Source organism: Schistocerca gregaria, chromosome 2 (assembly GCF_023897955.1).
Source record: "Schistocerca gregaria isolate iqSchGreg1 chromosome 2, iqSchGreg1.2, whole genome shotgun sequence".
In the NCBI taxonomy this organism is placed as follows: domain Eukaryota; kingdom Metazoa; phylum Arthropoda; class Insecta; order Orthoptera; family Acrididae; genus Schistocerca; species Schistocerca gregaria.
In genome coordinates this window covers 356031468-356103556 of record NC_064921.1, presented here as the reverse complement: position 1 = coordinate 356103556, position 72089 = coordinate 356031468, and the positions used below count along the sequence as shown (strand labels likewise).

Below are 72089 nucleotides of genomic sequence, written 5' to 3'. Positions count from 1 at the left end.
TCTCGTGCTCCGTCCTTGGGCCCAAGCGCTGACACAGTTCATTCCATTACAATGGGAACGCTAGTACAGCCATATTCGTCGTCAGGAATCCAGTTGATGACATCTGATCACCCTATTGTACATCAAGCACATCATAACCCCTTCCCATCAGTGCGTGTCATCAAAGAACAATAATGGATATTTTGCTTTATTCTGTGGCACCCCGCACTATGATCAGAGAGCAGGAGCAGCCAGACTAGGGAATTATCGTCCCATACGTAGGTCACCGTTAACACAAGTGGCTGAACTTGAATTGATAGAGAATCATGGGCTGTTGACGAATGGCAGTGCATTATGTTCAGTGATGAAACGTGGTTCTGCAGTACCGCAGACGACCAACGTCGGCGAGTAAGGCGACGACTAAGCCCGCCCGGTTGGGCGTGCGGTCTAACGCACTGCTTTCCGGGCGGGAAGGCGTGCACGAATCCTCCCGGCGGATAAGTGTTGGTGTGCAGTGTGCCGGCCAGTCTGTGGATAGCTTTCAAGGCGGTTTTCCATCTGCCTCGGCGAATGACGAGCTGGTTCCTCTTATTCCTCACCAGTCACAGTATGTCGCCGATTGTTGCGCAAACACCGTCTCCACGTACGCGTACACCATAATTACTGTACCACGCTAACATTGGCATCACACTCGTCTGGTGTGAGACTTTCCCATGGGGGTTCACTGAGGGCCGAACCGCACAATAACCCTGGGTGCGGTGTGGGGCGGCGGTGGGGTGAAGTGGACTGCTGTAGCCTGTTGTGGTGTTGTTAACCACTGAGGGCTACCGTGGGGACGAGACCTCTCCGTCGTTTCTAGGTCCCCAGTTCCATATAATAAAATACAAGGTGGCGACCTGGGGACAGGTCCCATTCTTCCAATGTTTTCACATCAGTGTTACTCCTGGCACCATTGTAAGGGATACCGTTGATTATGACTTCCGATCACCGTTGGTAGTGATTGAGGGCGCAACAGCACGTCACAGCTATCCTACGTCCCTCATATGTTACCTCTCATGCAGCTCTACTGTGGTGCCATATTTCAATTGAATAATGCTCTTCTCACAAGGCTCGTGTCTCTATAAACTGTCTGCGCACTGTGGTCTTACAGGCTACTCCATCGAGTCCATTTTAGATATCTCAGCTTCTGAACACCTGCATGAACAGGATCGTTGCAATCTACTCACAAAATTATCACTGCAGTATCAGAAAAAACTGAATTCGTGATACATCCGGTTTTCAGCGCTTCTTTTTATTTGATGGACTATCTGGCAATCTACTTAATTCAACTATTCTTAAGTACTTCATTCAGTTTTCAATCTAGAACCTCCTATGGCCATTCATAAAACGAACCCAGGCCCCCTGCCCCTAAACACACACATAATATTTTAAAGCGGCTTTTTAAAAACTATTAAAAATTATATATATATATATATATATATATATATATATATATATATATATATATATATATATATATATATATAATCTACTGATAAATTAATGAACTCTTGTTCCATCCTGAAGAAAGCTGTAGTCTTTTTATTTAAGACTATTGCATGTACTTGCCACAAAATGTTAACAGCTGACGCGCAGATGTGCCACGCGGTTTGAGACGCCATGTCACGGATTTCGCGGTCCCTCCTGCCGGAGTTTCGAGTCCTCCCTCGGAACTGGGTGTGTGTGTTGTTCATACTATAAGTTAGTTTAAGTTAGATTAGGTATTGTGTAAGTCTAGGGACCTATGACCTCAGCACTTTGGTCCCTTAGGCATTCACAAACATTTGAACATTTTTTAATTGTTGTTTACAGCTCACAGCCACACAAAAATATTTCAACCTCAGTAACATCATAATTGTAAACGTACACTTCCACGGCCGTTGTCACAGTCACTAAAATCCTTCTGGGTTTGTGACAGCATTGTCAACTATAAAATTCCGACGTTCAATAAATTATCAGTTTATAGGAAAACGTTACTCATTCAAACACTTTTGTAAAACTGCACCTGTTACAAGCTTTGAGGGTTTCGAACCCTCCCCTCTAATAACGGTAATCATGATCGTAAACTGGAGTTACTAGGTGACTTCTAGCTGTACTTCATAAGTAGACATGTAACGGGAAATCCCTTTTAAGGCTATGAGACATTTACATTCGTATCTCTTATGAGATGAGCTTTTTCAGGCAGTATGAAACTACTAACGGCTACCACGGATCATGGTTTAGTCTCTAGTTCAGTATCGTAATTTTCAATTGTGGAAAAGGCACTATAGTGCGAGATTTGGAAGACGGAGGAGGGCTGCATTGTGCGAAATGGTCGTACAAGCTATGTCCCTAGAGATGATGACGATATTCCCATTTTAGGACTTCAAGTTGTGAGCGGTTAGGTGACTGAGAACGGCTGGAACATTTTTCACGTTAACGAGAATTATTTAGGTGTGCTTTTCAAGGACAGCGACTCGGGAACTGCGGTTTAGCTATTTAAATGTATTACTACTGGGAACTATAAATTCCTGTCATATATATCTTAACTGCAGTTAAGCTAATTGAAGCTGGCCTGCGTAAAAATATATATCTTCACTCTCTTCTCGAGTTAAAAGTTAACGACTGAGTCACACAATCTCAAATGTTTCTTTTTAATATTTTCTGTTTTTGTTGCTTTTCTTAAAATCACTGCACGTACTTACTTGCTGATGCACTGCATCCAGGGAAGCGAAAGTGTTTCTTCATTCGAGACCCCAGATTTTCTACATGGAGCGAAAAGATAGTAACGTTGAACTGTTCTATAGGGGCAAGGCTTTCTAGGGTAGTGCGTCACTAGCAAATACATATAGCTAGAAACAAGAGCGCTTGCCTGTTGAGTAGCATGTGAATACTTTCAGAAAAGGTCATATGGAAGGTAAATGAGAGAATATCGATAATGCTCTATCTTTACATCTATATCTACACATCTACACTACACACCCATAACATGATGCTTTTCAAAGGGTCCACAGTTTGCCGCTTGCTTCATATATTCTTAGATTTATAAGTCAATTTTTCGTATAACCACTAACTTCAGTGTCACGGTAATTCCTCGACAAATTCTCTGGCACGAAATACATTTCTTAATTGGTCATCGAGAGTACGCTCCCAGAGTTGGAGAAATAAGGAGCGCCTTTACGAGATGAAGAATGGCTTTCTTGCAGCGTCAACCACTAGAAATTGCTGCCCATGTCTCTATCGCTCTTATCGGGATAAAGCGAATTCATGACGAACCAAGTAGTTCTTCTTACAGTTTTCAGCCATCTCTTCCGTTAGTCTAACTTGCTAAGAGGAACAGACGATCAAACGATACTCAAACGAGATTTTCGTAAAGCACAAAGTAAACGAGTTATATTTGCTTAAACTATCTCCAACCAATATTAATTTGATTGCTGTCAATCGGTATGCATGTGACAGTATGCACCAAGCTGTTCCACAACGCCGCGGATATGGATGTGGTCTACGGTGCTCATTAAGGGGCTTATGGAGGCACTCTTTAATTTGTGGGCGGTTCCTGAGAAAACCTGAAAAAACAGTTTCTCAACATTTTTCCCCGTCAGTACCGAATATCTGTGTACCTAACCGCAGAAAACTGCTCATATTTTATCTAGAAGTGTTATCTTCCCGTTTTCATAAACCTGTGTCCGTTATTGAGAAGCACCCAAAAACATGTTTTCTGGGTACGAAAAGTAAGCCGTTGATTCCAAAACTGCTACGCCGAGAAAACGGCTGACATTTTTACGATATATGACTGAGATCCCGATCTCGACAAATCTTGAAAATTTTCTTGATATCTCTATTGGTTTCCGAGATACAGAGGTTCAAAGTTATCCTATATTTACATGTAAAATAAATAACCAAATCCGGTGTGAGGAGGAAACGGGGGTTGTAAAGTGATGTAGCACAGATAAATATGCTGTAAAGTTTCTCCATTATCGTCGGAAGGGTTGTGGGAAGCCCACGTTGTAGTACTGAAGCACATATAACATTTTTGTGCGCATAAAGTCTGGTCTGATGTCTAAAATTAGTTTTTCATTACTTCAATTTCACATAAATAAACGGTCATAGTTTTACTGTCCCATGAAGTTCTTTTCACATAAGAGGCATATCTTGCTCTTATTAGAGCACAGAAAGGTGACTGCACTCCTGTAAAGGACTCTGATGGAGAAGATAGGGACCAGATGCCTGATTTTACCTTCCTCAGCTCCTTTAAAAAAATTCCAAGAATCTTAGCTTGCAAACATATTGGCCATTCTTTAGGCTCAGGGAAAAGAAGACAGTGGTAGGGGGAGAGGGGCGGGAAAAATAATAAATACTGAAAGGTAGTAGACAGTGGTGGTGGTGGTGGTACAGAAAGAGCGAAGCAGACAATGACAGTGGGAGAGTATGACGGGAAAACAATGGCGGTGGACAGTGAGACAATAGCGCTGGGAACAGAGTGAAGGAGATAATGAGGTTAAGAGGCACTGATAATAAGAGACAGTGTCTGTGACGTTGACAACGAGGGAGAAGCAGAGAGAGACAGTGAGAATAGACAGCTGCAGTGGGAAAGAATGAATGAAATAGTCGCAACAAGAGAGAGCAAGAAGTGGGACTGTAACAGTGGCAGGAGGTAGTACCAGTAGGATTGATCGAAAGAGACTGTGGCTGTGAGTCATACGACAGTGAAAGTTTAAGAGAAACAAAGAGACAAGTGTAGTAGGATGAATGGTTTAGTGAGAATGGGCAAGTGGGAAAGGATGTGTATTAGCGATTTACAGCAATGGAATAGTGCGTGAGAATGAGTCACAGTTATTGAAGCTTGTGGGAGTGAGAGGTGAGTTGTATTTTAAAAAGACCGCGAATATATTCGCACACCAAAATTTTTAAAGGAACTATTATACCCCAGGATAGTATCCCCTGTAGAAACTAGAAAGTCGTCCGAATTCTACCTTAGCAGCTCCTGGAAGGTGAACTACCTGCCTCAATGATCAGTAGACTGCCAGCTATCGAGAAACGCTAAGCAAGCTGCAGGAAACACGGAAGCTACGGAGGAACGACCAAGCTCCCAAGTTTACAGGCGAAGTGTAATAACATCATGGAAGATGAGGGATACCACCATACTAGTGACAAAGCAGAATTTAGTAAGGAAGGCTAGGGACAAATAAATGTTCACTTTTCAGCAACATATTTAATTTTCACAAGCAGCAGAAAACAGACTGTGAAAGGTGAAGTTGCGAATGTCTGAAGTTACTACGAGAGCTGACGGAGAGAATAAACGATGATACAAGATGTCATGGCAGTCCACACCGCTGAAGAGCAAATGGGAAGTGCCAACAGAAATACCTCACCTTACTTCACAATTGGCTTATTGCTTAGTGCTTACCTGGGTGTCCACTGTGCGGTCTCAGTCCTTGTGTTAGTTGCAGCTAGACATTAAGAGACCAGGCTATGGAGGTCGACCCTCGGCGCACCTAACTGTCTTCAAATGTCTGGCTGGAAGATCACTGCTATCTCCAGCTACGCTGCCAAGCCCAAGCTGGTGGGGAGCTGAGGCTACCTTCTCCCTGCAAGCACGTTGGAGGATTGACCAACATGACCTGGATGCTGTCTGTCATCTGCCTTCCAGAGGGTAGGCACTGCACATGCTCATACCATTCTAGTAGCATACACTTATTCTGCTGTTTCCTGTTTCCTAAACGAAGACTGAGAGAGGACTCCTGTGAACCAGCAAGTACTTCACGTGGACATGGGGCTAGACACCTAACTATAAATCTTCGTGGTCAATGAGAGCACTTTGGAGATTGATACAGAAAGCTGGATGCCCCACGATCCCATCTGTGGCGCAGGAAGATGATCTTGGATTACTGCCTAATAAATGTGTTATTGTTGCTGTTTTTTTCTTCGCACTCTTGAGAGAAACTAGGTCCTCATCACCACATCCCGTCTGCCTCTCTCCTGATGACTAGGAGTCTGGCACTGGACTCCACATCTGGTGTCAGCAAGTGGTTGCCAGTAGTAGAGATGTCTACACCTGGTGCACCATCCACGTATCTACGACAACAGCAGCCGACTGTCAACACAGCTCCAATTAGAGGCCAACAGCTAGGAGCAGTGTGGTAAGCGAAATTTATTTGGTTTCTTGCTGCGTATTTTGTTGTTGGCAGGTTGAGCTATAGGGATCTTCACAGTGTGATAAACGTGTCGTTTGTCCAACCGCAAGAACCTGCATACCTGTCCCAGTTCTGTGGGAACACTAGAAAAATTTACTTGAAGCCAGTGAGGAGTCCATACGGTAATTTATCTGAGCATGACTTGCCATGCGTTCAAGATGTGTCAGCAACCTGCAGTATTTGTAGAAGGGTTTGTCACGAAGCACACCAGTGCACAGAATCTCCCTGGGCTATGATATGGTGTAATGGTTAAGTATAGTTTAATTCCTTCATTTTTCTTCTGTTGTGTGCAGCTTCCCGCTTTTATGGTAAAACGGCAAATGGATTATAAACAAATACCAGGCACACGAGTAGCAACTCAAAACGAAAGGGTGGAAGCTTTTTAAGGTGCAAATAGCCGCATTGTTACAAACTACAAGACAATGAACCACTGATAGGAGATTAGGGCAATGGGAAGCCGTTGAGGGCCAAGGAGCCCTGGTTCAGGAGGAAATGGACCATACTGAGTGTACCTGTCAACTGCTTCGAACTCGCAGCGACTAACCTCAAAGCACAGCTACCCCTGCTTCGCGACGCTGCGCCGCCGATTACACGACAACTTGCCCTCGCTGTGAGAACAGCAGCACGACACTTTGCAGCCTGACGCGCAGCACGCTCTGTCCGCTCTTCCTCCCCAGTTGCGCACAGCAGGAACGCGGCGCTCACTAACAATCATGTGCACACCACGTCTGCCCCAGTTGTCTCCGCGGCTGGCGAGTGGCCAGCGCCCCCCTTTTATCTCCTTCTCCCCCCCCCCCCCCTCTCCCTCTGATCGGTGACACCATCGGCTGTCCGCGCCCAGCATCCCTACCTCCACCGCTCCCTCAGAGCCAGTGTTCCGTCCTAGGTTCACTCGTAGGTGCACGCGTTGGCGGCACCTCTGCTGTTCCTCCACCTGCTCCTAAAGTCAACTGTCGCTCCCATATGAAAAATATTCCGTTATATTTAAATGAATTAGCTGTCACTATAAAATAAATAATTCGTCCACAAAAGTTTTCATTTAGCCGATTGGAATAACGTAATTGCTATGAACGCTACTTTAAAATACAGGAAACTAACGCTTATGAAATTCTACGATTTGCCACAGGCTTTCGGATCGAGGTAAATTATATCAACTTCCTTGAAAAATTGTTAAACATTTCTCTTTTATGTTACCCGTTTGTAAATAGTCTGCGTGACGACGTCTTCAGTTTGCGTTAAGACGTTTCCAAATTTGTATATTTTTCATGTTTAAATTGTAGCTTGTGGAAATTTTTTTAAATATTGCTTTTAACTGTCAATCTCAACAGACGCTTACAATACCAGCGATGGTAGCACTTGTCAATGACTCATTGTTATCTATCCCGTTTTGCACAAAGCACATTATTCATCATTTCTCTTCTATTCCAGATGTTTGAATATAAATAAATGTTTATTTAATCAGCGCTCAATCTTTTAATAATACATTTAGAATTGATTATTTGTTTCATTGTATAAATAAACTTTTAACTAAAGTATACAGTATTGTCTATACTTCAAAGGCCCGAAAATCATTAGTCAAAATCCAAGGTTTCTCTCTGTCCCGTATTGACGAATAACTTGAGACACAAGAGACTAACCCTATCCGATATCATTACTACAGTACCCATTCATTAAACACATAAATTTCTAGAGTCTTTGCGATCGGAACTATATCCTCAATTAAAAACAGTTACCAGTCGCAAGATACATGGCACGACATATCGATTAGTGTCAATCGGATAATGACCAATATAATTATAGTCAACAGAAATTTCATATTTTTCCGTAGCCAAATTTAGTATGATAAATTATATTCATAACGATAGAGCATACCAGGTTTAAACGGAACTTGCCCTCAACTGTATTCTCCAGTGGAATCTTCTGAAATCTCGTATTGACCTAGACCTTATTACCTTCTTATTGTAATTTGAACTGTAGAATGTACTCTCCTAAACACATCCTCTACAGACAACTCGCACTCAACAAACATGAACTACCAAACCACTATCTGAATAGAAGTGTGTAAGAAGAAATGAACCGCAATATTTCTCTTTTTCATAATAAATAATTGTCATGATTAGTTTTGGGAAATTCTGTTTAGTCGGCCAACTTCCCGGATCTCTTTTTATTTTTCCGATACCGGAAATGCATTTTCTTTTATCTTCTCCGACTCTGCACGTTTGCCGCGAATTTGCATACAGACTGTCGTGACACTTCTCGGGCCTCAGTAAACTTCTACAATATAACATTAGCATTCACATAATATAATTATTCAGATAATTAAATATTACATAATTTCGAAATACTAGTAATTAGTCTCGGATTCATCGTGTAGACGAGATAAGCTTTACAACGTGGGGAATCCGCAGTCTTTTTGTGTTGTAAAGTTCAACATTTCTTTCACAACAAAAGGAATGCCCTCGTTACCATCTTTCTTCCATGACCTCAGGGTCAACATAAACTTTGGGCCTCTCAAATGTTCTTTTGAGAGCACAAAGAAATTAAAATCTGATAGTTCCGAATCAGCGCTGTTTGTTGGACGTTTCAACATCTAAGATTCTAAATGAATTGTTCCCTTCGCACACGAGGCCTTACGAGTGTAGCAGACCCTTGTGAGGGAAGACACAGCCGTAGCAGTTACGTCACATTGTGCAGCAAAAAAATATAACCATTCCCATTCAACTTCCGTTATTATAACAAGCTCTCATTAGCTCCGAGAATTATTACCGTCAGTCCTATAAGGTAACGGAATAACAGAATACAGCTATCCCTACGAATTAACTTCCTTGGTAAACAAGGTGATTTATTCGTTCTCATTGACAAACAGGTCAGAAGACAACCAGAAAACAATGTCTATCACAGAAAAGGGTTGGTCAGCTTACACCCAGATCTACACGGAAAGCTGTAAGACACCAGAAGAAACGGGATATGATTTCTACTGTCCAGTAATAAACGCTTCTATTTATAATGAAGCACCTAATTGCACTACTGAAATATTAGCAACGCTAGAAGGTGTGCCTTTGGAATAAGGAACGAACTCGAAAAAGTGGTAATCAAAACAAATTCTTAACGCACCCTGCAGAGTCATAATGTGACACTCGCTGATTATGTACAAGACACACTGTGTTCGACTCATTCTGAAAGTAAAGTTGACGTGGACATACACATCATGCGGATCAAAGAACGCTGAAACATCAGCCGACAGATATGCTAAAGACACTGTTATTCAAAGCTAATTCCAAAGGATCAGACTCACATCTGACAACTTCTTACGGAAAGAACACCAACAACCAGAGGAGTAAACGGTCAAGGAGTGGCCAGTAACCCAAAGAAGCAAAGGAGGATTTTATGGCCGTATTCAGCCGGAAATGGCAAGGGCATCAGAACGAGCACATAGCACCAGCGCTACATGATACTAATGCGGATAGGGCATGGCTGTTACCCCAGTCGCGTTTATAAAATTAAAGTTATAGAATTCCAAGTGTTCGGTCGTGATAATGAACAAAAAGTAAATTTAAAACGCATATCTAATATTAGCACCCACTAAATGCTGAATACAACAAAAAAAATGCTGCAAATAAAGCCATCTGAATGCTTTGTTTCCTACATCAATTATAATCCTCTTAAAGACTAATGACATCAGGATCCGTCACGTCATAGGTATCTACCTACAAGAAGTAACTTCTAAATCAGAAAAGTGTATCGTACGTAGAGGTATGAATAAAGAAAACTTGACAAGCCAAATCATAGTCTTCTTAACTTTTTCAATGAACGACTAAGTCTTCAATTTTACTGAACACAGTGTTTCCATTTAAACAATTGTCTCTTAAACCTCTCTTAATCTCTCTGTCATAATCCGTAGAGCTAAATCTACGGAAATTACTGAACTGCTCCCTGTCTGAGGCTGCCATATTTCCAAACAGTAAATCTGAAGAAAAGCCTCTTCTACCTGTGGTCGTTATTCTTTTCAATTCACCACACAGAGCCTCCAAATTTATTTGTATTCCACGCAGTACAGATCAGTTGGTAAACTTAAATCTCTCTTTCATAATCCGTAGAGCTAAATCTACGGAAATCACTAAATTGCCCCCTGTCTGAGGCTACCATATTTCCAAACAGAAAATCTGAAAAAAGCCTCTTCTACGTGTGGTCGTTATTCTGGCTGCTGAGATACTTCCTCCTACCTTTCTTAACATTCCTTGTACGATTCGCCGTCGTAGATGCTGTAAGAGCCTTATGATCACTGATACCTCCCTCTACGTTAACTGACTCGGTAAGTTCAGGTCTGTTTGTTGCCACTCTGTGGCATCATATTTGATGGCGTAACACTCCCAATCTATACTTCGCAAGCTGAAGTCATCCCCCCCCCCCCCCCCCTCCATTATAACAGCATGACCAGGAAAATTACTAGTGATATTCTGCAAGTTATGTCTGAAGCGCTCTACAACTACAGATCCTGACCCAGGTATTCTATAAAAGCATCCGATCACCATTTTTCCAAGTTCTTTGATACTCAGTTTCACCCAGAATAATTCACATTTGGAATCCGTGATAACATCGCTAGATACTATCCAATTTCTTACTGCAATAAACACGCTGCCACTGTTGGCGATTAACCTATCCTTACGATAAACATTCCACTCTGAACATAGAATTTCGTTGTCACTGACGTCTGGTTTCAACCAGCTTTCCGTTCCCAATACTATCGCTGCATTATAGCCTTAAGTCAGCTATACTAATTGTGGGACCTTTCCTTTACTAAAATCATATTAATCTTTTCTGTCTCTGATCTGCGAGGATCAAGATTCTATGAGGTCATTGTGGCTGATTAAACAGGCAAATTGTCTTTGATCCCAAGGTAGGGGTTGTCTAATCAAAAAAGCTCCTTGTGCACGTCACTCATACTCCGCAACCCTAGCAGCTGCTTCCTAGGTGTAGTGCACGCCTGACCTATTAAAGCGAACCTCAGGTCTTCTATCTGCATCCACACCACGGACATTAAAATGTTGTAAACGACAATGCCCCGTACGGCTTACCGCTGCTCTCAGGAGCGCTGATGGCAGAATTCCTCCTAGACAGCCGAAGTCGGACCTCGTAATTTGCGCTCCTTCACTTTCCTTATTTTCCGTAAATTCCAAATATTTGTCGTGACTAGTGAAACGGATATCTTGCAGTATTCTTTAAAATTTTTCCGCAGCATTGACAAGTCATATTAAGGCGTGTTACAAATTACATTCCGCTTATAGTTAGTTACGTAGGTCGCTTATTAAATATACTTTAAGTAACCATAATGTTCACTCATGTTTACGAGCAACTCAAGAGTCAATGTACCAAGTGCTACATTCTGTACTTGCAAATACACTAATGGGAAAAATTGCAACACCAGAAAGTAATTAATGTAGGGTAATGAAATTTCAGGAACACATTTGTCTAGGTAACATACGTAAGTGATAAACACTGCAAGATCACAGGTTAATGTAAGCGCGATACATGCCATTAGAAATGTGAAATTCTGGTACATTAATAACCACTGTAATCGTCAGAATGTTGAATGCAAGCATGCAAATATGCATGCATTTTATTATACAGGTGCCGGATGTAAGTTTGTGGGACAGAGTTCCTTGCCCATTCCACTTGCTCGGTCAATACAGAGACGGTTAATATTGTTTGTGAGTGACAATCGAGCTGTCGTTCGATGATGTCCCATATGTGCGCGACTGTAGACATATCTGTAGGCGAAGGCAACATATCGATCTCTATAGAGCATTCGAGTTACAATAACGGTTTGTGGGTGAACGTTATACCGTTGCAAAACACTCCAGTCAGGGTGCGTGGGATAACTTTGAAAGTGCTCTTGCTGTCATACAAAATCAAATTCGAGACCGCAACAGCAGTTTCAGGCCCAGTGTGTGTAGACAGGTTGGTTGCAGGCCCTAAACCGGCTTCCATCTATCCAACACTGGAGTATGATTGGCACAGAGGTAGGGCCAGCTTTCATCAGAAAATACAACTCCATCCAGCCCTCCAATGAGCTCTCGCTTGACACCATCGAAGTTTCAAGTAGTGGTGGTTCGAGGTTTGTGCAATGCACGCTACAGGGCTCGGAGATGTCCTCGAAGTAACTGATTTGCATCAGTTGGTTGTCTTCCTGCTGCTCATATTTCTGCGTGTGTTTAAAGCAAATCTCATGTGCATCCTCATAATGGCGCTAGTACCGTCACTCATATGCGACTGGCTTGAAATCTGAGTAAATATCATCTTTCAGATGTAGAAACACTCCTACCAAGTTTCGTTTGCGTTGCACAGCTTCTTCTTGGTGTTGCGGTATTTTTTCCGTCAGTGCACATTTAAGACAAACGTTGATACTTAGCGAACATTATTTGAGGTGAATATGATACACAAACAGGAGTTGTAGCGCAAAGCGAAGATTCTAGTGGATAATGTGCCCTAGAACAGCTGTCAGTTAGCTTTGTGGCAGCTATTGCTAATTTCTTATATAGGAGCAGTCAAATAAAAACGAGACGCATGGAAAGAATTAAGGAAACTGTTTATTACTTCAGAAGTAATCACCGTGACTGTTAATACATTTATCGCACTGCGAGAAAAGACGGTCAGTGCCCTCATGGAAAAATGTTTGCTGTTACCGACGACATCGTAGTTGTACCCGGGAGTGCCCGTCTTCGTCCGAAGCAGATTGACGGCCACGAATCTCTTGCTTCAAAAGTTCCAAAAGTAGGGAAATCACGGGGGGAGAGATCGGGAATGTAACGGAAGATGTGTAAGGGTTTTCAGGCTAGTCGAAACAACAGGCGCGCCCGTTCACGCTGTTTAGCGCCCGTAAACCTCAAACACACACACACACACACACACACCAGTTCCGGGAAAGTCTTGATGCCTTTTTGTTTGACTGCAAGGGTCTGCTGCTTATTGGTTTATTGTAACACTATACCACAATTAATGAACAGCGATACGTGGTCACTTTGCAGAAATTGAAGCCCGCTTTCAAGCCCGTTTGGACTTGTTGACAGACAGCGTCATTCTTTTGCAGGGTAATACCCGTCCACATGTCGCCAAGATTGTTAAAGGATTACTTTTGAAATAATAAACAGTTTACTGACTTTTTCCCATGTGTCTCGTTTTAATTTGGCTGACCCTAATGATGTTTGTTTCAGTAAGAGATCCAAAACGCATGTGTCCCTTTAAAACTTTCGTTCTTTGAAGCCAGGCGAGTGACGCTCCGTCCGAGTTGCGTAATAATAGACAATTTAGTAACGTTTACTGTTATCCATCGCATGTAATGAAAACAGACGAAAATTGTAATACTGACAAAGTCCTTTAACTTGAAATCAGGAATTAATTATCACTGCTGATATCCGCAGATATCCCCATCGGTGCAGGCTTTTATCCGCAAAAGTTGTTATTACTGCCGCACTGGCGTTTGTATATTGTGTCTTGGATAACTCTGGGCAGGAGATTCGCAGGAAAACAAATAGATGTTCTTCATCTATACTTGTAACAGTGCTCTACCTAATCCAGAGGAGGCTAGCAGAGTCTCCCCAGACTGAACCTATTTAGCACACATAGAAACCTCTCATTTTTCTCACGGTTGGCGTTTCCTTTTCTTCACTGGTCATAGGGGAGCAATTCTCAGAAGGAATGGAGCTAAGTAACAATCATAGTGGTTACTAACATTACGTGTTTTCTTAATGATGTTTCTGTTGCTTTAACTGATGAAGAAGGAGCTTGTGAAATGTCGGAGAATGTTACCATAAAGCAAAGAACACAACTGATAAAAAGAAATCAACCTTAGTAGCCTTCCATATAACTTCCAATGGCCACGTTACAGTCAGTGTTTATAAAGCTGCCATAAAATGTCAGCGAAAGCATCTATTTGGGACCGATGGAAAAGTTGATTTACCCCATATGAGGATTTCAGTCAAAATGTGACGCAGAGAACTGCGCCCTGCTACCACAGTGATTGCATATATTTGCCTGTATCTGACTGGTGGAAATTGGAGGCAAACCGTATGGAGTGCAGAATAATGGAATTTCTGTCAAACGTGTCAATGAAATTTCCAGCATTTCCGATCCACTTTGCGTCTTGGTAGTTAGTCATGTTAGGTACTCTGCCGATCGAAAGCATCAGAAATTAAGCCGTAATTCTGCAGTTACCAGTTCCGACAATAAGTCCAGAAACAAATGCCTTATATCTTTAGCAAACTTTTTCAATTAGTGGCGATCATAGCGATCGGGGCACACAATGAATGCATTCATTTCCGCCTGACAAGCGTTTTAACGGCTCGTAAACGCAGCTTGTGCTGACAGTTACCGTGGTATACACTCCCATCGGCGTCGTGTGCTTCCCTGTCGCTGATTTCCGCTCCCTGTTATGAACTGTGAGGGACAAACTAGTATTTGATTTAAGAGACTGACGATACTATTTTCGTCACAGATGATGATTATTGTTTTTTAATTCTGTCAGGCCGGCCGCTGTGGCCGAGCGGTTCTAGGCGCTTCAGTCTGGAACCGCGCTCCCGCTACGGTCGCAGGTTCGAATCCTGCCTCGGGCTTGGATGTGTATGATGTCCTTAGGTTAGTTAGGTTTAATTAGTTCTAATTTCTAGGGGACTGATGATCTCAGATGTTAAGTCCCATAGTGCTCAGAGCCATTAGAACCATTATTCTGTGAGGAATCCGACGTTTTCTTACTCCCTTCGTAATTTTAACTTTCCTGACTTAATGTTGTTTTATTTAATACCAGCTGAGTACTCGTCGTTACCCGATTATGTATATATATGGTAAACTTCTGTTGGTCCATCTCCTTCACCTAATCTCCGTCCACCACCACTTTTCCTCACTCTGCTGTCTGTGTCCGTCTCCTCCTTCACCCTCGCTGTCTGTCCATTTCCTCCTCTCCTTTCTCTCACACCACCTTATCACGCTCACACCCAAAAAACGCTGGTGGTTCTTACCACTACAGTATTTCTTCCCAGATTGTAACTAAGATGTGTACCAAATTTGATTGAAATCGTTCCAGAGGTTAAGGAACAACATTTTAATCATGACTTTTCCCATATGTCAAATGTATTTGACATATATTTAACACGTTTCATACGTATTTGTGCCCATATTTCACCTGTGTGTCTACCGAATTTCGTCCTGCAGTTTAATTTTCAGGAAGCTCAATGTTTATGACGTCGTATCTCATGAACTTTGTGCTGCACAATGACATAATTTTGCAGGTACGTTCAGTGTTGTACACGCATCAAAAAATTTATGCATCATCTCGGTCTGAAAGTTCCTGAATCTGTACAAGAAATTGGAATAGAGATCAACATAAACAACATGTCCGCCCTTTTTATTGCTCGTGAAAACCACACATTGCACTTTGTACTACCGTACAGAGAGACCTTCACATATGGTTGTCAAGATTGCTGTACTTACCGGTACCTCTAATACCCAGTAGCACGTCCTCTTGCATTGATGCATGCATTTATTCGTCGTGGCGTACTATCCATATGTTCATCAAGGCACTGGTGGTCCAGATTGTCCCACTCCTCAACGGCGATTCGGCGTAGATCCCTCAGAGTTGTTAGTAGCTCACGTCGTCCATAAACAGCCCTTTTCAAACTATCCCAGGCAAGATCATAGGGTTAATGTCTAGAGAAAAGGCTGGCCACTCTAGTTGAGCGATGTCGTTACCCTGAAGGAAGTCATTCACAAGATATGCACGATGGGGGCACGAATTGTCGTCCATGAAGACGAATGCCTTTCCAATATGCTGTCGATATGGTTGCACTATCTGTCGGAGGATGGCATTCACGTTACGGCGCTTTCCACGACCACCAGCGGCGTACGTCGTCCCCACTTAATGCCACCCCAAAACAGCAGGGAACCTCCACCTTGCTGCACTCGCTGTACAGTATGTCTAAGGCGTTCAGCCTGACGTTGCCTCCAAACATGTGTCAGACGATTGTCTGGTTGAAGGCATATGCGACACTCATCGTTGAAGAAAACGTGATTCCAATCCTGAGCAGTCCATTTGGCATGTTGTTGGGCGCCCATCTGTACCACGCTGCATGATGTCGTGGTTGCAAAGATAGACCTCGTCAAGCACGTCGGGAGTGAAGTTGGGCGTGATTTAGCCTACTGGGCACAGTTTGAGTCGTACCTGGACGTCCTTGACGACACGAAAAGCATTATTCAACATGGTGGTGTTGCTGTCATGGTTTCTCCGAACCATAATCCGTAGGTAGCAGTCATTCGCTGCAGTAGTAGCCCTTGGGCGGCCTGAGCGAGGCATGTCATCAACAGTTCCGGTCTCTCTGTATCTCGTCCATGTCCGAACAACATCGCTTTGGTTCACTACGAGATCCGTGGACACTTGTGGAGAGCCCTTCCTGGCACAAAGTAACAATGCGAACTCGATCGAACCGCGGTATCGATCATTTAGACATGGTTGAACTACTGACAACACGAGCCGTGTACTTCCTACCTGGTGGTATGACTGGCACTGATCGGCTGTCGGACCCCCTCCGTCTCATAAGCGCTGCTTATGCATGGTTGTTAACATCTTTGGGCTGATTTAGTGACATCTCTGAACAGTCAAATGGACTGCGTCTGCGACAGTCTCCACAGTCAACGTCTATCTTCAGGAGTTCTGAGAACCAAGGTGATTCAAAATTTTTTTAATGTGTGTATATGGCTTCAGTCTGACAAATTTGCTTCGAATAGACTTAGTAGGAAAGAAGTAATAAAGTAAGACGCCGTGCATGAACGGCAGTTTCTCACGCATGTCGATGTTAATGACATAATATCTCCTGAACCATGTGTCGTGCAGTGATACGTTTCTGCAGGTACATTCAGAAGCATAAATGGTTAACGTTGCGAATTTTTTTTCTAATATAGTAGCGATTAAGTAATAAATTTAAACGTATTGCATGATGCTGTAGTTTTTCAGGTATCTCAGTATTTTTGACGTCCTATCTACAAAAATTGCCGTACAATGAGGCACTATATCTGTTGCATTCAGTGGTATATGTGATACTGTCCGCAAAATGTCATGAATTCAATTAGTAGTAAAAAAGTAATAATTTAAGACGTCATGCTTTATGCGGCAGTTTTACTGCATTAACAGCGATAAACTTCTTTGGTGTCATCATTTTGTGGGGATCGTCAGCAAGATAAAGTTTCTTGAAAGTTTCAGTTATGTGTAAACTTGGTTGAAGTCTCTAAGTACCCCCATTCTCAAATGCTGAATGACTAAAATATGGGATTTCAGGCGTCATGGGCTACACTGCATTTTCGCATTTCATCCCCACACCTGGGATAGAGCGATAGACCGTACCCTCACAGTGAATCCTTCCAGACAGGAAGTGATGTGTTTGCTAAGTTTGTTTGAAATCGGTCAATTGGTTTAGGAAGATATGTGGATCATATATACATATATCTCTATATACGTATATCCATTTCTATCATTTATATGTATGTCTTTCAGGCTCATGTATTACTGTCACATCCAGATCCTTGGATGAGGAATTCTGCTGGACATCTGACTTTATTTTATTTTCATTTAATTATTGGGAGCAGCAGCCTCACTCCTTTTCAGATCCCAAGCCCCAGTATTCTCACCTTCATGAGATGGGTACAAGGAGACGTATCCTCAAGTTAGAGTAAGTTCCTTTCTTTCGCTGGAAGGCGCGAAAGAGTTCTTGGCTTTCTTTAAACGTGGCTGACGCTTGAGAGTCTCACCGGCAGGGGAACACATTCCTGCCGTTTTTAAAAATTGAGTCCTTTGATTGTCCACGTAGAATTCAGTGTAGAACTTCCTAGAATCTTCTGGAAAGATACGGAGGAAACGACAGCCCGCTCTTTCCCCAACCCTCTGGTTGGCATAGCGGTGCATTCATTTTAGCGGGCACAGGGGATTCCTCACTTGCTGATCCTCCATAGAAAACTGATTCTAAACACAGCGGTCGGAGGAAGCCTGTGGAGCTTCGAGGGTGACATTCGGGCCCAAGGAGCCGATGAGTACACGCTTCTGATGGAACATGGGATTAGATGTTAAGTCGGGTCGAGATTATAAATTAGGTAGCGTTTAAATCGCTTAGTACCAGCACCATCATCAATAGGGAGTGACGGACTTTGTGAAGTTTAATTATGTCGAGAGGAAATTACGATTATATATTCAGGTCGTTGTCCTGACTTGTAACAGTTCACAAGGTCGTAATATGAAATTCATGACTAGTTTACCTCTAATTCTTTCGCCAAGATTATCAGATACAGCTCCTGCGCAAAACAGTAGTTTCTTTTATTCTTGATACAGTGTTGAGTACGTGTGTGATTTTTCTTAGCATTGTGTTAATCGCCATGTGGTCGCGGGCCACTCCACGTCTAACAGTAACATCCTTAATTGGCAAGCAATACTCACTGTCTTAAATGAATCATTTGTGACTTAGTAGAATTTAGTGCAGTCTGGAATGGAAGTTTCTCCCCCTCTCTACATTCCGTCTGTCTGGTTTTCCTGTGTGTGTGTGTGTGTGTGTGTGTGTGTGTGTGTGAGAGAGAGAGAGAGAGAGAGAGAGAGAGAGAGAGAGAGAGATAGAGAGAGAGAGTGAGAGAGGGAGGGAGGGAGACTTCCCAACGATAGTTAAGCGCCAATCAAGATTATTTCACTTCCCTTTTCTTCAGGGAGTATTTGCATGACGCTAGTAGTCTACCAAAGAAAATGCATAGTGAATGAAAGTAAATAGGTTCCTCACTGCATGGTCGTGTTGGATCTCAGCTATCCGTAGCGTTTGGTTTTCCTTTATCATATCATTAAACAGTGAATGGATTAAATGTTGTACTGCAGAAAGTCATTTTGCAGTACAACCCTTGCACGTTTAGCGGACGTTCCATCCGCCTAAGAGGCGAACTACCCAGAGTGAAAAATATTTTTTCCTGTGTATTGCCCCCGCAGTGACAACAAACAACGTTCACGATTGACCAATGAACATAAATCCGTTTCCATGTCGTGACAGCCGCTTAGAGTTACTTTATTATCAATAGTAGCTAAGCAGAAAATTAAGATACCCGCCATTCAGGTGTTGATAAATCTTAGGACTGCTTCCTGTGGTTTTGCCATATACTATACGTCAAATTAAGATATCTCTTACAGCACCTTTTTTGCTATTTGTTTATATTGTAGCTCTTGCTTGTATAAAAACCTAAAAAAACCGTTTCCTAAAGAAACCACAAAACATATCACTTTCTTTTCAAGCAGATTGACCAAACGGGTATGAAATCTATAGTCGAATTTATGTATACCTAGATGAAGTTCTTTCTTTGAGCGTCGTGAGTCTTCCTTGTTTATTATGTAGTCTGACGGTGAGACATCTCACGAGATTCCATATATCCCTCAATTAGTGGCGCCAACAGCCAGTGTGTTATACGAAATCAATTTCTTCGTCTTTGATTTTATGATATTTTTAAAGTACCTCCTTTCTTATTGACCTTAGGGAGACTGCAGCTTGTAAACATAATAAGACATCGTTCTTTTTTCTCCATTTTATCTGGCTTGTAACTGACTGTTTTCGTGTATAACAAGGCTCAATTTCCACTTGAGCTAGGAAACAGTTCTGTAGATCCCACTGGCACTTCACCGAGGAATTTGAAATTTAGCGTAGTTTCTAGTCCCCTTGTAGAATAATGATGAAGAATTGCAACAGCAAAAAGGATTTGTGCAACATAATTGAAAGTTGGTAGGGGCGGTTTTAGATCTGAAAGGTGGAGTCTATCCCAATTTCAAACCAGTCGCAGAAGCGTAGCACTAGTAGCGCTGCTAAGAGGGGCAAATTAGATTTGCTTTAAATCCTAGCTGCAAAGGTGGTGACCGTTAATTACCTTTGTGACCGGATGAGGTGAGCTGATGTTAGCCAAGAATGCTTTTAACACCTTACTGCGTGTGAACGGGGTAGTGTAGTAGGGCTACGAGAGGAGGATGTTCCTTTTGCGATACTGCAGAAAGGATTGGCAGGGATGTAGCCATTGTACATGGTTGCTGGCAGCGTTGGTCGCGAATACGTACAGTCGCAAAAGACCGGGCTCTTGAGTCCTACGTGGCACTACTGGAAGGGAAGACCATCGTGTTCGGCGCATGGCTCTGTCGCATCGCACTGCATCTGCAGCAGCAATGTGAACCGTAGTTGGCATCGCCCTGACATTACGAAATGTTACAGATCTGTTACTTCAAGGACAGCTCCGAGCCAGATGTCCTGTAGCGTGCGTTGCTCTGACCCGAAACCACTACTATTTCCGTCTTCGGTGGCGACAAGCGGGAGCTCATGGAGGGCAGGGTGGAGCTCTGTTATTTTATGAAAGCTCGTGGTGGCTCGGCGGCAGTGATGGCCGTGTGTTGGTTAGAAGGGGACCGAGTGAGCACCTGCAACCAAGCTGTCTGCGTGGTAGACACACTGGACCTGCACCTGTAGTTATGGTCAGTGGTGCCATTTCGTATGACAGCAGGGATACTCGTGGTTACGCGACTTACCTTGATTGCAAAATTGTATGTCAATCTGGTGATTCGACTTGTTGTGCTGCTATTCTTGAACAGCATTCCAGAGGGTGTTTTCGAACAGAACAACGATCGTCCACGTACCGCTGTTGTAACAAAACATACTTAAAGAGTGTAGACATGTTGCCTTCGCCTACTTTATCATCACATCTGTCTCCAATCATGCACATATCGGACATCACTGGACGAAAACTCCAGCTTCATCCACAAAAAGCATTACCCAGCCGTATATTGACCGACCAAGTGCAACAGGCTTGGAACTCCATCCCATAAACAGGCATCCAGCACCCGTACGACACAATAGATGCACGTTTGATGCTTGCGTTCCACATTCGGGCGTGTGCACCAGTTATTAATTTTACATTTGCAGAGGCTTTTCTCGCGCTTATGTTAACCTGTTTACCTGCAGTAGTTAATAGCTTAAATATGTTACCTAGAAAAATAAAAACCCGAAAGTTCCTCACTCTACATTAATTAGTTTTTGGTGTAGCGATATATTCCATTGAGGGAAATATCTAGTACTTAAACGGAGCTACATTTACTGTTATTTCCTTCAACAGAGTTTAAGTATTGTGTAGTAGATTTGTAATTAGTAACAGGCCTTATTTTCTCTTCAGCCGAGCTGTCCGCATCAGCGCTGATCTGGCGCTAGCGCCTGCATAGGGGCGCGGTTGACGACGAATGTGACGCAGCTGACGCCGTTTCGAGCACGGATTGTGATCGGAAAGAGAGTGTCTTGGTGCTGACCAACACTCAAGCCGGAGTCCTACGGCCAACTCAAACACAAGTGGTGTGCTGCGAATGTCTGGCGCCGACGTGGCACTGTTTCGCCCCACGTCTGAGTTAACAAATGAAGCAATTCACACAGCATAGTGGGGATGTGGCGCGGGCGCGTCCTTACGTGGTCCACGCCACGTCTGTTGCTACGAGTGGCGTACCGAACGGACGCGTGGCAGAGGTGTCCAAATGGGATGCTAATGTTTTCATTCGTTTGAAGGCATCCGATGTATCTTAAAGAAAAAAAAAAGTTTTATGCAGATGAAGCAAAGCTGCATCCGTCCTGTGGATACTTCCTCAGTACAACTTTTACTTTTCGCGTAAAAAATGAAAAAGCACTGTTTTGCGATTCATGCTTGTCCTTCTTTATACGATTTTGAAGAAACTCCTCAGCAAAGAAAAAAGAAAAAGATTTTTCGATGTCTTATAGTCTGACAGCACAGTTAGACATGGAACTAGTTTTATTTTCGTTATTGCCCATAGTTGTTGTGATACTTCCTAAATAAGTAAACCACTGGGGATAATTTGAAAAGTTTGCAGTGAAGAATGTAGTCGCTGGTCAGTCCAGGGCTGCAGCATAGTGTACAGAGTAAAATAAAGCCGCTGTGTTGAGTGTATCGAATGATCAGTAACGTTACACACGGGAAGTCCATGGGTACAGTATGGCATGTTATGGCTGTTGTGTGATGACATGCTGGGCGTGTGGATGTTTAACAGCGAGATACTTACTGATTTTGTTGTTTATACGGTATGAGCGTGACTGATTTTGTGTGTGCCATTGTACACATGGTGACCTTATTATTGATAAGCTGTGAGTGTGACTGACTTTGTTTGTGCTATGCTGGCATTGCCAACTCAAACTCGGTGGCTGCTTGTGATAAAAAATTTAAAATCACCAATTTTGTCTTAAAAAACCATGAAATAACTCTTAAGTAAATTTATAAAAACAAACTAACAGCAATTCAAACCTAAAAACAATATTCAGACAAATCCAATTTAGCAAAAACACTTCAAAAAAATGGTTCAAATGGCTCTGAGCACTATGGGACTTAACTTCTGAGGTCATCAGTCCCCTATAACTTAGAACTACTTAAACCTAACTAACATAAGGATATCACACACATCCATGCCCGAAGCAGGATTCGAACCTGCGACCGTAACGGTCGCGCGGTTTCAGACTGTAGCTCCTGGAACCGCTCGCCCACCCCGGCCGGCAAACACTTCGAATACACAACAACAATTTACAGTGGGACTCCATTATCACAAGTTTTGTGCACACCAGTTTTTCTCGTGACACAATTTAAAAGTAGCTCATTTACCCAACAATTTGAAAAAAAAAGAGCAAAAATCTTTTGTGTGAACATCAAATTAAGAGACATGAACTGTTCAATTACAAAATGTAATTACTTAGCTGAGGAACAGATTTCCAGCATTATAAATCATCCGTTGCTACCTCAGCGGGTTTATCGAGCCGTAATCTTGCAATTTCTTTTTATTTCACACGTCAGTTTAGCACACATTTCGTGGAAATAAATTACACACATCATTAAAATGGTGTGATAATATCTGAAACGTAAATCAGTTACTACTGGTCCCACAGATGCGTGCAAAATAGTGACCCCTGCGAGGGCAAACTCAGTAACAGCCATATAACATGAACAGTTAAAACAAACTAATGGCGCCTCACATGAGCGATTCTCTTTCAGTTTAGCAAAGCGAACAACTAACACATACAGATGAGCAAATACTGTATAATAGCGCTGCTCAACTTCACTTGTAGTTATCTAGCATTCTTGTGTAAATGTAAGCAGGTGCAGAGACAGAACAGTGACGACTGTACAGACTTCCGGCCGTTGCTTTAAACGTAGATCTCATTCGCGCAGCACCAGCGTTGTGCAACCGAATCGCTCCTGCATGCAAAAAGGAGCTCCTCTCCAAATTAAAGCTTTCCAAACAATGGCTCTCAACTACAACTAGGCCGCGCTATCACTCCACGTGCGACCAAGTCGCTTTCAGACACATTCACGAGCTGCCACCTTCCTCGTGCCGCTGTTAACTCAAGACCCCCGTCGCTGCCTGCCCCACGTCGCCTCGCGGATCACATTCCCATCACAAGCCTCTCTGGCAAAGAAAGGCACAAAGTCGAATAATACCAAAACTTTGCGGAATGTTTAGATGCACGATACACTGTTGGTTATACAGAATCAAGGTTTACCAGTTACGAAGGCAGCTGAAACGTAATGTAAATAAGATAAAGATTTGAAAAAGGCAGAGAAAGGTATCGAAATTTTTAACATATCTCTTAACATACTGCACATGAAATTAAAGAGTGTAACAGAAACGGTGCAAAGCTGCAATTGTCCACATAATGGAATTTAGTGTCAGTTAGATTTTATTACAGCGGTGAAAACATGGTTAGCTGTGCAGTTATTCACATTTTAATGAAATGATATCTACAGAAGAACTTTGAAAAGCATTTGGTTATTGCCTACAAGTTTATAATATCTAGCGAAAATACTAAAGTGAAAGAGTAGGATGATGGAGAAATTACTTCAGTTGGGAGATGGACCAAAGAAGTTCATTTTTGAGATTCGGAAACAGTTCATGTAATTATTGACTTAGATTTTTGCATAGGGAACAGCACACGATGGATTATCGGAACGTATGGTGAGACACCATATTCAGTTCTGCAGAAAGTATTAGCCAAGTAATAAAGCCAGTTTCTCAGAATGAGATTTTCACTCTGCAGCGGAGTGTGCGCTGATATGAAACTTCCTGGCAGATTAAAACTGTGCCGGACCGATACTCGAACTCGGGACCTTCGCCTTTCGCGGGCTAGTGCTCTACCAAGTGAGCTACCCAAGCACGATTCACTCCCCCCTTCCCACAGCTTTACTTCTGCCAGTACCTCCTTGTAGGAAACGAGGTACTGACAGAAGTAAAGCTGGGAGGACGGTGCGTGAGTCGTGCTTGGATAGCTGTGTTGGTAGAGCACTTGCCCGCGAAAGGCGAAGGTCTCGGTTCGGCACATAGTTTTAATCTGCCAGGAAGTTTCAAGCCAGTTTTTTGTTTACAGTGTATAGCAATTGTGAGACAGGCAAACAAGTTCAGGCGACAATCTGTGGAAGAAAACGTGGCAATTTTACCTCTTACAAAAAAAAAAAAAAAATGTTCAAATGGCTCCGAGCACTATGGAACTTAGCATCTGAGGTCATCAGTCCCCTAGTACTTACAACTACTTAAAGAGAAGGTGGTTTTTAATTTACCACTGATGCAAATGTACTATTTCCAACATCTCGGATTTTTCTTTGGTTCTTTCATTTTAAGGCTGTTGGAATAGGGAGAATGATAAGTTTTTAATTTTCCGTTGACACAATTTCGGTGGTCCTGTCACGTTGAATTTATTTTAATGGCACTTTCATTTTTAACACTTCACTTTGATTGGTTGGAGATAGGGGTAAGCGAAAGGAGGGGAGGCGGAGAGAAGAAATGTGGCATATAGCACAACTGAGATAGCTAGGTTCTTCTAAATGCATTTTATTTATTTTATTGGGTGACTGGTTGATTAATTGATTGACTGACGTTATTGATTGGTGACATCACTGATAAGTGTGATGATTGCTTGAGTACAAGATCATCTATAACATCATGCATGACCTTCATGATCACATAATCACCTTGAAGGCGATGTAAAAGTGAAAGTGTGCTCTAACATGCGTAATATTACAACTGAATTGAAATATGCCACCTTCATAAGTGTGATTATTCTGTATAAAACTGTGGTGTACGAGAGGTAATCATTAAGTTTCAATTATCACTACGAAGAATAAAGTTAAGTAATTAATTTTTTCTTTGTTTACAGATCTCCAAACTTAGTGCCATAATACTTCAGGACGCGGCTAGAAGTCCCGAAAGAGAAGGGTACAGACCAGTAATAAAATGGACAAGTGTGTCTTTATTTGCTTGCAGCAGCAGTGAAAATGTTGTAGCCGTGTCAGACAAATACACAGAGGGCCGAAGAAGTATTACGCTTAAACGCGTTGTAAGTAAACCATAAATTATTCTATAACCATCAGCTACCATTGCTAACTATCCTGCTGACGTTAGGTGTTGCTACTTCAAATGAAGAGTTCATGGTTTTAAACGGGTTTCAAGTAAATAATCGAAGACATAAGCAAGAAGTATTTTGGATTTAATTTCATCACTACACAAGAACTTAACAGTGTCTACATCGTGTCAATAACAGAATCAAAAATGTCGCTCGTTGTGTGGTGCCCGGCAGCGGACTACACGGCCTCCGGGAAGACCTCGTCGTAGGGCACGAGGCCGGCGATGCCGGACAGCACCAGCGTCACCACCTGGGACAGCGCCTCGGCCAGGGCGGGGCCGATCTCCTTCACCACCTCCTGCCAGTTCTCGTTCAGGAACTGGTTCGTGTTGTCTCCTGTCCCACACAAGAGGCGTTTCTCAGCAACACATCCTCACGCCTTGTTTCCGTAAAAGACAGAGTACACTGAGGTGACAAAAGTCATGGGGAAGCAATATGCACATATGCAGATGGCGGTAATATCGGGTACACAAGGTATAAAAGGGCAGTGCATCGGCGGCGCTGTCATTTGCACCCAGGTGATTCATGTGAAAAGGTTTCCGACGTGATTGTGGCCGCACGATGGGAATTAACAGACTTTGATGGCGGAGTGGTAGTTGGAGCTACATGTATAGGATTTTACTTCGGAAATTTTCAGGGCATTCAGTTTCCATAGTGTCAAGATTGTGTCGAAAATACCAAATTTCACGCATTAGATCTCACCACAAACTGGAAGTGGGCGACAGCACTCACTTACCGACTGAGAGCAGCGGCGTTTACGTAGAGTTGTCAGTGCTAATACGCAAGCAACACTGCATTAAATAGTCGCAGAAATCAATGTGGGATGTGCGACGAACGTACCCGTTACGACAGTGCAGTGATATCTAGAATTAATCGGCTACGGCAGCTGACGACAAACGTGAGTGCCTTTGCTAAAGGCATGACATCGCCTGAAGTGCCTCTCCTGAGCTCGTGACCATATCGTTGGGACCATAGACGTCTGGTCAAATGAGCCCCATTTGGCCGCATGGGGTGTCTGCGCGGTTTGAGGCGCCATGTCACGGATTGCGCGGCCCCTCCAGCCAGAGGTTCGAGAGCTCGCTCGGGCATGGGTGTGCGTGTTGTTCTTAGCAGAAGCTAATTTAAGTCTAGGGACCGATGACCTCAGCAGTTTGGCCCCTCTGAAATTCGCACACATACATACATCCATGAGTCCCGATTGCACTTGGTAGGAGTCGGTGGTAGGGTTCGAGAGTGCCGCGGGCCTCACGAACCCATGGACTCAGGTTGCCAACAAAGCATTGTGGACGCTGATGGTGACTCCACAATGGTGCGGGCAGTGTTTACCTGGAATGGGCAGGGTCCTCTGGTCGAACTGAAACGATCATTGACTGGAAACGGTTATGTTCGGCTACTTGAAGACCATTTGCATGGTTCAAATGGCTCTAAGCACTATGCGACTTAACATCTGAGGTCATCAGTCCCGGAGACTTAAACCTAACTAACCTAAGGACATCACACACATCCATGACGGGGAAGGATTCGAATCTGCGGCCGTAGCAGCAGCGCGGCTCCGGACGGAAAAACCTAGAACCGCTCGGCCACAGTGGCCGGCTGCATCTATTCATGGACTTCATCTTTTTACAAACAATGATGGAACATTTACCAATGACAATACGCAATGTCACCAGTTCACAACTGTTTGCGACTGGTTTGAAGAACAGTTCGAGTGAATTACGTGGCACCCATATCATGAATCTAATCGAACATTTATGGGACATAATCGAGAGGTAAGTTCGTGCACAAAATACTGCACCGGTAACACTTTGCCTATAGAGACACCATGGCTCAATACTTTTGGAGGGGTTTCCAAAGACTTGTTGAGACCATTCCTTGTCGAGTTTCTGCGCTATGGCGGAAACAGGAGGTCCGACACGATATTAGGCGGTATCTCATGAATTTTACCACCTCAGTGTATATATGGGAGGAGCAGTGAAGGAAGAAAGCTCGCAAGGCAGGGAATGATACGTCACAAGAAAGGCTAGTGTTACGGTTACCGAAAATTTGTGTACAATATGAACCAATGTCAACATTTGTAACACACACAGAAGGAGAAAAGATATCATGTTTCTGTTTACGAATCAAGTGAAAACAAGAACAACAAAAAGCTAAGATTTTGAAGAATCTAAAAATTTTATTTGCCCTTACATACAGAAATTTGAATGTTAATTTTTTGTAGGTTTTCAAGATGGCCGATAAATTAAGACAGCTTAATGATATTCCGAAAATAGGCTATAGACCTTTTCCACACTCAACGGTTCTTTTAAAGAAAGTTGTGAGATAAGTTGAATTCTCCGAATGTATTGGTACATTAGTCGATAAAAACAGTAATAAAAATAGAGAAAAGTGCTATCATGATAATGCAAGTCACGTTTCATTTCAGCTTAATTAACGTGTGACTCGCTGCTATTATTCGAAACAATAATCAATAAAAGTTTCTTCTTATTTTGCTTTTGTTTCATATTAATGCTATCGAAATATTACGCAGTTTACAACTTGTATTTTATGGCGTAAAATTTAATAATCGCAGAAGATTCGTGGCTTTTGTACCACAGAGATATGGTGCAAACTGCTTCGCATTTTGTGAAAGATGTAAAACAATTCATTCCGTTTGCGAGTCCGAGGCATTGGTTGCATTTCATTCACTTTTTGTTCTGACAGCATAGTGCGAGTTTTGACATTTTCGCAGTGACAAATTGTCATCCACTTTGGGGTACAAACCACATCCATCACATCTGTTTTCGATGCGTAGTTTTGGATTAGATTCGTATATTTTTGCTTTTTTTAATGAGCGTAATTCATTTAACAGGAACATACACTTCTGCCCTCGTCTTTCAGTCTGGAAAGCTAACAGAGTCTCTCTGAAAGAGACATCCAAAATTTAAAAAGATCCGTAATGCTCTTTTACGTAGTCTGACTTTCATGGCAAGTGCTGTGCGAAATACAGTAAACATTGGCCCAGAATCAGTAACACACAAAAAATCTGTTATGTTAGACCTGCATACAACAAAATTAATGTGCATCAAAGCTTTCCCATAAAAAAACGCACAAAATGCTGTGACGGAGCGAGCACACGACTGTGTCCATTAAATGTTAAAGTTATACTTTAAACACTTAACTCGCATAATCAAGCTAGTAGAAATGTAACCTAAAATTACTATGCATAGACATGTAATTGCTCACAATAGCCGATAGTACAACATTACATACTCCTTTCCAAGCAATCATACTCAGCAGATCGCCGAAACAGCTCAATTAAAGTAATTGCAACTACTGACCTCGCGATAGCATGGTGCCTCTTTAGAAAACTCAACTTCATGCACTGGGGTCTATTGGCACTGAGGATCAGCATAAAAAGAGAAATACCTAGCGTAGAGCGTGCACAAACGTTGTAGGTCAATTGAAATAAAAATCACAGCCGCGCGATCTGATGGGCTAAGATGGAAAGTGATAAGGGTATATTACCCGATTTTTGATATGAATTGGCTTTAATGCATAATCAGTTATTGCCAAGGTGGTGGTTTCTGTTAAACAGGGGCCCGTTTTCAGGAGGAGCACGCCTTCACTTGCACTAAACGACCTGCAACGTGAAAATCATATTAAAAAAGTCTCCATGGCCTAAAAACCTAACATCATAAGGCGGTTACTTTAGAACTTGATGCAAAACGGCCCAATTACTCCATTCGTTTTGTGGTTCACGATTACGACACCTCGTATTAATTTAATGGGAGTGGCACAAATGGACAAACATGGCAACCAAGCTTCCGCTTAGTCGAAACTGCTCTAGAGCCGTTGAATCATATCCCATCAATCTCTCTCTCTCTCTCTCTCTCTCTCTCTCTCTCTCTCTCTCTCTCTCTATCCCTCACTCGGATCATTACCTAAAATTCCTTAACCAGTGCAGATCTGCTTTACCTTTACCCGAGCCTTGACAGCAGAAACTGTTTTCATATTCCAGTTGGTTTACGCACTCTTTGCCGTCTTTTCGGGATACTATTATTTAGTCGATGCCCCCTAATTATCTGTATGTTTGAAGACCATCCTCTGATCAGTGTTTGTATAACACCTTTCCTGTACTACATTTTGACGCGTATTCATAATAGAGTCATATGTGACTGAGCAGAAATATTAGACACAAAATCACCCTTCCAGTATGAAAAGAAATCAGAGCCTTTGGAATATCACCGTTCTGACAGGAAGTTTCCTATTTTGATTCAGTACGGTTCTTGGCGCAAGCAGGGGATATTTTAGATGCTATCCCACCTGAACATAGGGTACAATTTTACAAATTGTCTCTGTGTTCAGAAAGTATACACACTAAAGTTAAGGATGTTGAATTCATAACAAATGTGAAAACCAGGACCCAATACTCTTACAGTTATTCATCAACTCTTCTGCGATGTTTCCCCATCGCGCAAATCCTTGTTTTACTATAGACCTACTTTAGACGTATCGAGAAATTAGCATCAAAGGAACAAAACAGAAGTATGTTCATTATAAGGTCCTCAGGAGACGTCATTTGATTTGGTTCCTATATCCCTTGAACTGAAAAACTGTCTGTCCTGAAGTATTCCACTACATACTAGTCTACAATACTTTTTTTTATTCTGAAGACACGTAGGTGTGAGTCAGTTCATAGCGACCGAAGCTACTGATCTAACGGGCTTCATTGTACAGTAATTATAGTGCAGCGTCGAACGCAATTGAGGCAGGAGCCTCAGCTGAATAGTAGTTTAGATAATTTACCAATGGAAACATTTGTTCGGGTGAGTGTGAGCGTTCTGTAGAGTATCTTGAAACTACAATGAGGTAATAAAGTAGAGGAAATAGATAGAAGAAATGCTCGTGCTTCACTGAGTACCACTGTACTCACTGGGGTTAAACGACAGTTTTTGTAACTTGTAGGATTTTTTCTCTACAACATTGACGCCATCCTGAAAGACACCAACGCTTGCTTCTGGGTGAGTAGGCGTTCAGAAAGTTGTCATCTTTTGATCAGGCCTCTCTGATGTAGTAATAAAATAATTTCTATTATGAAGTAGCACAGATTGCAACAATAATTAATACGGAAGGATTGGAATTTTGATAAAGGACTTTAGGACTCTCTCTTTACCAAGTGGAATGGCATGAAAAATGCAGTGCAAAATTTGCTTCTCAGTGACTATTTAGTTTTCTGCAAGACCTTTTTTTGTATACTATTTAGAATTAGACTCGAATGTGTTTGCAAATAGTGTCCTGTGTTTATCTGAGAGGAAATAAAACGGCTATCGTCATAGAAGGTACTTAAGATCAATCTGGCTGCATATCCCCATGAACATGAACAAGAGTTTGATTGGTTTTCATCATCATTGGCCATCCTCCGATCAGCGTACAACGAGAACAAACAGTGCGTTGTCACATACTGTGTGTCCGAGAATATAAAAAATATTGGACTAGTAACGAAATCGTTAAAATAATACATCAACCACGGACAATGTTTTAGTCTCTCAAGAGACTAAAGATGATCCTATCTGAAAGCTTGCAGAAGCATCCCCAATAATCGTCTCCTCCGCTCCTGCTTGTTGCCTTAATGCTCCATGACAATGTTCAGCCCTTGGTCTGCCGCCTGTTGTTCCCAAGATACATGACCATCGCTAAACTCAGAGTTACAAGTTGTTACGTAATGGGGCCTATGAACTGCCTACGTTGAATACTTCGACATTTTTGTACTCCATGTGTACAACAGCAATTGGACGAGTTTTTCCACTTCATAGCTTTTTAAGTCTCTCGTCTCAGTTCGCTGATTTTGAGTAATGGCTGCAGACGTTTGTGTATGGCATTCACAAACTTCAGCAGACGAACAATGGTTGCTTATAGGAATCATTGTGTTAAAAACACATAAGGGAATGTCTTTGAGAATTAGCCTTAATTTATATTGAAACGAACTCAGATCAGTTGAATATTTAATCAACGATATGTTACAATCGATTTCATGTTATCAAACAGTGTTCACTATACACAAGACAATGTAGGGTAAATGTGATATTGCGGGCTCGGGCGCCCAAAGAGGCCCAACTTGCCTGCCCGCTGCTGTCCCTCCCCCCCCCCCCCTTCCTGCCACCATCCCCCTATTTCTTCCAGACGGAAAAATTCTCCTCCACTCCCCTAAATCTTGTGACAACGCTCACTGAAAACCGAAATGCGCGGCACCAGGGCCTGTTGACATTGTGTCAATGCAGTGTTAAAGTCTAATTGGTGGTAATTAGACAGGACAACTGAACTAAAATACCCGAGAAAGAATTAAAATATTTGTGCTGTAATTCGCCATGGGGAGACGATAAATTCATTCTGAAACTCGAAGTAGTTAGGGGCATGTGAAAGTCACATCTTTCCTGACACATCTCCTCTGTGAAAATGGCGATGTGTCTTATTTTGTGAAGTACGGTGGTTGATCAGCAGGGTTTTGTTCGAGCGTTTTTCTCATTTGGTTAAAGACATAGTGCTATTGATGGATATGAAACAAAGGGCAATGAAGAGTTTGACGACCCTCAGAAGGCATAAGATCTTGCCTTTCTAACAGGCCCGACCAAGAACCTGAACGTCTTGAACACATCTTCGCGCGGAATTATTTGACACCGTTTTGTGTTTCAAGAGAAGATTTCTTTGAGAAAATTAGTGTTTTTACTTTCGAAACGTTTGACTAACTGTAAGTGAAAAAATGTGAGAAAAGAAACACGGAAATGAAGTTTCAATTAATTTTCTTACTGCGTTATAACCTCTGAGAGAAAATTTTAATACTAGATCTACACATTTAAATTGGTTTTATTTGATCTTAATAATTTTGCACCTCCTTTTGCAATGGACGTTGGAAAAGTTCCTTCTGAATTTGTGTAGGAACTCACTGAGTTTCAGTGCAATCTCACGGTAAGGTAGAGTTTAATGCCACAGACAATTCTGAAATCTCTTACAAACATTATCTCCCTGAAAGGTTCCTGTAGTTGTATAAAACGGTGGCTTGCGTCTGCAATATCCTGGAACCATTCACTAACGTGAGAATGGTTCATCATCAGCAAAATTAAGGGAAACAATGTTTGGAAGTAGTCTCTCTGATTCTCATGCGACTGGAGCGATGACAAGTAGTTTAACTCCAAACATCGAGGTATCAGAAAAAGAGATTAAAATTTGATGATTGCTGTAAAGAAGCGTTTCTTTCTCGCATGCAGTAGCCCTGCTTCGAAGTTAGAGCTTCTGTGTAAGTTTAAATGAACTATCTTAGCAAACGTTTAATAAAGAGCATTTGTTGCTTGCTTGTTACTTTACATATGGGCGACCATTAATTTTAAAATATTTTGGAACGTTTCGATATTAACTGGACCTAAACTGTGGTCCGAAATAGTATCGTGGTTTCAGCCTGCGACGGGCAGTACAGCTGCAAACTCTGTCAGTGCCGGTTTGGGAACGTTCTTGCACACAAGCGACTTCTCATTTGGCGCCCCCCGGTTTCCGTCATACACTTTCAACCGTGTCAATGTTACTCAAGGCCCCAAGGGCTGACTTGCGTCGCTTGCACCTTAACCCAGTCCTGGTCTCTGCTGAAACTTTCCCTGCAGACAAGCTGCGCTTCCGTATCGAGCCATCCGCTTTGCCCATCAGCCTTCCGGGGTCTGCTCTCATGCCCAGCACTGCAGTACAACACGAGACAGGGAGACAGAGCGAGGCACACAAACTACATCTTTGTATCTGTAGCGACGAATTATAATCTTCCGTTGTCAACAGCTGTACACAAGTACGTATCTGGAGAGCACACGCTCTCCACCTCTGCAAAGACTGTCAATACAGTATACTTAAGGCTCTTAAGCTTCTTATAAAATACATGTGCTATAAAGACTATTTTATATGCATCCCCTTAATTCAATCCTTGTCCGAATGGCTCTTTCTTCTGTTACCCCAAAGATGGTTTGTTCAACAAAAATCTTCTTTTAGAACGTTTGTCTTTGAAATGCGCTTCTATACTTTTCTATGGCATCGACGCACAGTCAAGCTAGCATAAAAATTTAAAATAAAAATAAAATACAGTAGGCCTACTCTGGGAGACGAAAATTTCATGGCGATAGAAGACTGGAATTCGATAGTAGAGAAAGGAAGTGAAGATGAAATATCGACGTACGAAAGTGGGACAGGGGTACGAATGATTGCGTAAGCCGCCTGGTACAATTTTCCACAGAACATGTTTCAATCATTGCCAACACCTGCTTTAAGAATCATGAAAAAAGAAGAGACTTGCAGACACAGAGAGGTTCCAGAAGACAGAGATTTAGAAACCAGACATTAAATTCCAAAACATTTACAGGGGCTGATGCGAACTCTGACCATCATTTTTGTTATGAACTATAGATGAAAAAAAGGTATTACTGAAAGGCAGGAAATTAAAGAGATGCGATCTGGATAAACCGAAAGAGCTAAAGGTTGTTGATAGTTGCAAAGGGACCATTACCTAATGATTGACTAAAACAGAGCAAAAGGAATACAGTAAAAATTGAATCACAATATTGAGATATGAAATAGTTATGGCAGAATAGATTCAAACTGGCAAAAGACAATGCCTAATGGAAAACCTTGATGACACACCAGGCACTGTATTTAACTACAGTAAGGCTAATGTATATAAATTCAATAAACGGACATCTAAAAATAAGGATGTCAGAAAGTACAGAACGGGAAATAATGATTGGCAATATGGCAAAAGCAAGGATATAAAGGCATGCACGACTGTGGTAAAGACTGATGCTGCCTATAGACAAATTAAAGAAACACTTGGGGAGAACAGAAGCAGCTGCATAAGTATCAAGAACTCAGAAGGCAAACCGTTTTAAACAAATAAGGGAAAGCTGATAGGCAGGAGTAATGCACAAGGGAAGTGAACTAGAAGACAGTACTATAGGAAGGAAAGAGAGAATTGAAGGACGTAAGACGAAACAAGACACCTGATGTAGACGACTTTCCTCCAGTATCATTGAGATTCTTGAGAGAACCTGCCAGGAGAGAACTACATCACGTTGTTTGCAAGATATATCAGCTAGGTGAACTAACCTCTGTATGTAACTAATACGATTCAACCGAAGACACGTGCTGATAGTTGTAATGTTACAGAACCGGCAGTAGCTCCTACATAATGATACGAATTACATTTAGAAGAAGGAGAAACTGGTATACGCTGACCTCATGGAAGATCAATTTGAATTCTGAAGAAATGTATACAGACACTAAGAGCTGGATGAGTACAATACGCAGGTTCGAATGGATATAGGTTGAGGTAGTTCTGGGAAGACAGAGGTTCTTAGGACAGACTAGCGTTGAAAGCACTATCGAACCATTCTTAGAACTGAAAATCACCACCACACCAGTAGCAGCTTGTGGTGTAATCTGTTGTTGTTAAAAATCAATAGGCTCTGAGCACTATGGGACTTAATATCTGAGGTCATCAGTCCTCTAGAACGTAGAACTACTTAAACCTAACTAACCTAAGGACATCACACACAACCATGCCCGAGGCAGGATTCGAACCTGCGGCCGTAGCGGTCGCGCGGTTCCAGACTGAAGCGCCTAGAACCGCTCGGCCTGTTGTTGTTAGCTGACAGCTGATTTTGTTGCTCAGAGACACTGATTTATAAACCTCTTATTCGCAGAACTAATAAAATAACAGATTTATCCAAAAATTCATTGAACCAAAAGAAATTGATGATTTTGTAATTATTCACCCTTCTGCACATTTTATGTTTTACAGAGCTGTACGCATTAATCCGCCATGGTCTACACACCGTAGATCATTTCGAGATCTTCACGGTTAATTAATAATAAATACTTTTGCATCTTATAACTAAACGCACACATTAAAAGAACGCTGTAATAAGAACATGCACACAAAAAGATTCAGGTCTTTTGGTTCCGTCTTTATCGCTCATTAGACTGTCTTAATTTTGTATTCGACTAATGACGGTCGACTCACTGACTTGTAATAATTTGGTTCACTGTCATTCCACTGAGAAGAGCTGCTATGCCAATATTGATCCAAAGCTACATATAAAATCAAGGAAGGATATAAATTTTGTTTCTTAGAATTTTTGCTTGAACAATGCCCGTAACGAGCAACAGAAGGTTTTACTCAATAGCTTGTGCTCTGACAGTACATTCTATCCACACAGAAGTCTGACGCCACTTACCGAGAAGCTTGTCCCCGTCGAACAGATTGTCCAGGTACATGTAAGCGCGGCTCATCTCGTACTTGATGTTCGAGTCCACGGGCTTGATGTACTTCTTCCCGTCGTCTTTCGTCTCCAGTTCCCACTGCACCGTGATGTCGACATCTAAGTCAGCTAAGAAAAATAAGCAGGTTGAGGCGTGTGTACCACATCTACTGGTAATCCGTGTGTTCACTGTTGAACTACTCCTTACAGTGTATAAATATGTGTTTACTGTGGAAGCTTGGTGTAGCCACTTATGTGTGAGCTAAAAATATCTATTTGAAGGTATTATTATAATGTACACTCCTGGAAATGGAAAAAAGAACACATTGACACCGATGTGTCAGATCCACCATACTTGCTCCGGACACTGCGAGAAGGCTGTACAAGCAATGATCACACGCACGGCACAGCGGACATACCAGGAACCGTGGTGTTGGCCGTCGAATGGCGCTAGCTGCGCAGCGTTTGTGCACCGCCGCCGTCAGTGTCAGCCAGTTTGCCGTGGCATACGGAGCTCCATCGCAGTCTTTAACACTGGTAACATGCCGCGACAGCGTGGACGTGAATCGTATGTGCAGTTGACGGACTTTGAGCGAGGGCGTATAGTGGGCATGCGGGAGGCCGGGTGGACGTACCGCCGAATTGCTCAACACGTCGGGCGTGAGGTCTCCACAGTACATCGATGTTGTCGCCAGTGGTCGGCGGAAGCTGCAAGTGCCCGTCGACCTGGGACCGGACCGCAGCGACGCACGGATGCACGCCAAGACCGTAGGATCCTACGCAGTGCCGTAGGGGATCGCACCGCCACTTCCCAGCAAATTAGGGACACTGTTGCTCCTGGGGTATCGGCGAGGACCATTCTCAACCGTCTTCATGAAGCTGGGCTACGGTCTCGCACACCGTTAGGCCGTCTTCCGCTCACGCCCCAACATCGCGCAGCCCGTCTCCAGTGGTGTCGCGACAGGCGTGAATGGAGGGACGAATGGAGACGTGTCGTCTTCAGCGACGAGAGTCGCTTCTGCCTTGGTGCCAATGATGGTCGTATGCGTGTTTGGCGCCGTGCAGGTGAGCACCACAATCAGGACTGCATACGACCGAGGCATACAGGGCCAACACCCGGCATCATGGTGTGGGGAGCGATTTCCTACACTGGCCGTACACCTCTGGTGATCGTCGAGGGGACACTGAATAGTGCACGATACATCGAAACCGTCATCGAACCCATCGTTCTACCATTCCTAGACCGGCAAGGGAACTTGCTGTTCCAACAGGACAATGCACGTCCGCATGTATCCCGTGCCACCCAACGTCCTCTAGAAGGTGTAAGTCAACTACCCTGGCCAGCAAGATCTCCGGATCTGTCCACCATTGAGCATGTTTGGGACTGGATGAAGCGTCGTCTCACGCGGTCTGCACGTCCAGCACGAACGCTGGTCCAACTGAGGCGCCAGGTGGAAATGGCATGGCAAGCCGTTCCACAGGACTACATCCAGCATCTCTACGATCGTCTCCATGGGAGAATAGCAGCCTGCATCGCTGCGAATGGTGGATATACACTGTACTAGTGCCGACATTGTGCATGCTCTGTTGCCTGTGTCTATGTGCCTGTGGTTCTGTTAATGTGATCATGTGATGTATCTGACCCCAGGAATGTGTCAATAAAGTTTCCCCTTCCTGGGACAATGAATTCACGGTGTTCTTATTTCAATTTCCAGGAGTGTAGTACGGTACTGGAGCTGAATAGATCGCTTCAAAAGAAGTCATGCACCCCGTGAAAACTTACTTTATAACTCAAATTGCTTTCTTGACGTGTTTCGGATTTTTTTCCATCATCAAATATCCAAGCGCACAGAGGATCAAAGGATACGAGCGCTACTAGATGTAGGTGTATGTAACATAAGTTAACAGATTATTTGATTAGACTGTCGGCTTATGTTACATATACGTGTAGTAATGACCCTCAGTGCACTTGGGTATATGATGACGCAAATAAATCCGAAAGGCCTCAGGGGAGCAGTCTGAGTAATAAAGCGTTTTTCACCGGCTGTATTAATTTTTTGAAGCGACCTATTCAGTTCCAATATAGTACCACATTATAATATAACCCTGATCGCCTGCCTCATGTCTTATCTACATAAAAGTATTATGTTTTATTTACTTGTTATATACTTCTTCTTGTTCTTCTTCTTCTTCCTCTTCTCAAGGTGTCATCTCCCTTCAGAGACGCGGTTAATGTTGTTTTTAACTGTGCAGATCTAATCAGTTGTAGGGAGGTGCATCCAAACCACTCTCTTAGATTTTGTAGCCACGTTGTTCGTCATCTACCTCAATTCCGTATTCTTGCTGATTCGAGTTAGAATTTCTTCACTGACAATTATTTGTGTCTAGGATGTTTTTAACATCCCACGATATTGTCATATATCGACTGCTACAATCTCCTTCCTTGTTGAAGTATTAAGTGTCATACCAGTATTCCATACAAGAGTTCGGGGGTTACATACGTATTACATTCATTACCTCCTATTTAGCGGCACGATGTTACCGACCACTGGGCTTCTTTTAATCTTTTAATTTAAAAAATAATCAATAGATATGAAACTAAACTAAGTTTAAAAAACGATAGCTTCAGAACTGATACGCCTAATACTTTCTCCAAGGGGGTTCTTCGTGTTGAGGTTCGTAGATAACCGATTGCATGGGGATGCTGTTCAAGATGTTGTTTTCTGAAATGATGACATGACCAGAATTACAGCTTTCTAGCAAAAGAAAGCGTTCAGTATATAATCTACAGCTAATAAAATGTACAGAAACCAAGCGTGATTTTTCGGTCCTGGGTGGGGAGGGGGCTTGGAAGGACGTTAAATATTTCCTAAAAGAGGTTATGGGGTGTTGGCACATGGATGGGGGCTACACTAATATTGGATCGTTGTCGTGTTGGGAGTATAAGACTATAATATTAGACATGTGTACAAGTTCGCGGCTACTGCAGTTATAAGCTTCTAAGTTACTGATTAGATTTTGAATTAAAACTATTAGCAATGGTAGTCGAAGTTTTCCGGTACAAGGAGTCACTAACATAGTAACAACGGTCTTGTGAAAGATAGTAGTAGAGTGGATAACGGTCAAGGGCAATCTCTTATCCTTATCGTGAAAAAATGTCCCTTAAAGTAAAAGAATCAGAAATGCAGAGGGCAATGGAAACCTCTGCATTAAAGACATGTATTATGCATTCAGAGGATACTCACGGCCTGTACCAGAAGAAGTTCCATAATAATCTATCCATTGGAGGAAATGTTCGAATTATTTCAAATTCGGATTTCCGACGGTGGACTGCCAAGATAAAAGATTGAATAACCAAAGAAATGGTAACATTCAGCAAGTTGGAGCGTGGAATGTCCGAAGGCTATACAGCAGTGAAACTTATGCTATTGTAACACTTCCTCATAACACTAGAGGTAAGAGTACTTGCCATGCAAAACAAGGATTTGCTTTGAATTTTGAATTCCCTGTTTAATGCACAGCTTTAATAGTTATATCTAACATTGTCAGAGAAGGAGAAAGTGATCACACATATATATATATATATATATATATATATATATATATATATATATATATGGATACAGAACATGTCTGCACCGAGAAACTTGTCAGAGTTGAAAAATGTTCGCGTTCGGTAGGTCTGATATGACTGTGACCGACTCACGACTATAGCAAGACTAACTGGTATGTCGAGTAGTTGTTAAGCTCCGGCGAACTCACTGAGTGTGATGTTGGCGTCTCCGCTGCCCTTGATGGGTAGCAGGAGGACTTTGCCGTCCACCTCGTATTTCCCCAGCAGTTGGCCCACCGGGACGGATGCCTTAATTTCCGCTTTGTTGTTGGCGAGGTCGAAGCTGTAACGAAGGCGGAAACACTTGCCGTTAAAATTTACAGCCACAAGTATCCAAATAATGATGCTACTGAGGCACATAACTTTACTTAAAGAGGAAATAACGCAAAGATATAAGAGATGTCATACTTAAACAGGTTTCATGGATCTTAAGGAGTGATTTGTGCCTAAGGCCACATCACAAAATACAAATCACGATAACCACACTTGGAAGAAATTGGCGACGGTGGTCACAATTTGACAATAAAAATTGTAAGTAGGCTGTTTAGGTTTTTTTTTTATTTGTAACACCACCTATGTATGAAAATCACTGGCTGTGCCGTGTGCAGTCTGTGTCTGGTTTGCATTGTTGTCTGCCATTGTAGTGTTCGGCAGCGGCAGCTGACAGCGCGTAGCGTTGCGCAGTTGTAGGTTAGCCGCCAGCAGTGGTGGACGTGGGGAGAGAGATGGCGGAGTTTTGAAATTTGTAAGAATTGATGTCATGAACTGATATATATATTATGACTATTAAGGTAAATACATTGTTTGTTCTGTATTAAAATCTTTCATTTGCTAACTGTGCCTATCAGTAGTTAGTGACTTACGTAGTTTGAATCTTTTATTTAGCTGGAAGTAGTGGCGTCCGCTGTATTGCAGTAGCTTGAGTAACGAAGATTTTTGTGAGGTAAGTGATTTGTGAAAAGTATAGGTTAATGTTAGTCAGGGCCACTCTTTTGTAGGGATTATTAAAAGTCAGATTGCGTTGCGCTAAAAAAAATTGTGTGTTAGTTTAAGCACATTCGTGTATAATTGTTCAAAGAGGACGTTTCAAAATATTCGTTACCAACTTCTAAAGAATCAGACGAGACTGAGGTGTACGTATAAAACTCACTGCTATGTAGAACTTACGGACCAAAGTAACTTTCACATGATGTCTCACTTCCACGTAACAGAGGTCGAGGAAACTTGGACCATAAATAAAATGTATTGCTACAGTATAGTAGAGAAAATAACTCAAAGACATACGCAATGAGACAAATAGAAATGATCCTTTTTTTTAAGAATTGTGATTGCACTATAGTCAGCGCGGTTCATGATGGTCCACTGGACATTACAAACGGCGGTACACTGTTCTTAATAGGATGTGTGACGAATGGCCACCACGGATGGCAGCGCACTCTCTACAACGTGCTCCTATTCTGGCCATAATTTTGGTAAGGTGTTCTTGTGGCAGGTCGTCCTATTCCTCCACTAAGGCGATATAAAATCGCTGGATGGTCTTTTGTGTATGAGGACGTGCTGTAATACGTCTCTCCAACTCGTCCAACACGGGCTCGGCGGGAATTAAGTTGGGGGAACGGGTAGACCAGTCTATTCGCTGAATACATTCCTGTTCCATGAGCTCCTCCACCTGCGGTGTTCGATGCGGTCACCCATTGACATCTATAAAAATGGTGTCAGAGCCGAAACCACCCCCGAAGAGACTCACATGGAGATGGTATGCCGCGTCATGATACCGCTGACCTGTGAGCGTACCGTGTTCAAGATTAGATCAGTACGTCCATGCAACACTAGCCTCCCCATACCTGGACACCAAAATTATTGGACTGTGTTACTTGACAATGACATATCATATGAAAGCTACTTTCGTCTTTAAGTTTTGCGCACGTGGTTATAAAGAACTTCTTCCTGATAGTTTACTGATTCAGGGACAAGATTCAGGATTGTACGGTAAAAAAGAAAACAAATCTTAGCTAAAAAGGGAAGGCCTGAAGAACAAGAAAAGAAATGGAAATATCTCAAGAAGTACGAAACTGAGAAACCTAGTAATAATAATAGGAGTATTCTCACAGACAGGGACCAAAAATATGGTTAAGTATGAAGAAGGAAACATTTACTTTTAGAAATAAAACTTATAGCAATTAGAAAAGTACAAGCAGATAAATTTCTGGTTAAATAAGAGATATTGAACTTTAAGGGCAATGGAATGAAAATACAGGACTTGGCAATATATCTGTAGCACAGCACTCTTACGAAAAGATGGCTCCAAGCACTATGGGACTTAACATCTGAGGTCATCAGTCCCCTAGAACTTAGAACTACTTAAACCTAACTAACCTAAGGACATCACACACTTCCATGCCCGATGCAGGATTCGAACCTGCGAACGTAGGAGCAGCGCGATTCCTGACTGAAGCACCTAGAACCGCTCGGCCACAGAGGCAGGCTGCACGCTTACGAACGATATGAAGAGAAGGAATAAATGAAAATGAAAAGATATCTCAGCTAGAAATCTCAACTAGAAATTCGGAGAAACTCAAGATATACAAGCACAACCTACATTAAATGCGTGTTTGGTTAGACAGACTTATAAGTAATATCATCAGAAACACAAATATGAACCACAGTAAGGTTGAAAGGATAAGGGGGTGGATACGCCAATATACTGTAGTAAGAGGAAGATCTAGATTGCAACGCCACAGAGGAAAAGTGAGACAAAAGTGAAGAAACAGGCGATATCGGGCTGTCTTATGAGTAAAGGATGTTCTCAAATTCTCGAGCTCAACCTACACAATATACACTAATACCTTTGAAATTAACATAGGAAATAGGAAGATATGAAATAAGTTATCCTAAGTACATAAAATAACATGTAACATGGACCAAAGACCAAAAAACATATATATGCTATGTTTACGAATTAAAAATACGTTTGCCACCTCCAGTGACAAAAAAAGAAATAAAAGAATAAAAATTAAAAAATAGAAATAGAGCGTCACAACGCCCGTCAACAGACTGTGTTAGCAATTGTGGCAATGTAAATTGTCTTCCCGTCACTGTAATAAATTTTATAGCAGAAATGCGTAGGAATTACGTAATATTTTTCTACAAACAAACCGTTTCAGACCCAACAAATCTAAAAAATCAGGATAGGGGAAATGCCAGTGAAGAAGACCACAGTGTCACAATAGCTGACCCAAAACTAAAATGCGTTTTGCAGAATGGCTTCAGAAAGACCATTTAGAGGTAATAGAAATTTATATCTGTGGTCTTAAATGGATGAGTAGGTGGAAATACCGAAAATATCAGTTCCCTAAATTAATATCACTCATGTTAAACAAAGTAGTGCACGAAAGTACTACGAATGTACGAATTTATATTTGCAAACTATATACTCATGATTGTAGAGTAATTGCCGTAACACAAACATATTATTGGTTGGTTGGTTGATTTGCCGGAGGGGACCAGACAGGGAGGTCATCGGTCCCATCGGATTAGGGAAAAACCGGGAATAAAGTTGGCCGTGCCATTTCAAATGAACCATCCTGACATTTACCTGAAGCGATTTAGAGAAATCACTGAAAGCCTGAATCAGGCTGGCCGGACGCAGGTTTGAACCAACGTCCTCCCGACAGCGCCGCCTCGCCCGGTTTACATATTATTGGTTTTTAGACATGTTAAATAGTTTATTAGCTCCACGTTAACTCGCTAATAAAAGCAAGCACCATTTTTTCCGTTAACGGAAAATGTGTTTTGGATATTTGCCAAAAAGCGTCCACAGTGACGGAATTGGTAGTGACACGAAAGAAAGTTTTGTTTATATCCGCTATCTAATATTTAGTGCTCACTGAAAATGTTTGTAGTGATTCAAGCATCCTTACTGGTGTTAATAAACCACTGGTCACAACTGAATAGTTGGAGCATACCAAAACATTCAGTACTGCCGAACACAGCGAATGACTCCACAATAAATCATGGTTACAACTGGTGACTCAGGAAAGTGAGACTTCCTTAGGTATTTTGGACTTCTCTTTATCGTTTCATCCGTACAGAAAAATGTTATTTCTTTCTGATACGTATTTTTGTATATTATACATGAAATGGAAGAAATGTCGGCAGCATGAGAAACTTGTATAACGGTAGTAGAATTAGAAACGAGCAGGGAGGAACGGCAACGAGTTAGTGCGAACACTTCAGTGGTATGATTATTGACATCAGACTTGACAGGAAACGAACATGTTGACGTCATTAGCAGACGAAAAAGACAGAATATATTAACAACATCTTCACCGATCTTATAGTCCAGTATTTCCACCAGTTTGCGAGCATATTTTCATTAGAGAAGAAAGCCTTTCCTATACATAAGAAATGGTGTGAGCACTTGCTGGATACTGGGTGTATCTCACGTCACTGGAACTTTTCAACTGGAGATCGTAAAACAGCACGCCAAGAGGACGATCACGTGCAGCTTATCAGCGTATTTCACACTGACAAATGTCGAGCCACTCGCATGAAGACAACGAGATCATCATATCGACAGATTGCACAGCCAGTTATGTGACATAACTGCTGAACAAGTGGTGACTAGCTGCACTCAGGGCAACAGTTTCGCAAGGAGAGTAGACACACGGGTCTTTCCACAAGGACTACATCACGAGAAGATCGCACGAATGGACGGATGGCAACAGCTGAACCCGGTCAGGAGCTACCTGCATCACCCATCGGGGACATTTGTTAAATTAATGCTCTAGACAGCCGTCAGATACTTAAAGATCTGTATTTTTAACCATCAGTCGTACAAAAAGAAAAACTTTATTGTTCACCGGTTTCGGTCTCTCAGAGCTTAATCACAGGAAGAAAAGGCAAAATATCATATGGAAAACCATTTCATCTTTCTGCTAGATGTTTCCAAAGTCCATAACGTTACAGTAAATATGCATGACCATCTTTCATGTACCAAGACCTTAAACAGCATCAAATTGGTCTGAAATAATGCAGAACCGAATGTGAAGGAACTATCGTGAAGTATGATCCCAGCTGGCAAGCACTGGTCAGCCTGCTTAAAAGGCCTAACAATGTACAAGTCCGAGCAGTTCCTTACTAAAATGCTTAGATCAGTTATAATACTGCTTATTAGATGGAACTGTCTACATCGCTTGAGATCCGAAACTATGTCTCACAGTTTCTTGTATGGTGACTCTTACCAGGAATGATATATGGACTGGGTGATTCAGGTACTCCTATCGTTGTCGCTTTATGAAACTCGCAATGTTGTAGCTGGCCATTATAAGGCATGTGCGAGCTTTTCAAATTGTCTCGCTCGCTACGCGCTGGCTATCAGTCGAACAGAAAAAAAAATGAGCGGGACCTTTTCCTAGAACATTTATTGCAGTTACATTTTTGTCCTAGAATAAATTTTCTCTAGTGACCATGTTTTGCGAGACATTCAAGGAAAACGTACAAACGTGACCTTCAAACGCACCTCCACTCCACTCTCATTCTCATCAGTCAGGATTTCTAGTATGTTTCTCGTGGTACTCCTTCCTGCTACTGTAAAAAATTCCCGATTAGACGAACTAGTCCCGATATTCGACCTTTAATCCTCTCTCTTGATTGAGCCATTTAGCCACCAGCATAATCTACTACTTCGTTAACACTGTTAATTTAATCGTGCCCGTGAGGATAAAGTACGGAAAACGTATGTGGTAAACATTACGTTAAAACTAGTTAAGTTGACAATTCGACCCATACTTAAACCTTACAAGCACAGTAGTTTAGTGGTCGGAAGCCCTGACGAATACAACGATGTAACTGTTGTTTTATACTGGTAAAATTCACAAAATTGTTACGTAAAATTTACACAAACGTCAGTTTTAAAATTTGTAAGTGTTCGACTAAACCAGTGGCATAATAAGACCGATAATTGAAGACCAGAAAATGTCAATACTTTAGAAGGAGGGAGGTCCACGAACAACGTACTAGAAATCCTCACCTGTGGAGGTTAAGTATGGGAGCCGGGGTGCGTTTGAAGGTCGCCTTTCGTACGTTTCTCTTAATAGCTTGAAAACTACTGGGTCTTACGAAAACTCATCCCAGTACAAAATTTAACTACCTTACATGACGTACGAAAGCGTCCTGCTCACTTTTTCTTTAGGACTAGTAATTTACGCTTGTAGCGATTGAGAGAAAATGGAAATTTCGCCGAGGCAAGTTATAACATTTCGGGCTACATAAAACGACAGTGGTGGGGACATCTGCATCAACCTGTTGTTCCACATTGATTTACGATCGTAGCTTTGCAAATCTGCAAAAGATCGTAAACTAATTAATTTCATATTGCAAACTTCATTATGCAGAAAGTACACATGAGCAGGTAACCTAAATCTGCAGCACCACTAAGAATCTCGTTGTCACGGTGTTTTACGGTGTTGTACTGCGCCAATGACAGGGGGATCTCACAGCTTAGAACTGAACTTAAAAACAGTGTGTGTTATAGACTGGTGGCACATGCAAGCGTACCGCCAGACAGCTCAGCCACATTTCCGCAGAGGGTTATCACGGTTGAGGTTCCGCGTACCTCGTGAAAGTAGTCCGAACCAGTACTCACTTAGTCTCCTTGACGACCGCCTCAGTGAAGCCGTGGAAGCTGACGTCACGGAAAGTGATGTCTAGTCCTACGCTGCCTTCGCCGCCGCTCACCTTGATCTCAGTCACCTTGAGCGGGTTCAGCGGCGGAACGTTGTACTGGCGGTCACCTGCGAAACGGAGCAACTGTTGTCATACAGGCCTCTTCGGCACAGATTGTTCGCTGACGTTTCAAAAGTGTGTCTCCCTGAAGCCAAAACCAAGGCAGTACACCAAGGCAAGATTTATATATTGAATGTTTTTTGCGGAAATGTGTGTTTACTTTGCAAATACAGGAAATATTACAGACAAACATTCTTCATACTTTCATCGGTCTACCAGCAGGTAAAGGAAGCACCAAGATCAAAGTCATTTCTCGAAGGAAAAAAGGCTTCCCTCAAACAATCAACCACTCGTGTCTAACACAAGTCCCTTTTTTTCACATATAAATTCTCTCAACTGGTGAACGCAAATATAGGACCATACCTTAACCAAGTGAACATAAAACTAAATACCTTCACAAATGTACAATTGACGGGGATTCTCAACAGCTAATGGTTGATGTTTTAGTTATCAGTCTGAAGGCCGGTTTGACGCAGATATCCACGCTAACCTATCTCCTTATCTGAATAATTACCCTACCCTACTTCCTCCTGATAGTGCTTACTGAAATAAGTTCAGGCCTATATTCACAAAGTTTGCCTCCCCATCTCCCACATCTCCCACCGTGCCAACACTATCCCACGCTTCCCTCTACAACCAATTACACTAATCCTTTATCTATTTCACTAACCTTTTCCTTTTCCAGTCAAGATTAGGAGTACACTGACTCCAGAAATAAAAGCAACGAGGAAATGAGGTCATTTGTGGAATTTCGAGAGTATGGTACGCTATATTTTAACAAATGTAGAGGAAAAAAATATGTCGCCACGTGAACGCGATAACGGAGTCGCATATGGACGAGTACTTCTTCTTAATAGTTCTACGAAATGTTCAACACAGATTCGTGCCACGTAAGACTCGTAAACCTGTGTACCAGTTCAAATGTTTAGTAGTAAGTCCAACATGAGAGAGTGCTTCCTCACAAGACGCAACAATGTCGATTTAAATAAAGGTCAAAACACAAATGAGTGTAAAGCTGAAGTTATTGCTGTGCTATTGGAAGTGCTACGTTCTTTGACATACGTTCTGAGACGACAAAACAGTAGAAAAGTGAAACGCAGAGATCTCAGGTATGCACTAAGTACAATATCTCCGAAAATGTGATTGGTAATCTTTAAGAAAAATGTAGGAAAACGATGAAAATTTCGTTGTGAGTTAAGCACGAAGTAAATGTCATTTTCGAGGCGGGAAGGTAGACCCTTATATTAAAGTAGATGAAAATGCTTTGAACGAATGAAAATTTAATAGAGGTAAGAATATAGTAAATTCAGATTTTCTTCTAGTAAATAGGAAGTGCTAAGTGCTGACAGTACCACTCTGTGTGAAAATGAAGGCATCCACCTGTTTTGTGTTGCAGTGACTGCATTCCAAATCCGTATTGCTACGAAACCTCATAATAGCCAGCGCAAAACCCACCGAGCAAAAGGAGCGCACGTTGTAGAACCTTCCAGTTTCATGGAATAATCAACGAAAACGTGCGAGACAGAGAAGGAAGCGGCTGACAAATCGTTCAAATGGGTCTGAGCACGATGGGACTTATCTGAGGTCATCAGTCCCCTAGAACTTAGAACTACTTAAACCTAAATAACCTAAGGACATTACACATATTCATGCCCGAGGCAGGATTCGACCTGCGACCGTAGCGGTCGCGCGATACCAGACTGAAGAGCCTAGAACCCCTCAGCCACACCGGCCGGGTGTTATCTGACAGCCATGGAACGTATATGTGTAACTTTATTAGCTCCGTGTTCGAAGAAACTTACAATGTACATTCACCAGTCTCTCAAATGATAAATAACGTATTCCGGCTAAAGATTTTGGTTAAAGAAATACAGTATTTGTTGTGGCGTGGGTAAAGGATAGTGAGGCACTTAATAGATGACTTATGTTATCTGTAAACGGATTTACTCCACATTTTCGCAATGAATAACTAATATGACAAAGTGGAGACAAGAGAGAAATATCACAACTCATCTATGCGGAAAGAAACGAGTAATCGTTACAGACAAATAAGCCGAATCCCTCAGAAAAGAACTAACATAAACTCACAGGTTCTTACCAGTCATATCAAAGATATTTGAACAAGATTATGCGCACAGACTCATCGCATTCCAGGCGAAATAGGTTATTTCCGGGACAGGTTGACCACATTTCTTTTCTTCAGCTTAAAGTTTGTGTGTTTTTCCACTTTTTTTACTTCTGGCAGCATGTTCGCATAGAGTGCCATATAAATTTAAGTGTGGTATATTACTGATGCACAGTCGCTTAAAATACAAGATATACGTAAAAATGAAAATATAAGTAAGTGATCCAACTCACCCACAGGTGTACGGGTTAGATGGACTAGTGTGCGGTAAGAGATAGAGCATATAAAAATTGCTATACATGAAGAAAAGAGTCAGTTAAAATTACATATTTTTATTCGGAATGTGTTGTAATGAATACAGAATTATACTATTAAGTATTTTACTCGAAAACAATTTTATCAATTTATTATAAATCTTTATTGGACACTGGTTTTTCTAATGAGTTAATGGCTTTGTTCAGCATTGACCAACTTTTTCCTCACCACAACAACTACACTTGATATCAAGTGTTGAATAATTTTCATGTTCCCATCTTGATCAGGTAAACATTGAACCCATTCGTAATTTTTATTAGTTTTGTAATATCTATCACCATACCCAATGCATTCATCTTCATCGCCTTCATCAAAGATAAGTTCGTAATCTTTTACAATGTCTGCATGTGATGAATACAGTGAGCTATTTGTAGCATTTTTCTTTTTTGTCTTGTTGAGGATGTTTTCCTTTTTAGCAGTACTTCTCTTTGCTGATATTTTTGTGCGTTTCTCTATGTCCTTTCTTTTCTTACCTCTCTTTTACTTTAAAGTTTCAATATTTTCAGCTCAGATCGAACCTTTGGATGCAGTTTTTTTCTCTTAAAATTCTAAGTTTCATTAATAGAAGGGGCAGGTCATATTTCTTCCAAACGTTTTGTCTGTGGTGGCTTAGGAGTAGCTAGGTTTTAGGTAGTAATCTTGGAAATTTTAGGTTTAGTTTTGGATGGAGTCCACAGATGTCACTGAAGGAATTTGACTTATAATAATAACTCTAATCTTTTGATGCGCTTTAAATCAGTAGGTCTTTTAATGACCTTTGAAGTGGTTGGTTGGCCTGCATGTGAGATTCTGTTCTTCCATTTCTTGGGACACATATAAATTGCGACAAATTAGCGTATCCTGAGATTGTGGCCATCTTCAGTGGGGTTATTCCACATTCCTCACATTCCTTTAGGCTAAATGTAATTGTGTTTCATCTCTCCGTCTCTCTCTCTCTATCTTTCTCTCTGTCTCACACACACACATTAAAAGAAGTGATAGATCTGTCCCAAATAACACTGGTCCATCTCTCCCGACTGTCCCGGAGAAACGGATCACCCGGATTTATATTTGTAGGTAGTGAACTCGTTGGCCATTTTATATTAGTTTGATGCATAAAAATTTGTCAGGTTCGCAGTAAAAGAAAAGCTGAATCAATGTTGAGCAAACTGCGCCTTAATACTATACATATACTTACGTAACTAGACGATAAAACTTTTCGGCTTAGCAGAACAGAGAATGTGATTTTTCTGCAGAGCTAACATGAAAATGACAGAAACGCTTTTACACCACGTTTGTTCACAGAAGAGTTTCCTCGCAAGTAGCCGGAAGTGCTCCCCAGCGGCGCACTTGTAAAATACGGCACTGGTCCGTTTCGCTTAGTGGTCCTACTCACCCGGAATTACCGTCAGAGTTAATTGAGTAACAGGCACTTTGGTCTCCAGAAAGATAAGCGTAACATAGATGCAATTATAAGTCTGAGTGCGAATCTAATATAATGCTTAGACTAAAAATGAATTGTGTATTACAAATTACTAATGGCAAAAAAGTTTTTAACCATTACACAACAGGCGCACCTGAAATCCAGTAGTTGAGTTTCGCTGTTTTGGCAGCAAGGGAAGTGCCGGTGGCCGAAGTAAGGAGGATATAAATTGCAGATGGCAATAACAAGAAAAGCGTTTCTAAAAATTATAAACATGTTACATAGAGTATAAATGTAAGTAAAATTTTCAAAAGCATTAATGGACCATGGTGGCAGGTAACGCCCTCCAGGTACTGGCCAAACCCAAACGCCTCCATCGGATTGCCACGGGATGGGGTGTGATTCATCGCTCCAAATCACTCGTTTCAAGTCATCCAATGCCCAGTGGCTCCGTCCTTTCCACAACACCAAGCGTCTCTTAGCAATGACTGCAGAAATGTGTGTCTTATGAGGAGATGATTGACCATTGTGGTCCATTCTTTTTAACTTCCCACGCATGTTCATTGTGCTATGTGAACTACTAGTAGCACACTGGAACTGACGAGTGATTCCTTCAGATAATTTCATGCGATTTTTTACAACCAACCTCCACAATGCTCAATGCCGGCTCTTCGCCAGTGCGTGATTTCTGGCTAAACTTGGTTTAGACGTGATTGTTTCGTAGCGTTTCCTCTTCACAGTTACGCCACCAACAGTCGATTTCGGTATTCGAAGTCACTGACGTGTCCTGACCGACTGATTTCCTGAGAACACAATACTACCCTCCTCATTTTGTACTCACCGATCCGTCTCTTCCGTCTCTCGTCACAACTACTGTCACTACCGCATTGGATGGTGGGGGAGGGGGGGGGGGGTAGACTAGATATTTTTGATGGGATAGTTTACGTACGCTAAAAATGCGATCTTTTTTTAAGTTCTGGACAAAAATCCCAACTCCTATCGAATTTGCGAATGTGATTTCTTAGTCTACGACATGACTGTATCAGCGCTTCAGTGAAACATGGGACTTATGAAAGGAAATTATTTTACACCAACTGAATCATATTTGACAAATCTTGTTCGATTTAGTACATTAGTCCGAAAGCTGATTCTTTTTGTTGGAGTAATTACAGACTGCGTCCCGATGTCAATTCAGTAGCAGATGCAATGTGGTGAAAAGAGTGGAACGCGGAATTCTTGAGGACGGGACAGACGTAATTGTGTCATTTATGACTGACTTAAATGAATCTCACTATGTGGAATAAAACAGCTGTCACCTTGACAGCGTGTTGTAATCAGGTTTCCGCAAGTGAGTTACAGTGCCTACTAGTTAATTAAGATTTGAAAACTTTTTGCCCATAGTGAATCGTTCCCCAGAATTACACCTCACATTGCAAGTAGTATGTCACATCTGCTTTCATCTTACTGTTGACTCCTCGTCCGAGTAGGAAACAAATCTCGACTCTGATGACTGACTTTGCTACGGATCTGGCGCCAGTCCGTTGAGTGCAGAATGGTTGAGGCACTGGATTCACTTTCGGCAGCAACCGGCTCAAATACTGTTCAGGATATCTTAGATCGTCGTCAGGTAATGCAGATTCAGTTTTCTCGTAGTTTCTTCCATCGTTTAAAGTGAATACCATCCGTGAACTAACCAACTTCTTCTCCGTCCCTAATGGCATTATCATCGATAAGACGTAATGTTATTTACGGTTTCAACTGAAAGAATTAGAAATTTTATTCGACCGGTAACATTAGCTGCACGCGAAGCTGCAAATATAATTGCTGAACATAATTAATAATCTTGGCCCTTCTTACTTTCTATTCTAGTTACTCCGCTTAATGAATTTATTTACATTTACTGCCCTATAAATGAGAAGTCAGTCAGTATGTAGTTTGTTAGGATCGTAGCGTCTGAAACTCTCCCCAACGGAACCCTATTAGAAGTGGATCGGCGATCTGTCTACGAACATCCGTTTGTACTGACACAACAGTGCGCTGTTACAACTCCGTACCATTTCAAAGTAGCGTGTGAGTGCAGGGTTCTTGTAGTGAAGCGTATGTTGAGTTTCTATAATTCTATATTTATACACGATGGTGGCGGGACCTTACGATAAAATGTCAAATCAAAATCACCTTCAGTCGTCTATATTCCAATTTTATTTTTCTGCTAGTGTTGGCGTTGCACTACGCCATCTTCAAGCACACTGACTGACGTGCAGGACGAATTCCGCTCCTTGTACATCTTGTATTACCGATTATTAAATGAAATTGTAAATAAAGACAGATGAAGATGTTTCTGATTAGTTTTTTACTTTAAATTTATCCTATAAATAGCATGTAACACACAGTCACCGACACTTGGAACTAACGAGACTAATGAGACCTGAAATGGGATTTTCATTCTGCAGAGGAGTGTGCGCTGATATGAAACTTCCTGGCAGATTAAAACTGTGTGCCCGACCGAGATTCGAACTCGTGACCTTTGCCTTTCGCGGGTAAGTGCTCTACCATCTGAGCTACCGAAGCACGACTCACGCCTTACGCCGCGAAAGGCAAAGGTCCCGAGTTCGAGTCTCGGTCCGGCACATAGTTTTAATCTGCCAGGAAGTTTCATATCAGCGCACACTCCGCTGCAGAGTGAAAATCTCATTCTGGAAACATCCCCCAGGCTGTGGCTAAGCCATGTCTCCGCAATATCCTTTCTTTCAGGAGAGCTAGTTCTGCAAGGTTCGCAGGAGAGCTTCTGTAAAGTTTGGAAGGTAGGAGACGAGGTACTGGCAGCAGTAAAGCTGTGAGTACCGGGCGTGAGTCGTGCTTCGGTGGCTCAGATGGTAGAGCACTTGCCCGCAAAAGGCAAAGGTCCCGAATTCGAGTCTCGGTCGGGTACACAGTTTTAATGTGCCAGGAAGTTTCTAATGGGACCTATTATCGATAGAACTGAAGTTCCTTTGTTTTCAGTTCGAGAATAATTATTTTACTGCATTCACTGTAACTTAGAAATTAAAACATTAATTGGTTATTTTAAGGACGCAGAATACTATGCAGTGTTGAGATAAATATTTATATAGTAAAAGAAAGGACAATGTGTGAGACGGTGAGGAAAAAGAGCAGTTTGTTGTCTGCAGCGCCTGATGTCCACAATGCGTCTGTCGTTGTAGCAAGGTGATGTCGAAGAATCCGGTGAGAACAATCATCATCCGAATCGCACGACTTCAGCCCATAGGTTCCAGAGCAGCCGACGCCGCCACAAGATAGAAGAAAATACGACCTTCTTCTGCCGGTGCTGGTTCCTGGCTGGCAAGTACAACGTATCTCTCTGACTGTACCACTGCGGTAACTCAGTTAAAGAATTCTGTTACCTAGGCAGCAAAGAAGCCCTTGACGAACGGAGCAAGGAAGACATCAAAACCAGCCTGGCACTGGTAAAAAGGACATTCCCGACCACTAACATAAGCCTTAATTTGATGAAGAAAGTTCTGAGAGTGTACCTTTGGAACATGACGTTGTATGGTAGTGAGACATGGACTGTTGGAAAAACGGAGCAGAAGAGAATCAAAGACTTTTAGATGAGGCGCTACAGAAGAATGTTGAAAATCAGGTGGACTGAAAAGGTAACGAATGAAGAGGTTCTCCGCAGAATCGGCGAGGAAAGGAAAAAATGAAAAAAACTGCCACTGACAAGGAAGGGCAGGATGATAGGACATCTGTTAAGACTTCAGAGAATGGCTTCCATGGTACTAGAGGGAGCTGCAGAGGATAAAAACTGTGGATGAAGACAGAGATTGGAATACATCCAGCAAATAATTGAGGAAGTAGTAGCAAGTGCTACTCTGAGATGAAGAGGTTAGCTCTGGAGAGGAACTCGTGGCGGGGAGCACCAAACCAGTGAGAAGACTGATGATAAAAAAAATCCTCTTCAGAATATAAATCTGCAACTTCTAAAGATCAGAGACGATGCCTCACAAACTCTCCATAAGATGTGCGAAAAAGTTATGCCGCTCTTGCAAACATTTTAGATTCTGAACATTTTAAAATGTAAATAAGAACAACTGAATAAATTAAATAATTCTGTGCGAGAAAAATACCGTACCATCACTTTTATCATGGTACAGTCTGTGACTCCCACAAGCAGTTTGGCGCTTAGATACTCTGTTCACTCATTAAAATTATTAGATTCGTTTTTAGAAAGTAATAACCGAAACCCTCTTTTATTTTCGCACATTTATATTTATCGATATGCATTCCATTAAGAATTAGTACTCACCTTTTATAAGGTTCGGTATAGCTTCCAGTGCATTCTTGTAGGCACAAGCATTGAGATCCGGATCGTTTCTGGAACACGCTTTGATGTATTCGGCTGAAATCAAGAAAGAGGGAAAAGTTAAACTTGTGAGTATTTCTAGGATCATAGAACAAGAATGCTGGCGAAAAATCTTAAAGCTACGGACAAAATCCCTTGAAGGATTAACATACGTCTGTTAACTCAGGAAATCTGAAAAAGTCAAATGCAACAAGCGACGAAACAGACATAGTCAATTATGATAATGGTCAACATCTCCGAAATGAGCAGAGCTTTTCGAATTGCTGTTATCTACTGCCAAATGTGTCACAGAGACCATGAATATAGCGAAATGTAGGCAGACCTACAGAGGATCGACATAGATTGCAGAAATTGGCAGTTGACCCTCAACGTAAACAAATCTAATGTATTTCCTGAAAACAGACTGAAATACTCCCACTATTGTCTGATTACACGGTCGCCTAACAACCGCTGCAGACAGTCACTTCCATTAAATATCTAGGAGAACATGTATGGATCGTTTTAAAGTGAAACTACCAAATAAATTGACCGTAGTGGAGGCAGACATTACACTGATTATGTGCATTGGAATGACGTACCGTAGCTTACGTTTTCGTTCGACCGACACATGACAGTTTCTCTACAGCGTGAGAGCGTTACGAGATAGCACTGATACAGCAAACATTGAAACTAGAAAGAAGAGCAAGACATCTGGTCACGGTCTGTTGTAGTAAGTGTGAAAGCGTCACAAAGATTCCCAGCCTTCTCTAGTGTCATAGGCTGCTAGAGAGGAGAGTATCTTCAAGGTATGGGCTACTCTTCCGCTGCCACCGACGTATATTCCCAAACGAGTCTATCAGTATATTGATTCTGCCTACACGTATCTCACACAGAGGCCATGAAGGTAAAATTTGAGATTCAGGCTCACACACGATATTCATTTATCCGCATACCATCATTCACAACTGGAACAGGAGAAGAGCGAAGTGACAGTGCTGCGCGAAAACCCCTGCAATCATGACGGCTTGCATAGTATGAATGTGAAGATGTAAATGTTCGCTCTATGCAACTCTAATCTGTTGTTCACCATGGGATGAAAGTTTGAAAATCTCTGTCTGGTAGTTAAGCACTCCGTTTTCTTAGGTAAAAAAGTATGCATTCGTCACTGTAGTTTGCTTTCTAAATTATCGCGCTATATCCACCGTTTTTCTAATTAGTGAATACCATCCCTATCGTCTGATTCCTTGACCTGTGCTGTATACCCATCAGTAACAGTGAAAATTTTTTCAATAAATGCAAAGTATATTCCAGGCACAGGAATGCTTGGACGTGAAAGTAACAAGAAGTCCAACGATGCCAAAACTTGTGATTGTTCTCTCAGTAATTAATCTGCGCACAGCATCACTTATCTTTTTCTTAAAGTCTTCAAATTATTCTGATAAGCTCTTTTTTACTTTTTTTTCCACGTTCAGTTGTTGCAATACCATGTCTCAAACTGATCCCGCAATCTCTCTTGTGTTATGCCATAGGCGCCGTCTATTTCATACACATTCAACCCCTGATCACTAAAAGCATACTGCTGCACACATCCCCATTGTTTTCATTTGCCGTTGCAGTTTTGAGAAACCCTTATTAGTGAGTCACCTTCAAATGAAATCGGACAGGCTTTAATTCATCCACGCAGCTACAAATTGAGAAACACATTCCTCATTAACCTTCACTAAATTTGGCTACAATTCCACTGTTAATGCAGTGTCTCGATAGAGACTATGTCGGGCATACTATTCGCGGTAATCCATTTGGACGGAACATTGAAAACACTACTGATTTGAAATGCTATATAAGTTAAACAGTTTCGCTGACCAAGTTTAGTGTTAACATACGTTACTGAGTAAACATGTACCGACGCAAAAACAAAGTATTTTGTTGTCAGCCATCTCTGCGTCATTCCGACGACTATTCACATGGCTTTCATGTTGAGTGACGAGCGCCCTGGTGCGCGTCCGTCGCAATAACATGTGGCCTTTTCTTGGACGTGGACAAATAGTGTGCAGGTTCCATTAACGTGCTTCATTGATGCTCTCACAACGAACTGAAAATGAGAACAGAACGGCGTGGTGCAATATCTACGACACTGCTCTGTCCATACTTGTCCTTGTTCAGGTTTGCCGCTGCCTTTCTTAGACAAAATAGAATAAAGAACGAACTTCTACTTCGAAGAAGCCACATACTCGTTGGAACCGTAATAGTACTTGGAATTCTTTATGTAACTCTACAAGTAATGAAATTCCTTTGCGTTATTTATGTGTTTTAAGCAATTTCCAATAGTATTTTAGCACCATAACGTATAAACGATTGATAACTTGCAGATTATTGCACTGAAGATGTGGATGTAAATGACTAGAGGTACAGATTAATGCAACTTAGGGGAGAGTTGCTTATATTGTAGCGTTTCGTAATTTATACCATGGCAAAAATGGTACATCGAGTCGATACTAATAGAGGAGAATGAATAGGGAAGAGATTGAGTTACTGTCGACAGTTAATTGATAGGATTGTTCTCATCAGAATCGACAGCAAACCATCGCTTACAATAGGTCAGATATGCATGCCGACGTCACAAGCGGAAGATGAAGCGATGAAAAAAGTGTATGAGTATATAGTACATGTAATTTAATGCTTAAGGGGAGATGAAAATCCAATAGGCATGGGGGACTGGAATGTGGTCGTAGGGAAAGGAATAGAGGAAAGGGTGACTGGAGAATATGGGCTTGGTAGCAGGAATGAGAGAGGCGAAAGACTAATTGAGTTCTGAAATGAATTTTCTCCAGTAATAGCGAATACTCTGTTCAAAAGCCACGAGATGTGGAGGTACACTTGAAAAATCAGGGAGATACGGGAACATTCCAGTTAGATTACATCAGGGTCACGCAGACATTCCGAAATCAGTCATTGGACTGTAAGGTGTACCCAAGAGCAGATACAGGCTTTTGATCACAATTTAGGAACGATGAAGAATGGGCTGGAGTTTAAGAGACTAGTTAAGGAGAATCAGCGAGCAGGAAAATGGGGTACAGAAATGCTAAGGAACGAAGCTCTCTGAGGCTATAGATACTGCAATAATGAACAGCATATCATACAGTTCAAGTAAAGAGAAATGGACATCTCTAAAAGGGCAGACACAGATGATGGAGACATAAACATATGTACAGGGAAAGGAACTGTGTAAAAACCGATGGTACGAGAAGAAATACTTCAGCTGATCGACGAAAAAAAGAAGTAGAAAAATGTTCCGGAATATTCAGAAATGCAGAGGTACAAGTCACTTAAGATTGGAATAAATTGGAAGTGTATCGAAACCAATGCGAAATGGGTACAGCAAATACACTGAAGAGAGAAAGAAACTGGAACACCTGCCTAATAGTTTGAAGGGTCTCAGAGATCATGCAGAAGTGCCGCAACAAGATGTGGCATGGAATCGACTAACGTCTGAAGTATCGCTGGACGGAACTGACGCCATTAATCCTGCAGGGCTATCCATAAATCCGCAAAAGTACGAAGGGGTGGAGATCTCTTCTGAATAGCACGTTTGCAAGGCATCCAAGGCATATTCAATGTTGTTCATGTCTGGGGAGTTTGGTGGCCAGCGTAAATGTTCATATTCAGAAGAGTGTTCCTGGAGGACTCTGCAACAATTCTGAAAGTGTGGAGTGTCACATTTTCCTTCTGGAATTGCAGAAGTCCGTCGAAATACACAATGCACCTGAATGGATGCAGATGATCAGATGCTCACGTAAGGATCACCTGTCAGAGTCGTATCTAGACGTTACCATGGGTCCCATATCATTCCAACTGCACTCGCCCCACACCACTGCAGACACTCCATAGGTTGAACAGTCCCCTGCTGACACGCAGGGCCCATGGATTCATTACGTTATCATCATATCCGTACATTGTCGATACGCTCGATACAATTTGAAACGAGGGTCTTCCGACCAGGCAACAAGTTTCCAGTCATCAACAGTGCAATGTAAGTGTTGACGGGCCCAGGTGAGGCGTAAAGCTTTGTGTCGTGCAGGAACCAAGGGTGCACGAGTAGGCCTTCGGCTCCGAAAGCCCCTATCGCTGATGTTTCGTTGAATGGCTCGATGGCGACTCTTGTTGATGGCCCAGCATTGAAATTTGCAGCAATTTGTGGAGGGGTTGTACTTCTGTGACGTTGAACGATTCTCTTCAGTCATCGTTCTTGCAGGATCTTTTTCCGGCCTCAACCAAGTCGGAGATTTGATGTTTTACCGGATTCCTGATATTCAAGGTACACTAGTGAAACGACCGTACGGGAAAATCCGCACTTCATCGACACCTCGGAGATGCTGTGTCCCATCGCTCGTGCGCCGACTATAAAACCAAGTTCAGACTCACATAAATATTGATAATCTGCCTTTGTACCAGCAGTAGCCGATCTAACAACTGCGCCAGACACTTGTCTTATGTAGTCGTTCCCGACCGCAGGGCCATCTTCTGCCTGTTTACATATCTCTGTAATTGAGTACGCATGCCGATACCAGTTTCCTATACCAGTTTCCTATACCAATTTTTTTGACGCTCCAGTGTATGTGAAATAATCTAAAATGAAATGACTGTTGGCAGGACTGACTTGGCATGTGTACGAAAGTCAAAGAAACCTTCGCTGAAATTAAAAGCAAGGGCTGTAACCATAAGAGTGCGATGTAAAATTAACTGAAAAATGCGGCGGAGAGAGTGGATGAGTGGAGGGATTACACTGAAAGCCTCTGTGTGAGAGAGGGCTTGTCTGATGACGTAATAGAAAAACAAATAGTAGTCGATAGGGAAGAGAGAAGGGAATAGAGCATTAGAATCAGAATTTAAGAGCTTTGTCTGACTTAAGACGCAATAAGGCAGAAGGGATAGATAACATTCCATCGGAATTTCTAAAATCGATAGGGGGAAGTAGCAACAAAACGGCTATGCACGTCAGTGAGTAGGATGTATGAGACTGACGTTAGAGCACAATACGTCCGAAAGAACATCATCCATACAATTCCGAAGATAGCAAGAGCCGAGAAGTGCGAAAATCATCGCACAATCAGCTTAACAGTTCATGCATCCAATTTGCTGAAAGTTAAAATACAGAGGTTTTTAAAAGCAAAGTGAGTATCTGTTAGATGACAGTTTGTTTTTAGGAAAGGCAGGGACACCAGGGAGGCGGTTCTGATGTTGAGCCCGATAAACGAAGCAAGACTGAAGAAAAATCAAGACACGTTCATAGCAATTGTCGACTTAGAAAACGCTTTCGACAATGTAAAATGATGGAGGATGTTCGAAATTCTGAGAAAAATATGAATAAGATGTAGAGAGAGACGGGTAACATACAGTACAAGAACCTGAAGAACCTGAAGGGAACAATAAGAGTGAGAGACCAAGAACGAAGTGCTCGGATTAAAATGGTGTACGACAGAGGTGTAGGCTTCCGCCCCCAGTGTTCAATCTATATATCAGAGAAGTAGTGACAGAGGTAAAAGAAAGTTTCAGGTGTGAGATTAAAACCAAGGTGAAACGATATGAATGATAAGATTCGCTGATGGCACTAGAAGTGAGGAAGAATTACAGGTTCTGTTGAATGGAATGAATAGTCTAATCACTAGAGAATGTGGACAGTGAGTAAATCGAAGAAGGTACTCAGAAGTAGCGGAAATGAGAATACCGAGAAACGTAACATTAGAATTGATTATCACGAAACAGATGAAATTAAGGAATTCTGCTACCTAGGCAGCAGAATAACCCATGACGGACGGAGCAAGGACGAGATCAAAAGCGCTCTTGTACTCGCAAACAGGGCATTCCTGGCCAAGAGAAGTCCATTAGTAAGACATCTAGACCTTGGGGATCAAATGTCTGAGAATGTACGTTTGGTTCATTTGCAGCAAACTGAAAAAACAGGAAATGACGTCTTTGTCCAAAATGTACTGCTAGAAGTTTTCGATATTGTACAGATACAGTTTAATAAAATTGATGGTGTACCAGGCGTTAAAAATGCGTTTACTATTATTATTCCTACATAACGTTTAGAAATGGTGTGGTGAGTACCAAAAGCGTTAATTAAGTAAATGTTTTACAATCCAACAAGGACAAAGGAAGTCTTTATGGGGAATGATGCACAGATAAACTTCATTTTTCTGTAAAACAACATCTAAATGAAGATCGTGGGTTAAATGAATTTGCACACATAAAAAACTTACATTAGCCAACAATTAAGATTCATGCTCAAAATAGAAAAAAATGTTAACACGTATACAAAAGTTTTTGACCGCATTAAAGTGTTTTTCATCGAATCTGAAAATAAACTGGAAGAGTAGATTCTTACATATGAATAGATGAGTTTCGGTTTAAGCATGCCGGACGTAAGAAAACCTCCGTTCAGCATTGCAGAACGAAACTGATTGCCCCATAATATCAGTGCAGAAAATGCCATGGCAGGCAAAAAGTGGGATGAAGGTTTCCGTTCAATAGATATCTCAGAATCCGAAGAAAATGATGAAAGCTCCAACCAAAACTTCAGGATGCAGCCAAGAAGCGTATGGCCTGATAAACAGCCCATGATATAAAAGGAAACGAATCACAAGAGAAGAAATGTAGAACCACGGCTCCACCTGAAAAGAAAAAAATGTTTTGGAAGCTCTGTGGGTAAGCCATCACAGAAACCAATTCATAAAATGGTACAGCGAGTTGTGCAAGGAAGATCTAACGGGGAAAAATCATATTCATGAAAATCAAAATGTGAATTCATGAAAAGTGTGCAGGGGATAAGAGGGGGGGGGGGGGGGGGGGGAGGGAATCGAAAAATTTGTACTGCATACTGCAATGCCTGGAGAGAGGTGAGAATTAATATATGCAACTTTCCTTATCCTTAAGAGTAGTATATATCTTTGAGCTGAAAGGTAGTTTATAGGGGTGGTAGAATTTATGCGCCCACTAGTACAAATCGAGAAACCAGATTCCTAATTTCAACGGCTTGGGGATGTTTAGAAAATGAAGCGTAGTTTGTTTATTTTTCTCGGAATTTCAGTTCTTTAAATTGTATACGAAGAAGGACATCCTGTAGTTGAGACTGGCTGTGGTTAAATAATTTTGAAACTTAGTGTTTAGGCTATAATAAATGAAATCTTAAAAGTGCTACTATTTAGGCATGTCTCCCCTACATGAGGCGAGTAACAGTCAATGAATGGTCTCGTTAAAATGACAGTATATATATATATATATATATATATATATATATATATATATATGTGTGTGTGTGTGTGTGTGTGTGTGTGTGTGCAGAAATATAAAACTACGAAAAACTATCGCAAATAGTTTCGGTTATAGGTTTCGGTGGTGAACTGACGACAAACTTCATATAATAAATTGTTGCACCATCATGTTCGACCACCCGTTACCTGCCAATTGCTTGAGTAATTCGGTTTATGCATCTTTCTAAACTAGTCGTGCTGTACGTATGACGTTGAAATGGGCAAACCGAAATATGATGACGTGCTTCTTAGACGGTTTATAAAGAGTGTGCACCATCAATTTCAGCATTTAAGCACTGGGTGGCTGATTGCAAAATTGCTGTATTGATCATGAAAATGATGCACATCAAGTATGTCTGTCTCCAAAATAAACAGTCGAAAACAAGGAGCACATGGACAATGTGTTATTTGATGATCAGCAAATGGGAGGTTGTTGTAAATGCGAAAGTCTATTTCTCATCTATGTTTGAACAATTAAAAGTATTCAACTTCTTTTGTGCCCCAATGTGTACTGTACATGATACGTTGGTCTGCTACGTAAAGGCAGCAACGAAACAGCGTTTTACGTAAGAGAAGGCGATGCACCTGCACCAAGAAGGTTATGTTCCAACTTCTTACCTTCGAACGCGTAGCGCTATAACTCGGCTACTACACAAATTTGTCTACACTGAAACCATTTTAATTGTCCACCGCAGGCTGCGAAGATTTTTATGAACTTGGAGTATGCTGCAGGTGAAAAATAGGTCCTCGACTTGTCATGTAAGTGAAATAAATGGTTGTAGCTTCTTCATAAGTTGCACTGGGAAGCAAACTGGTAATTTTCTGTTAAGTTGGCCGTATATGCTTTGTTTACTGCAGGGGCAGTTTCTGAACATGGGCTATCACCTGTATTTGTCACACATACGGCACAGAAGGTTTGAAAACGACACGGGTCTCCGAAAATAGTCACCATCAAGAAATAAAAAACTGATACTTCACAATGCAATTTATGACGAAGCTACAGCCATTCATTTCACTTGTCAGAATTTTTTATTTTTTATTTATGTGGACGAATTTTATTGCATCATGAGCTACATTAGTAGCCAGTATCGGCCTGTGGCCGTTTTCATATTCTGTTACTTCCTTGAAATATCTGTCACATTTAAAAGCCATTTACTAAAAGAGACGATATGTGCTGTTTTCGGCGTGTGTGTTGAAACGGGCATCTGTTTCACACGTAACGCTAAATAGTTTTAAAATACGATACACATTTCATCCAGGCAGCTGGATTTGAAAATGTCCAAAGGCTGAAACTGGTCAGAAATGTACTTCATGCTGCGATAAAATTGATAAATAAAAAAATCTGACAGCCTTTGGTGGGGCTTTAAAATGGTTTTAGCATTTAGAAATTACTTTGAGGCCGTGGACCCACGCATGAAGAAACTATTACTATGGAAATATTCTCAACCATTTGAACTGAAAAATATGCAATAAGCTTGTTTTACAAAAGAAGAAGCATCTCCGTTTTGTCAGATTTTTAAAAAATGTTTTCGCAACTGCAAAGTTATTTTATTGGAAGTAGCACTTGTTAGATAATTCACACTATTGACCAGGACTGACACCTGCTTGATTCTACTTATTTACATACCTGAAGAAGTTTGTCGATGGAAAGTGCACTCAGCATAGTGAAGAGATAATAGCAGCCGCAAATAGGTCATTTGAGTATCTGGAAGACTTTCACTTAGTGGAAAAACAAGCTGCATGTAAGCAACAGGCGACTGTGTTGAAAAAAAAAAGTTATGATCTCAAACAGTTTCCCACATTATCCTGTTCTGTTGAGAATTGCAAGGCGAAGTGAATTCTGTAACTACTCATCAGAGTTGCAAATGCTCGTAACAGCATAAGTTGTTGCCGAAGCCATAAAACCTGGAATATGGAGCAATGGAAGAAAGTCTTTTGGTCAGATGAGTATTGTTTCATAGTGTTTATAACTTCTAGCCAAGTTTACATCCCAAGAGTGAATCATGGCTGTGGTTCTGTGATGGTTTGCGTAGTCATATCGTGTTATTCCGTATGATTACTCTGTGAGGTGGCATAACTGCGAAGGATTATGCGACCAGATTAAAACTGTGTGCCCCACCAAGACTCGAACTCGGAACCTTTGCCTTTCGCGGCCAAGAGCTCTGCCAACTGAGCTACCCAAGCACGACTCCGCCAGTACCTTGTCTCCTACCTTCCAAACATCACAGAAACTCTCCTGCAAACCTTGCAGCACTAGCACACCTGGAAGAAAGGATATTGCCATAGCCACAGCCTGGGTGATGTTTCTAGAATGAGGAGAGCTTCTGTGAAGTTTGGAAGGTAGGAGACGAGGTACTGGCGGAATTTAAGCTGTGAAGACGCCTAATGAGTCATGCTTGGGTAGCTCAGTTGGTAGAGCACTTTCCCGTGAAATGCAAAGGAAGGTGCAGAGTTCGAGTCTCGATCAGCCACACAGCTTTAATGTGCCAGGAAGTTTCATATCAGCGCACACTCCACTGTAGAGCGAAAATTTCATTCTATTATGTGACCAGCTTTCGAAATGTGGTGCTACAGAAGAATGCTGAAGATCAGACGGGTAGATCACATAACTAATGAGGAGGTATTGGGCAGAAGTTTGTGGCACAACTTGACAAGAAGAAGGGACTGGTAGGTAGGACATGTTCTGAGGCATCAAGGGATCACCAGTTTAGTGTTGGAGGGCAGCGTGGAGGGTAAAAATCGTAGAGGGAGACCAAGAGAATAATACACTAAGCAGATTCAGAAGGATGTAGGTTGCAGTAAGTACAGGGAGATGAAGAAGCTCGCACAGGATAGAGTAGCATGGAGAGCTACATCAAACCAGTCTCAGGACTGAAGACCACAACAACAACATGTGACCAGTTTGGCTGATCAGGTCCCTCCCCTGTTACAATGTTTTCACCTCAATAGTGATTCTGTTCCAGCGTAAAGTCAAGCGCCGGCACGCCAGTTGGGAAGAGCAGAGAGGCCTAGGAATAAGAAGGTAGCCATTTGCACGCGGAGGACTTACGCGCCTGGTCGCGGCACAATTTAAGACTACCCAGTTCTGCGAGTTCTACGACTTCCACAGCGGCATCAAGAACAGTCACTTGCATAGGAGCGACATAGAAACTGCATTACTTTTCTAGTATTACGAATTGTATATGCTGAAGAGATTTCTTGTATGTCTTTCGTCTTTTGCTCGTGACACATCTGTATCTCACAGAGTATTTTAATCATGTACTTTCCATAGTCCACTTCTGTAATTAGATTTACTTGAATTATCGTCTAGCGATCCGAGAAAGGAGGTTTCTTAGGCACCCCATATTTGACGTGTAGGCGGTAGACAACAGATGCTGTGTTCTAAGACGAAGAGTCCCTGTCCAGACAGCCCGCATCGTCCGGGACTGGTTTTACGAGCTCGAGGATGAGTCGTGGTCCTGACAGTCACCAGAACCCAATGCTGTCCACGTTCATCTTCGACAGCTGAACTTTCGACTGTTTTTCAAGAAGAATGATGTAAAATTTCCTTGGAAACCACACAGAACCTGTATTCTTTCCGAGATACGTGGAAGCTGCTTTGAATGCCAAGAGGTTTCCTGCACCTCATTAGCCACGGTAATGGTGTTTCCACAATTTTGAGCAACCGCTGTATGCGTGTGTGCGAGTTTAGACCAGACAAAGCAGCTCTTGGCAAACACATCTAGTATATGTCTGATAAGCACCGAAACTAAATCGTCTTCGCACTCTGTCATATGGCTACTCACGCAACTGGAGGGTTGAAGCTGGTGCGACGGAGGCGATGACCAACGCCAGAAGCAGCAGCGGCGGCAAGCGGCAGGCGGCGGCAGAGGCGGCCATGTCGGAGTATCTGCGGGGGCCAGCTGCACTGAGATGAGCTTAGAGGCGGCTGCCCCGGCGTTATATAGCAGGTGTGGGTCTTGAACCGCGATCCCATCACCGGGACGCGTGTTCACGTGTTGCGCCACCCTGCCCATCGGAGGGTCACGGGAGACGCCTGACTTATCCGGACCGCCTGTCCTCGGCTGTCACAGAACAAAGTCTCCGAAAGCTGCAACAAGGCAGCACCGCCGTACATGTTGCCGAGGGCAATGCGTCAACAAATGCCTCTGAATAGCTGCTGGTGCTCTGTCTTCCATCACTCATCGCTCTGCCCTGCGTGTGTCTAACTTCTCTTTTTCCCTTTACGTGACAGTGAAGTCATAAGAAACACACCTCTGTCTTTCCTCGGAGAGCCTCATGGTACGACTCACACTCTCTCACGTACTACTGATTCAGCTCAAAATTTCTAAGCTTCAATTGCTATTCGTGGGAAATCTTACGGATATCGCTCTTAGGACAGTTGTTGAAATTAACCTTTTTGGAGAGATAAACTGATTAGAATTTAATGACCTGACCACAAGAATCATCCAGTCTTAGCTGTTTCTTGTAAAGTTCAGTCATTTTCGCCAAATTTGAAAGCATGAATATGAACATGTTCCTCATTTACTTGTCAACAAAATTAATCACAAGCTACAACATTGTCGCTAGTAAAACAGTGACTCGTATATACAATAAGTTTCCTTTAATTTACGTCTATGGTCACAAACGTTTTGTTAACAGATTACAAGTTTCGGTCTATAATGACCATTATCAGATCTGTTTTATAAAAACAAAGTCCTAATGTACTGCAGCCATAGTGGCATCGTCAAATATTAAATGCAAGATCAGCACCACCATCATCAAATATATATAAATAACATCATATGCACGAGTCATGTTGTCAGTAGCACATCAGGACTTTGTTTTTATAAAACAGATCTGATGATGGTCATTATAGACCGAAACCGGAAATCTGTTAACAAAACGTTTTTGACCATAGACGTAAATTAAAGGAAACAAAATGAATTCCTGAAACCTAGGGCACAGCGTTCAGTGACGACCAACACATAACGACTGGTGTTTGCAAGATAAGAATTGCCACCCACCGTCGCCACCAAAGACTACGACCACCTGAGAAATCGTCTATATTGGATCACTGCTTAGTGGTTGAGGGGATTAATTCCGCAAGATAATGTACTTGCTACAACGTTCTATTGCTAACTCTTCGTACGTAAGGAATAGATTGATGCTGTTTTGGCGCATAATATAATTAACAGAAAGAATTTTAATTTGGATTGGAAACCTCCTTGTAATCTATCTGAGGAAAATGCTGTGAATCAGCAGGCAGGCAGTTTGTGGTGTCAATGATACAAAGCGATTCATCGCTCTTACCAGCGGCCAACACGTGACTCTCAGGCTGCATTGTGCGTTGTCTGGTGGCCCCTGGCACGCGGCCTAGATAGGGCGATGCCACCATGACCATGCCACTTCGTCAAGACTCACCACAGTCTCATCTTGGAAGATGGCGAACGGAAGCACTGCTGTTTATTTTAGGATCCTATATAAAACTTTTCAATAATACTATGAAAATAGCCTTCTGTTCAGACCCACACTATTTTGACGGAGAAAAGTACGTAATGTAACTTCTCAGGTTTTCTCCACATGTATTTCCTGTTTCATTGTGAACTAATCGATGGTATGGCGACGGGTCGTCCTTTATCACCTGTCGTGGCCGACCTACACACGGAAAACTCTGAAGCAAAGGCACTAGGATACACCAAGTTGGAACCCAAGTGCTTCTATAGTTACGTAGACGACACGTTCCTGCTGTGACCGCATGGAGCGTAAAAGCTTCAAGAGTTCCTTAAATATGTAAACTCTTTCCACCGTAATATAAAATTCGGGATAGAACTTGAAAAAGATGGCCAACTACCTCTCCTCGACGTGTTAGTTAAGACCGGACTGATCCCCAGGTCATAGTGCATACAAAAACCTACACAGACTGACCTCTATCTGCACGCCTCTAGCCTTCATCAACCGCCACAAACATATTCGGTGTTAAAGACTCTGGTCCATAGAGATCGAACACCTCAGATAAAAAAGAGCCTCTCCGGAGAGCTAAAACAACTATACTGGCATTCCGATGGAATGGGTACTCAGAGCATCAAACTGAACGGGCGATGCAGTCACAATCAAGAACGCTGAGAAAGAGATCGAGACAGAGACTGAGGAAAAGAAGCCAAAGATTGCTTATCTGGCTTATTCTCGCCCAATACCCAGAAAGATCGGCAGACTTCTACGGCGACATGGCATGCAGTGTATTTCGCTCCCTTCGGCTAAGATAAAAAGTATTCTATGTAATGTTAAAGACGATCTAGGTCTCCAAAACCCGGGTGTGCCGCATTCCATGCGAGTGTGGTGTCTCACACGTTGGGCAGTGTATCAGAACAGTCGAGGGGAGATGCAAGGAACCTCATCGAGCGACGCACCCGACTAAAACAACAAAGCAGAAAGAGAACTACAGATTCAATCAGCCAATGTCTTTACTGTATAGCTGAAGACTCTGGTCCACAGAGCTTAAACATTTTCAGACAAAGAGAGAGTCGCAGGAGAATTAAAACACCTACACTGGTGTTCCGATGTACGGCTAACTACAATTAAACTGTTTCGGGAGATAAATTAATTATAACTTAACTATTCTTCATTCTGCTTACGTACGAAGATGACCTTTTATAATCAGTGCAATACGAACGTTATTTTATGCAACAGTCATTTTATGCTTGACTTGCTGATGTACTGTTGTTCTCATGTTCATGAAAGATCATGATACGATATAAGATGCATTTTCTCAAGACTCAGTAAAACATACTGCAGAAGATCTGACGATGCCAACGTAGTTTGCTGAAACTCTTCATCATAATAAATGCTGTACTATAGATATCGCCGGCCGCAGTGGAAGAGCGGTTCTAGGCACTTCAGTCCGGAACCGCACTGCTGCTACGGTCGCTGGTTCGAATTCTGCCTCGGGCATCAATGTGTGTGATGTCCTTAGGTTAGTTAGGTTTGCGTAGTTTTAAATCTAGAGGACTGATGACCTCAGATGTTAAATCCCATAGAGCTTAGAGCCATTTGAACCATTTACTATTCTTTTTTAAGAGGGGGTTTCTCTTTCTGCATTAATCTAGATATATGCCTAACATAACAATGTCAATCAAATATAACAGAAACGTATTGCAGTGAGACCAGTATCGTGTTGCAAACGCCAAGTTTTCGAACAGCAAGATGCAAGAAAACCTAATAATCAGGGATGAAGCCTTCAATTTCAGTAAACCTTGGGGTCCGGCAGACAGTTTATTCAAATCTCTCCTTGAGGGAATATGCGTTTTAGAGTATCAGCGCGTGCTCTGCAAAAGAAAAGAGCATCGAAGGGCGCAGTGGATTGGGTTTCGAACTTGGCTATAAACAGTGAAGCGAGGTCAGCAATAACTCACAGTTCGAAGTCCAGGTAACGAGTACACATAACAGCGAAACTGAGTCGTTCGACAAAATAGTATGCGGAAAATGGAAACAACAACTCCGCTGAACACCTGGAAGCCCACTGTTAAACAGTAAGTAATATTAATTCTGTGTAATGGAAGCTATTTGCCAAGGCGATTTGTTCTCATGCCATACAGTCGGCCTAAAATTTTGCTTTCGACAAGGAATATTCGGCCGGCCGGTGTGGCCGAGCGGTTCTAGGCGCTTCAGTCTGGAACTGCGAGACCACCACGGTCGCAGGTTCTAATCCTGCCTCGGGCACGGATATGTGTCTTATGTCCTTAAGTTGGTTAGGTTTAAGTATTCTAAGCTCTAGGGGACTGATGACTCAGATGTTAGGTCCCATAGTGCTCAGACCCATCTGAACCATTTGAAGGAATGTTCAAAAGTAGATCTATTATTCATTGAAGTATAAATATTATCAAACTGGTTTTTTGGATACAAGGATTAACACAAAATTTGACAGTTTATGTAAAGAATTTCTGCAGTGACAGAGGCACGATATTTGTAAACTTGCATGTTTCAAAACTCCTAGGACGAGTCCAATCAACTTCTCCGATAATGATGGCACAACATCTACAGGGCGCATTTGATCATACGCTCACCAGAGAAACATTAGTCACCTCCCTACAAGGTAGTTTTGGAGCGTTGAACACAGTGTACACCAGTGATCTAAAACATTATGACTGTCTGTTTAATAACGTGTTGGTGTACCATACAAACATAATGCAGCAGCGATTCTGCTTGCTATGTTCTACAAGTCCTAGACGGGACTCCAGAGGTACGTGGAACCAGATGTCTACGCACAGGTCAAGCAATTCCCGAAAATTACGGGATGGGGGTTACGGGTACGCAGCTGGTCCAATAAGTATTCCCGTGGGTGCATATCAGACACATTTTCTGGCCAAGATATCATCTGAATTCATTATAATGCACCTCGAATCACTGTAGCACAAATCTGACCTCGCACCATGGACAGTTATCCTTCTGGAAGATGTCATCGCCGTTGGGGGATAATTCAAGCTTGAAGCGTTGCAGGTGGTCCGCAATACATCTACATCTACATCTACATTTATACTCCGCAAGCCACCAACGGTTCGTGGCGGAGGGCACTTTACGTGCCACTGTCATTACCTCCCTTTCCCGTTCCAGTAGCATATGGTTCGCAGAAGAACGACTGCCGGAAAGCCTCCGTGCGCGCTAGAATTTCTCTAATTTTACATTCGTAATCTCCTCGGGAGGTATAAGTAGGGGGAAGTAATATATTCGATACATCATCCAGAAACGCACCCTCTCGAATCCTGGACTGCAAGCTACACCGCGATGCAGAACGCCTCTCTTGCAGAGTCTGCCACTTGAGTTTGCTAAACATCTCCATAACGCTATCACGCTTACCAAATAAGACTGTGACGAAACGCTCCGCTCTTCTTTGGATCTTCTCTATCTCCTCCGTCAACCCGACCTGGTACGGATCCCACACTGATGAGCAATACTCAAGTATAGGTCGAACGAGTGTTTTGTAAGCCACCTCCTTTGTTGATGGACTACATTTTCTAAGGACTCCCCCAATGAGTGTCAACCTGGCACCCGCCTTACCAACAATTAATTTTATATGATCATTCCACTTCAGATCGTTCCGTACGCATACTCCCAGACATTTTACAGAATTAACTGCTACCAGCGTTTGTTCCGCTATCATATAATCATACAATAAAGGATCTTTCTTTCTATGTATACGCAATACATTACATTTGTCTATGTTAAGGGTCAGTTGCCACTCCCTGCACCAAGTGCCTATCCGCTGCAGGTAGTTCACTGCTGTCATGATGTCTTCGATTACCACCTCTCATCCCATGGGAAGCTCAACTCAGTGTACCCCATAGCATGATTCTACCCTTAGCGGCCTGCAACTGCGGGGTGTTGCATGTTTAGTGCATCTATTCGCCGGGATGACGGAGTGTAAGGACCCAACCATCGACCTGGTGTAACAAGAAATGCGATTCATTCGATAGGCGTCACGTTGGTATTACTCCAGCAGGAAAAATTAGTGATGGTGCGCCCAATGCAATCATAACTGACATTATCGTGGATCAATAGGGGAACATGTAGGGGCCGTGTGATGTGGAGCTCCATATTTAACAACAGCCTTTGAACGGTGTGCTCTAAAACATTTGCGCTGCATCAACATTGTACTCTGTCTTCTGATTTGTCACAGATCGCTGTCTGTCCTAGATTACACAGTGAGGCGGGAGAGGGGGGGGGGGGTCGGAATTTGATCCTCCGCCCCCTACATTTTGTTATGAGACGTAATGGTCCAATACTATACGGCCTACTCGTTATTTCACCAACCTTCAACCAGTTTCAGAACCACTTATTTCAGTTGATTTCCGCGTTTGCGACCCAAATCTTTGCTATAATGACTGCCCACTTGTCTCTCTTCCTCTTAAATTCCTCCCTTACTGCGTCATGTGCACGCAACACCACCAGGAGGCATTGAGCCTTGCGATGGGCATTGGTCGTAATGTATTGGCTCATCAGTGTGGAACTTGTGTCGTCTAGTGGTATAGCCCTAGACAGGCCAGATACGTCGTTGCAGTGGTGCGTATGCAGTCGGATGTATGGAATCAGCGCAGTAGGATGGGTCGCTGTGGAGCCGTCACAGAGTGGCAGCAGTATTTATTGTCTCCGGGCATACCCATGACCACGTTGTAAATGAAGGTGTCAGGTTTGTCCGTGTATCAGTGTGCGAACTGTCCAGCGAGTCTGTAGGGAGTGGTCTATCACTCGTATTCAAGTAACGTGTCATCCGGTCAGTGACTGTAAAAAAA

The 72089-nt window shown here is 42.2% G+C and overlaps 1 protein-coding gene across 1 annotated transcript; it reads right to left on the bottom strand.

The window, feature by feature from the left end:
- Positions 1-25732: 25732 nt before the first annotated feature.
- Positions 25733-65759, bottom strand: LOC126337051 (protein takeout-like). Its single transcript, XM_050001378.1, has 6 exons — positions 65610-65759; positions 54479-54571; positions 46191-46338; positions 39694-39827; positions 35908-36060; positions 25733-26005 (listed from the first exon to the last, which is right to left on the bottom strand). Exons 1-6 carry the CDS (start codon positions 65701-65703, stop codon positions 25848-25850), a joined length of 780 nt encoding a protein of 259 aa, XP_049857335.1. The 5' UTR covers positions 65704-65759; the 3' UTR covers positions 25733-25847.
- Between the last annotated feature and the right edge of the window lie 6330 nt (positions 65760-72089).

Coding starts and splice junctions, on each gene's coding strand:
- LOC126337051 (XM_050001378.1), bottom strand. CDS start 65,703: ATGGCCGCCTCTGCCGCCGCCTGCCGCTTGCCGCCGCTGCTGCTTCTG. Junction 46,339..54,478: donor TATACCGAACCTTATAAAAG/GTGAGTACTAAT, acceptor TCCGTTTCGCAG/GTGACCGCCAGTACAACGTT. Junction 39,828..46,190: donor GCGGTCGTCAAGGAGACTAA/GTGAGTACTGGT, acceptor CCTTCGTTACAG/CTTCGACCTCGCCAACAACA.